This window comes from Glycine soja, chromosome 6 (genome assembly GCF_004193775.1).
Source record: "Glycine soja cultivar W05 chromosome 6, ASM419377v2, whole genome shotgun sequence".
Lineage (NCBI taxonomy): Eukaryota > Viridiplantae > Streptophyta > Magnoliopsida > Fabales > Fabaceae > Glycine > Glycine soja.
This window is the reverse complement of record NC_041007.1, coordinates 36,146,425-36,218,513: the sequence shown is the minus strand read 5'-3', so window position 1 is coordinate 36,218,513 and position 72,089 is coordinate 36,146,425. Positions and strand designations below refer to the sequence as shown.

General features: G+C 35.2%; 4 protein-coding genes across 4 annotated transcripts in view; 2 read left to right on the top strand and 2 right to left on the bottom strand.

The window, feature by feature from the left end:
• The first annotated feature begins 21,240 nt into the window (after nt 1-21,240).
• LOC114416857 (VQ motif-containing protein 19-like) lies at nt 21,241-22,369 on the top strand. Its single transcript, XM_028381892.1, has one exon. It carries the CDS (start codon nt 21,457-21,459, stop codon nt 22,189-22,191), a length of 735 nt encoding a protein of 244 aa, XP_028237693.1. The 5' UTR covers nt 21,241-21,456; the 3' UTR covers nt 22,192-22,369.
• A 5,798-nt stretch (nt 22,370-28,167) lies between these two features.
• On the bottom strand, nt 28,168-46,688 carry LOC114416856 (probable bifunctional methylthioribulose-1-phosphate dehydratase/enolase-phosphatase E1). Its single transcript, XM_028381890.1, has 12 exons — nt 46,416-46,688; nt 45,789-45,925; nt 45,179-45,274; nt 43,545-43,664; nt 43,134-43,223; nt 42,776-42,949; nt 42,411-42,566; nt 36,755-36,904; nt 36,550-36,651; nt 29,707-29,816; nt 29,506-29,624; nt 28,168-28,544 (listed from the first exon to the last, which is right to left on the bottom strand). Exons 1-12 carry the CDS (start codon nt 46,624-46,626, stop codon nt 28,453-28,455), a joined length of 1,557 nt encoding a protein of 518 aa, XP_028237691.1. The 5' UTR covers nt 46,627-46,688; the 3' UTR covers nt 28,168-28,452.
• Nucleotides 46,689-47,773: 1,085 nt separating this feature from the next.
• Nucleotides 47,774-60,598, top strand: LOC114416855. Its single transcript, XM_028381889.1, has 6 exons — nt 47,774-47,938; nt 49,887-50,362; nt 57,708-58,121; nt 59,136-59,228; nt 59,427-59,566; nt 60,034-60,598. The coding sequence occupies exons 2-6, from the start codon at nt 49,964-49,966 to the stop codon at nt 60,476-60,478; spliced, it is 1,491 nt and encodes a 496-aa protein (XP_028237690.1). The 5' UTR covers nt 47,774-47,938; nt 49,887-49,963; the 3' UTR covers nt 60,479-60,598.
• Nucleotides 60,599-70,743: 10,145 nt separating this feature from the next.
• LOC114416165 (protein MAINTENANCE OF MERISTEMS-like) overlaps nt 70,744-72,089 on the bottom strand; it is a 2,233-nt gene continuing 887 nt past the window's right edge. Inside the window, exons 3-5 of the mRNA XM_028381035.1 lie at nt 71,923-72,030; nt 71,440-71,799; nt 70,744-70,896 (exon numbers count right to left, since the gene is read on the bottom strand). Of these exons, the coding sequence (XP_028236836.1) occupies nt 70,744-70,896; nt 71,440-71,799; nt 71,923-72,030 (621 nt within the window). The remainder of the gene's footprint in view (nt 70,897-71,439; nt 71,800-71,922; nt 72,031-72,089) is intronic.

The window sequence follows — 72,089 nt, the reverse complement described above, 5'->3', positions numbered from 1 at the left end:
TATGTAGGGCGAGGTGTATATGGTGTTGGATTGTGCGAAAGGGAGGGAGATGGGTTGGTTCACAGAAGATTTCTAGAAATTGGGTGATGATGGAGGTGTGATGGGGAAGAAGAGGTATTGGGCTGGGGTGGTGATGTAGTAAGGGCGAAGAGGGCCAAGATGCTATGTGTTTGAGCGTATCTTTTTAGTTGTTGGGCTGAAATGGACATTGGGTCCATAGAGACATTCATGATAAGTGTTGTTGGCTGACCCAAAAGGAAAAATGACATCGCCAGCCCCTTATGATTTTTGGTAATGGGCCCCAATTGCTTTAGCCATTGAATGCCTAAGACAATGTCTATGCCACTGATGGGTAAATGGAAAAGGTCAGTGACAAACGTGTGACCTTGGATGTACAAGGGCACTTGCTGGGAAGTGGTGGTGCAGTCCAACGTGTTGTCGTCACCTACCATAATGCGTAGGGTATTTGAAGGGGACACAGGTAAATGAAGAAAGTAAGCAACACAAGATTGTATAAAATTATGAGTACAACCCCCGTCCACCAAGATAATGAGGCGATGCTGGTGAAAGAAATCATGCATGCGAAAGGTGTTGGGCATCGCGGTGCCGTCCATAGCATGCAGGCTGATTTGAGGGATTAGGTCAAGGTCTAGGTCTGGATCTGGAGGGTCAAGGTGATCTGAGGGCAAGAAAGGGTCATCAGGGCTCGATGCGAAGGGTTCGATGTCCTCGTCGGCAATCAAAAGGTGCAATAGAATTTTACATTGATGACCAGGGATCCATTTGTCATCACAATGATAACAAAGGCCTTAGTCACACTGGAGAGCCATTTCTTCAGAAGTGAGGCGTTTGAAAGGGATTTTTGGGGCTAAGGTTGTGTTTTGTTTGGGTAAAGGAGAAATTGGGTTTGAGGGTATTGGGTAACGTGGTGGTGGTGGGGAATAAGAGTTGTGATGGCGGCCACAAAGTTTGGTTTCCTATAACATGGCCAAGGCCACGACTTGTGTCAAGGATGAAGGTTGAAGGGCCCGCACCTCGCGACGCAAGTCCAGGGTCAAACCGGAGATGAAACAACTTAAAAGAAAGGATGGGGCAAGGCCGACAATTTTGTTGGCAAGGTGTTCGAACTCTGTAAGGTAGTCATTGATGGAGCCTTACTGTTGGAGTTGAACAGGATGTCGGAAGGATCATCGTAATATGCCGGGGCAAAACACGACTTGAAGGCTTCGAGCATACCAGTCCAGGATGTGAGAGAATCAATCCTTGACATCCATTGGTACCATCACAACATCATTCCATCCATGTAGAAGGAAGCGATCATAAGGCGTTCGTGGTCTGGAATCCCTTGGTAGTCAAAGAACTGCGAAGTTTTAAAGATCTACCCGATGGGATCATGTCCATCAAAACAAGGGATACCCAGTTTCATATGGGATTGAGAAAAGGATGGTGAAGTTGGTATCGGAGATGAAGGAGGAGAAGGAGGGACAATGGTCATAGCAGCTAAATGTTCGAGGATAGAATTAAACTTAGCGTTCGTGGAGGCTTGGATTTGCGCAAGGTTTTGTGCTAGGGAGGACTGGCCCTGGGTTAAGCGAGTGACCGCCTCTTCCAAGCGGTCAATGGTGGCCTGCCTGGTATTATGGTTTGATGGTGACATAGGGGCAGGTCAGGCCATTTGATAAGGTCCTATACTACGAGAAATAACATTGCAAAGATAAATAGGGTAAAATTCTGTTCCTCCTCATTATAATTCATACTCCCTTATTTATACAAAGATTTCTACACCAAAAGGTATAACAAACTTTGGCTCGTAGTGCTAACAAATTCATAATAACATTTTCTATTTTTTTTATAATAACTAACTAATGGGAAAGATAGTGGAAATAGGTAGTGGGCATAATAGAATAGATTTTAGTGCTTGCTTATCAGCCTCAAATGAAGTCATTGAAGCATGTGGGTTTCTTGGTATTCCTTGTGGGCCTGCTATGGTCCAATTCCTTGTTGCTCTTATGCTCCTCTTGTTCTTGAATGTCTGAATTGCTATTAGAGTAAAAAAGAGATTGATAAGCATATGTATTTATAATATAAGGGATCACTATTGTCATTGAGTCTCCCACCTATCACAGTAGTTTCACAATTTCTTAGGTTGGTTTGGATAAGTCATAAACACTTCTATGAGAAAAAAATTATAACAAAAAAATTTCATATTTTAATAGTTACCAAATCCTACATTACTTGAAAATAATATCAACCGTAATTTATATACACCTTATTCTCTCAAACCCATGGAAACACCTTATATTAAGGGAAAAAATTATGACAAAGACACTAAACACATACACAGACAATACGAACTTGAGGTTTTGGAACACTTCCTAAGTTGAAATTAGTCCTCGAAGATTATTGAATTTCAAAGTGTAAATCGAGACAATGGAGCAAAGAAACTGTTGCAAATAGTACAAACAATGCAATAATAGACACCATCTCTACCTCATGATGATCATGAGTGTTATTGGTTTTATGAAATTTGTATTGAGGAGCTGTGCTTCTATTTTTATTATTTTATTTCTATATTGTAATATATTTTTTTTTCTACATTGTAATTTGTAGATTGTGATAATACATCCATGTATATATATTAAGATTTCTTATTTTCCCTGTTAGATATAATTGTTATTTGAATTTATTTTATTATTTTGATATAACATAATATAATCTAAAAATTAAAACTATTTATAATCTTAGCAGCATCACAAGAGTTAGTTAGAATGGTTAGTTAGTTAGCTAGTATGGTTAGGTTTCTGTTGTAACCAACTATCAAGCATAGTCCATCTTGTATAAATTCTCTGCTATCATTCAATAAAGCTTCGAGATGTTATTCTGATCATCTGATACATTCATGTTGCTCATTTATGCTATATGGCTGAATTTACTTCTAATATGGTATCAGAGCTCTTCCAATGAAGAGCTCTGCTGCGCACTCATCTTCTCTTTCATTCTCTTATCAAGTCTTGAATCATTCATCATGAATGAAACCACATTTAACAACATTGAAAGCTACCTATATCTGCATCCAAGTGAGAGCCCAGCCATTGCCCTCGTCTCTCCAGTTCTGGATGCAACAAACTATCATTCATGGAGTAGGTCTATGATCACTGCGTTAAGTGCCAAGAACAAACTGGAATTTGTGGATGGAAGCGCGCCTGAACCCTTGAAAACTGATAGAACGTATGGAGCGTGGCGTCGATGCAATAACATGGTTGTTTCTTGGATTGTTCATTCAGTTGCTACCTCTATCAGGCAAAGCGTGTTATGGATGGACAAAGCTGAGGAAATATGGCGTGATTTGAAGTCGCGATATTCACAGGGAGACCTTCTATGAATCTCCGATCTCCAACAAGAAGCATCAACGATAAAGCAAGGAGCACTCTCGGTCACGAAGTACTTTACCCGACTGCGAGTCATATGGGATGAAATCGAAAACTTTAGACCAGACCCAGCTTGTTCATGCAATATCAGGTGTTCCTGTTCCGCGCTCACCATTATCGCACAACGGAAGCTTGAAGATCATGCCATGCAATTCTTGCGTGGTCTGAACGAGTAGTATGGAAACATCAGATCGCATGTGCTTCTTATGGATCCTCTACCTGCAATTTCAAAGATTTTTTCATATGTGGTGCAGCAAGAACGTCAACTATTAGGTAATGTTTCTTCGAACCTTAATCTAGAACCTAGAGATATATCCATCAATGCCGCAAAAGTTGTTTATGATTTCTGCGGACGTACGGGTCACATGGAGAACGTCTGCTATAAGAAACACGAGATGCCACTCAACCACGATGGTAAGAACAGAAACAATAATGTGAGATATGGGAAAACGTGCACTCATTGTGGCAAGCTTGGACATACCATTGAAGTCTGCTACAAGAAACATGGGTACCCGCCGGGATACAAAGCTTTCATTGGAAGATCAAGCGTAAATAATGTGATAGCGGTAGAGGGGAAGGTCACAGATGATCAAGAACAACGTCATGAATCCCAAGAGATTATTAGCTTTTCTCCAGAGCAGTGCAAAGCCTTACTCGCTTTAATCCAACAACCATCTGCAGGAAGCACAGCTTCTAACCACCCACAAACCAAACAGGTTGCCTCCATATCTTCTACTGATACAGTGACTAACCCAGGTATACCTTCTTCCCTTAGAACTCAAACATCTACCTCCTGGGTATTAGACTCAGGAGCCACAGATCACGTAACATGTTCCTTAAGTAACCTTCATTCTTTTAATCGAATCGAACCTATCATGGTGAAACTCCCAAACGGCCAGCATGTCTACGCCACCCATTCAGGGGTGGTGCATCTTTTGTCATTCATAACTTTACTAGATGTTCTCTATATACCCACATTTACCTTTAATCTAATCTCTATTTCCAAACTAGTATCCTCTACTAACTGCACTCTAATATTCTCTTCTACATCATGTACCTTGCAGGATACGAGCAATCGTGTGAAGATTGGTACAGTTGAAGTGAGACATGGCCTCTACCAACTCACGTCTGACCAAATAATTCCTAATACCATATGTTCCACTATCGTTCATCCTAAGTGTAATGTTGTTCCTATTGACCTTTGGCACTTTCGAATGGGCCATCCATCGTCTGAAAGGCTACAATGTATGCAGTCCTACTACCCTATTTTGCGAAATAATAAGAGTTTTACATGCAATACCTGTCATTACGCAAAACACAAAAAACTACCATTTCCTTCTAGCAATTCATATGCATTACATAGTTTTGATTTGTTGCATGTAGATATTTGGGGGCCGTGTTCGAAACCCTCCATGCATGGTCATCGATATTTTCTAACTATAGTTGATGATCACACGCGTTTCACATGGGTACATATCATGCATACAAAAGCTGAGACACGAAACATAATCATGAACTTCATTGCATCTGTTGAAACACAATTTGATAGTAAAGTCAAAATCATAAGAAGCGATAATGGCCCCGAGTTCCTCATGCATGATTTTTACGCTTCCAAAGGAATCATTCATCAAACGTCATGTGTTGAAACCCTTGAACAAAATGGGATCGTAGAACGTAAGCATCAGCATCTTCTTAACGTCACGCGTGCTCTTCTTTTTTAGGCAAGCTTACCACCCAGCTTTTGGGGTTATGCTTTGTCTCATGCTGCATATCTGATCAACTGCATACCCACTCCCTTTTTGCATAACATATCGCCTTATGAGAAACTTCATGGACACCCACGTGACATATCTAATCTTCGCGTGTTTGGCTGCTTGTGTTATATCAACACTCTTAAAGCACATCGTCAAAAGCTCGATCCCAGAGCGCATCCATGCATCTTCATTGGTTTTAAAACGCATACTAAGGGATATTTAGTCTACGATTTTCATTCGCATAGCATCAATTGTTCACGAAACATCGTATTTTATGAGAATCATTTCCCACATTTCCCTGAAACATCATCTTTGAAATCTACTTTTACTATTCCAACTCCGGAGTCATTCTCCAGCGACCAATATGAACCACCAGTTGATACTATCATTACTGTACCCAGAACCCAAAACGGTCCTACTCAAGCTGAGCCTTCTTCTCCACACCTTCGTCGATCTACACGACAAAAACATGCACCAACTTATCTACAAGATTATCATCGAGGTCTCACTTCGTCTGCTACCAGTGCTTCCACTATTGCTCGTTATCCACTAAGCTCAGTCCTATCGTACTCACGCCTTTCACCATCTCATCAACACTTTGTCATGACCATTTCCTCAAACATAGAACCTTCTTCCTATGCTGAAGCCTCTCGCCATGACTGCTGGATTAAGGCGATGCAGGTTGAGTTACATGCTTTGCAGGAAAACAAAACTTGGACTCTCACTAACCTTCCTCCTCACAAAACTGCTATAGGTTGTCGCTGGGTGTACAAAATCAAATACCATGTTGATGGGTCCATCGAAAGATATAAAGTGCGCTTAGTTGCAAAAGGTTATATGCAGATGGAAGGTTTAGATTACCTTGATACGTTCTCTCCAGTCGCGAAGCTTACCACTGTGCGTCTTCTACTGGCATTAGCTGCTCTTCATCAATGGCATCTGCGGCAACTTGATGTTAATAATGCCTTCCTCCATGGAGAACTCGCTGAAGAAGTGTACATGCAAATTCCTCCGGGGCTTTCGATCAAGGACCCTAACCTCGTCTGTCGTCTTCAGCGCTCTTTGTATGGGCTGAAACAAGCTAGTAGGCAGTGGTTCACCAGGCTATCGAGTTTTCTCATTTCCCATGGTTTTCGGCAATCCACTTCTGACCACTCTCTTTTCCTACGATTCACTGATAATGTAACCACAGCTCTTTTGGTTTATGTTGATGACATCATCTTGACAAGTAACAACATTGATGAAATTCAAAGCATTACTGCACTTCTTGATCAAACGTTCAAAATAAAGGATCTAGGGAACTTGAAATTTTTTCTCGGGCTTGAAATTGCTCGTACTGCACAAGGTATTCATCTATGTCAGCGCAAATATACCCTGGACATTCTTGCTGACTCAGGTATGCTTGGTTGTCGTCCACATTCTACTCCAATGGACTACTCAACAAAGCTACAAGCTACGTCGGGAACACCTCTACCAGCAGAAACTTCTTCTTCTTATCGAAGACTAGTTGGGAGACTTATTTATCTCACCAACACACGTCCTGATATTACATACGCTGTTCAACAACTCAATCAATACATGGCCAACCCTACTACCAGTCATCATCAAGCTGCATTTCGTATTTTATGCTACCTTAAGGGGACACCAGGATCGGGACTTTTCTTCGCAACCACAGGAACACATCAGCTTCAGGCTTTCAGCGATTCAGATTGGGCAGGGTGTCGGGATTCAAGACGCTCAATCATTGGGTTTTCTATATATTTCGGTTCTTCATTAATATCTTGACAATCAAAGAAGCAATCTACGGTTTCCTGCAGTTCTTCAGAGGCTGAGTATCGTGCCCTAGCATCCACCACTTGTGAGTTGCAATGGTTAACGTACCTTCTTCAAGACTTTCGTGTTTCCTTTATACAGCCAGCTACCCTTTACTGCGATAACCAATCAACTATTCAAATCGCGAACAACCCAGTGTTTCATGAACGTACGAAGCATATCGAAATCGATTGCCACATTGTTCGAAACAAAATCAATTCAGGACTCATCAAGCTTCTTCCTCGAACCAACTCGCCGACATCTTCACCAAGGCTTTGTCTCCAGTAGTTTTTCAAGGTCTCTGCAACAAGCTGGGAATGATGAATATACATTCCCAGCTTGCGGGGGGCTCTTAGCAGCATCACAAGAGTTAGTTAGAATAGTTAATTAGTTAACTAGTATGGTTAGGTTTCTGTTGTAACCAACTATCAAGCATATTCCATCTTGTATAAATTCTCTGCTATCATTCAATAAAGCTTCGAGATGTTATTCTGATCATATGATACATTCACGTTGCTCATTTCTGCTATATGGCTGAATTTACTTCTAATATATAATTAAAATTAATACTCCCATTAATTGATTAAAATAATCATCAATTACAGATTGTCAAGTTTAGGTAAAGATTATTAAAAATTTGGCAGTTGTTACCAAATTATCAATGGATGGCACCCTAATCCTCATGAATAACTGCTGACGATTTATATCCATTATAAATGCAATAGTTTTTTTATAAGAACATAAATACAATAATTTAGTCATCTGGGTACAGGCTAATTTGTCAACAACTTCACTTTCGCTTAATTACTTTTTATGGGATTTAGACCATCGATTAGTTCGTCATTAAAAATTAATAATTACTAATTTTTACTATTACCAATAACTCTATATTTTTTTTTATCAATTAAGTCTCTTTACTTTAAAAATTAAGAAACATTGAATCCTTTATCAAGTTTCTTCTGTCTAAAATTCTCATTTTTATTTAAATATTTTGAGGTGATTTATATATGAGAATTTGGATATAAACAATTTTAAGAGTTTAGATGTTAGAAATTTAGTAAAAATTCGATAAAAAAAATTGAAGAATTTTGTAGGATGTGAAATTAGGGTTTGAAGACAAAAATATTGAGTTTTTTTTTAAAATATGATGGTTGACGAGTTTTAAGTAGAAGAAAAATTAAAAAAATTTAATCAATTCTATTTATAAATTGTTGAATATAAAATGAAAGCATAAGGATTTTAAGCAGATCAGAAAATTTGTTTAATTCCAAACATAGAGGGATTTAATGTGTTAAGAAAATTAAAAAATTAAAGTTGCGCATAATCCAAATTAAATGGATAAATAGTAGTATAATTAAGCATTAAAAATAACCAATTTGTTATCTAAATAGATTATCAATATCTAATTTCAAGTATTTAAAAGCAAAATTGACATTTATTGAAAAGTTGAATATATATATATATATATATATATATATTGAACCTAGTTCATCTCTTTAATTAATTGTTAGTGCTACGAAGCATTATTTACTTTATTATTTATAATCATATGTAAATAATAAATAGACTGATGCAAAATAAATAAAAAGTTAAGTCATTAATTTTAATACTTCAGATAAAAATATGTATTTTTTGTAATATATATTTAAAATCTGGGAAGTATAGCTTAAAACACACTGCTTCAATTCCACTCTGAACACTAATATATATGACACCTAACTCTTCGCATTTTTTTTAATGGGGTTCTAGTCAAGCCGGTCATGACCTCTCTGATTCATCTTTTAATTTCATTATATTATCTCCCTATTTTAAGGTAAATCCAGCTTGCTTTATTATTAATACTATTTTTTTCATTAAAGAGTTGTTGTTACGTACTTATAAGTGCATGTATTTAAGGAACATATTTGTGTTGACCAATTGACATTAGGCACATAATGTACTGTTGAAAATTTTGAAAGTGTACACATGACCCTGCCAAGATATATAAATAATATCTGAAGGTTCGACAAAGTTACGGCATCATAAAATATTTTAATTTGTTTACAAGGTTATGGAATATATGGAAATCTATGCAATGAGTGTTTGTGTCTGCGATTTTAGGACATCATCTCCCACTCAGTATCTTGCTTCTTTTTTTCCCTCCGCTACATCCAAATGTACCAAAGATGAGTTCATATATATATATATATAAGGGAAAAGAAAAGAAAATTTTTGGCTTTTAAATAAGAAGTTGTTTTCACTCAAACTCGCTAGTTAATTATTCTAATGATAAAGACGAATATGGACTATATATAGTTAATCATGTTGTTGCACATTTAAATATTAAATATATTGATTCTTTGAATTCATAGTGCCAAACTTTTCTATGCATGCTAGTTCCTTAGCTTTAATTATTTAATGCAAAATTGTCTGTCTTTAATTGAATTGAAGAGATTGATTAATGAGTTGAGCTGTGGTGAAGGTCACTTAAACATCACTTAATCAAAATACCACTTAAATTCTAACCAAAATATGAAGGTTTTTTAAGAAACAGGATTTACACGTGTAACGCTTTTTATTAGAGAAATATTAAAAGCGATCGATTAGTATATTTACTCTTTTGCATTTAAGCACCTTCCTCTTCCCCTTTTGACACGAGGAAACTTGAAATTGACTTTATCTACGTATAACATAGAATATTGATTTTGAGGCTATATAGGGCCGTCAAATTTTCTATTTTCATTTCTTTTCAAAGATAAATTTTCTATTTTTATAGGAATGAAACAAAAACCGACCATTCTTATGCAACCAAATGGGAGGATAATTTCGTTACCTATAATCCTATATGATTGAATGATGATCCTTTTGAAACTAGCACTTGTAAAATTTCCAACCATCTGTCACCAACTAGAGTTGAGGAACAAGCAAAAAGAAAAGAAAAGAAAAACATGGACATTTTCAGAAAGTAGATTATGATTTATGACTTGACTTAATTTTAGAATGGCCTGTTTTGTTGCTGAAGATATGTATATATCATATAAGCTAGTATTTGCACCTTGCGATCTGTTCATTATAGTCATTCTTCAACGCTTACTCATTTCCCACTCGAAGGTGGGCATGGTATCTCTCACCTTCACCTTTTCTGTCTTCGAAATCTATTTTCCATGACTAAATTAAATTATCTCACTATTTTTTTTTCTTTTCAGAATTTATCACGCAATAGCTCATCATAATAATATCTCCTTTTTTTTTTAGATTTGAATGATATCTTCAGTACAAGAAGGATATAATTGTGTTAAAGTGTTAAAGACAGAAAGAAATATGATTAATAAAAAATAAAATCATGATGAGTCATTACAACAACAAATCTAACTAAGATCGATCGACAATATGAATTTTGGTTGAAGATCAAATCATGAGGAGTCATTGTTTAATAAAAAAATTCAGATTTTTTTGTTGTTGTGAATTCAAGATTATATATATCCTCCTTTTTTTTAAACAAAATCATGTTCTCTTATTTGAAAATACAACAAAAGGATCCAAAATCATTTTTGAACACTTTTTTCCTATTTTGTTTATGAAAAAGTGGAAGAATGTAGAGATACTTTAATACAACAAAAGGATCCAAAATCATTTTTGAACACATGTTTGAGTTACCAATACAGACCTTTTTAGATGATTGCTTTATTACACTCCTAAACTGCAATAAGTTATTAGCCATACTCTTTCCGATTTCTATTTTAAAAGCAACACAAATCATTTATTTTTTAGTCTTAAATATAAACAAAAGTTAATAACTAATTTTATCTTATTTAATAAGATTATTTTTGAAATCTCATTCATTTAATAGGATTAGATATTTTTTTATATTTGATATCAAATTTCAATAAAGAGTAATTTAATAATAAAATTATTTTTGATTTAAGATTAACATAATTTAATGAAATAAATTAATTTCTTAATAAATATGAATTTTTTTTATAATTGAGACCCACATCTTACCTACTTTTTTGTGTAAATTAAGAAATTCTTTTAAAGAAGATTACTCAGCAAATAAGATTTTAGTGACATCAAAAACAAAATCAAACACATATTCAAATAAAAGTTGAGAGTTAATATTGAATTTTTAACCTATTATATCAATTCGTGTTGCCTTCAATACACTTTCTTGTGACAGAAAAATGAACTTTATTTGCTCTTCCCTCCCCCCTAACGTTGCATAAAATAATTGATTCACTAATCGGGAAGAATGCAATGCATTATGCATGTATGTATTTAATGTCAATAACAAGCACATTTCTTGTTCGGCACTTGAGCCTGTAATGAATATTAAGCTTTGAATATCAGCTGGAGGGAGCAACGTATTCCACAATCCAAATTACGATTATCCTTTAAACACAAATAATCAATACTACTATTTTGAAAGCATTGGCTGTGTTATTGGCTTAGTCCCCACACCATTCGCCTGTCAACCATATAATATAAAATGAGAAATACTAACTAATATCTTTAGACATTAATTAATTAAAGAATTAAAATGAGAAATGTTTTTACTAAAAGATATTGATGAGTAAAATCCTTATAATATTAATATGATGGGTCCTCTCTCTCTCTCTCTCTCTCTCTCTCTCTCTCTATATATATATATATATATATATATAAAACTTTATGTGAAAATTAAATATGAATGACTACTCTTAACTGTTACATTAAAATATTTTAAATTTAAATTAAAAATTTATTTAATTATAAAATCTCTAAAATATATTTATAAACAGAAAATTAAATCTTTAGGTGTGATATATATATATATATATATATCTTTTTTGAATATGTCTATTAATTAGAGTTTTTTATATGATTGTATTTTCTTTACTTAAATATATTTTTATTCTTGTAGTTTAGTTTTTTTTCATTTTTATTTCTTTATTTTTTTTCTTTCAATATTTACAAAATATATTTATTTTGATTGTCGTTCTTAAAATATTTTAGAAATTTTTTCCACTGTTCGGAGTACTTTTTTACTATTTAAAATAATATCTAAAATATTTTAAGGATAAAAAAATTAAATAAAACAATCATATTTTGTAAAGATAAACTTTTTTTTTCAGGGAAAAAATGAAAAAAATGTTAAATTGCAAGGACTAAAATTGTATTTAAACCTTTTTCTAAACCACTATAATTAGGATATTTGATTTTATGGTGTGATCCTAAGATATTTCCACATATTTTTGGTCTATTGGGTAGACTATGACACTTATTTTCAATCAAGAATTTAATCACATTTAAAGCTTTTTATAGCCCTTTTTAAGAATATATTTTATGGAAAACAAACTCATATATTTTCCCACAAATTTAACATGTGTTACCAACTAAAATATATCATTACATTCATCACCTTATTGATTACACCTACAAATTAATTACTAGTACTCCTTAATATAGAAAGAAGGACTAAGATAATGGAAAGTGTCAGATTAAAAATTACTAGTATTTCTTAATATTTAAATTTCGATTAAAAATTAATTATTAAATAACTATGATAGTTATCTATTAACTATAGAACTGATTCACTTAGAGAATGCATTCTCTAAGTGTCAGATCCCCACAAGTGCTGCAATTTGTTTTGAAAATCGAATTAATTCACTTACAAGGAAGATTCAAAATAATACTAATATTCTTTTGTCTTTATTATCGGACACTTTTATGAATTTTTATTTGTTTGAAAATATTTTCTATTTAAGAATATTAAAAAATATTTCTTGTTTTTCAATAAGATCTTTCTTATTGATATCTTATTTAAATATTTAAGTGATTCATAATTATATTCTATTTGTTATAATACGACATTTATATATAAAATAATGTGATTTTATAATAATCATTTGCATATGTTTTAAAAATATACATGACTTTAGAAATACAGATGGTATGAAATGAAAGAAGTAGTAGTTAAACTCCGTTAACAATTATAACATATTAAAAAATTATGTGATGATATGGAGGAAGATATGGATCAAGTGTTTTTTTGGGGTAATGGATCATGTCTAGAGATTCATCCAAGTATAGTATTAAACTAATGAGGAACTAACAAATTATTTTTTAATTTGATTAAAAAAATTATTTTTTAAATATAAAATAGTTTTATGCGAAATGAAAATTATTTAATTATTTTACGTAAATATGATGTATCAATTCTTATCAGTGTAGTCTAATATTAATTTTTTTTGTTGTATTATAAATTTGAATCTTAAATTTTACACGAGAAAATATTTCTTGTTATAATTTTTTTATTTTGACTTTTGATTTTATTACTTGATTACGTTTATACTTTTTAAAAATTACTAAACAATTAATTTTTTTTCAATTTTTTATTTAATAATTTTTATATAATTTATTAGTTTCCTTAGATAAAAAAAATTATAATTATGCAAAATGATTGCTAATTCAACTATTATAGACAAATCTATACACACTATAAAGAATTAATATACAGATACTATGCAATATAATTTTTTTTTAAACTATGAAGAATTAATAACCTCAATCACAAAAAAAAAGACTTTATAAGTAAAAGTAATTACAAATATATAAAATAGCAAAAGGATTTAACTTCATGGTCAATCAGTGGCAAATTGACCTAAATGGGTTAATTTTATAAACTATTTCTCAAACTAGGTCTGTTTCAAAACAAACTCTAAAGAGGGTGTGGTTTAAACCCATTTTGTCATACATGCTAGCGAAACATGCATGGGAGCGACGCGTGACGGGTATTTCGCCATTGCCGTTTGCAATATACCATGAGCTATTTTGCGAGTTAAACTGACGACACAACATGAGGTTAGGGGCAGCAGGCTAGGCTCAGGTGGCGGGCACAGGTGCAGGGTTGCAAGTGGTTTTGCGGATGAGGCTGGCGAAACAAGGTCCATAATAAATACTAAAAGCAACACAACATGTATAGAACGGTTAGAATAATACTAAAATTTATGTCTTCTTAAGCTTCTTTTTTTTTTAAGGCATGCCTTCTTAACCCAAGACTTAGCAGACGTGATAACAACAAAAATCAATTCGTACTATCAAGAAAAATATACGGGGATTAAATCTTTTTTTATACAGAAGTTAAGTTATAAAAATCATTACTTTAACCTTAAATATGTTTTATTTCCTTCAATTTGGAGCAAGTTTAATTTTCATCATCCAAATTTAAAATAATTTTTTTACTCCTTATAACTTGAAAGACAAAAAACTTAAATCTCTATCCAAATTTGAATGAATATTAAAAAAAACGCTAGAATATTTGATTATAAGAATACAAAACCAAAAGGAGGTATCATGTAAAAAACTTGTTGCATGTTTATCAGGTAACCTAAGTTTCTAATGACATTTCAAGAGACTAAAACATAATTTTCTTAAATTTTGAAGATTAAAAAGATTATTTTTAAATTTGTGAGACTAAAATAAAATTTAATTACTTTAAATTTGATGAACTAAAAATATATTTAAATTTATCTAAATTATATAAAACTTGCCATAATTTTTAAAGGAGGTAATGAAGGGGAAACAAACAAAAGCAATCTTAACAAATTTTTAAAATTAAACGTGTCTATTATATTTTTAAATCAATAAATAAATTAACTATCTTTTTTCATATATATTTAGATCATGGGCCTTGTAATGGAAGCTTGTTTTTTATTTGCTCAATACAACAACAACATTAAATGATTAACATTAAACAAAAAAATTATTTAATATTGACCATTGAATGTTTATTTGCTATAATATTTAGTTAATATTATTTAGATTATTAAATATTTATTAAAATATAATATTCTTTCAGCTGTAAGTGCATAACCATTTTTCTCTTAATAATATATAATATTTAAGTAGAATATTTATTATAATGAATTATTTTTAAATGGAACACTATAAATTGTTAAACAATATGCAATGTTTTATGAAAGTAATAATTGATTTTTATATTATTTGTAACTATATATTAAATAAGTTAATTTTATTTAAATATTTAATGTTAGTTCAAATATTTATTAATTAAAAATTAAGACTAATAAAATATAATTTTAAGTAGGCTATTTATTATAAATAATAATAGAATATTAAAATTTGTTGAACAGAATACAATATTTTGGGCAAGTAATAAAAAAGGATGCCATTAGAATTTATTTTCAGTTTCCTTTGTGCGCGCGTGGACCTGCAGATGAATAAAAAATATATATTATTCATATTTTACTAAAAACAACACATGCTGGCTTAAAAACTTTAAACGAAGGCTGAGAAATTTCTGAGGTTCAGAAATCAGCATCCTGTTTCGCCAACCCTTGTGGCAAAACACCCTAGCTTGCGAAACCAAACCACCCTAGCCTTCTGACCTACGCCCTCTGCACCCTGAATCGCCAGTCAAAGTGGCGAAAACCACTGCATGGTTATGTCGCTAGCTCCAGTGGCAAAACCACTGGCTATTTCGTCAGTGGCAGTGGCGAAAAGCCACGTGTTGCACCCAGGGTCGTATTGTCAGTTGCAGTGACGATTTGCATGGTTGGTCTACATAGAAAAGAGACTCCCTTGGTAAATACTTCTAAAATAGACCTAGTTTGGAAAATAATTTGTAAAACTAACCCATCTAGGTTAATTTGCCGTCAATCAGTTAGTGAACTGCTTCCATTCCCTATGTAATGAACGTAACCATTTAAATTAGGAGTCATTTGTTACAACTTCATTTTTTGTGACTTATTTTTTAAAAATAATTGTTTTTAGTTTTTTTAAATAATAAAAGTATTATAAGCTGAAAAGAATCTAAAATACAATCAAAAGTAGAAATTATTTTGAATAGCTTCTCATAAGATTAGTTGTTGTTGTTGTTGTTTTCTTTTTGTTGGATTTTTTTATAAATTAAGTGAGCCCGTTAGAAAATCAAAATTAGATGATATGAACTTAAATGAAGTTATGATCCCAATATACCGAGCCGTCACATATAGTTTTTCTCCTCCTCATCTAAATAGCTATGAAGGTCCTATTAAGGAATAAAGAGTTTCCAGTTGAGGAAGAATCATGAAACCACCGATTAAGCTGTTAGTCAGTTATCCGTTCCGTAATAAATCCTAAGAAGAGTACATAGATCAGAAATCACCTACAGATTCAGATTCCGTGCGTTTGTTTGATCAATCGTTATGGATCCAAATATTCTTAAAACTCTTCCTGATAATCTAACGTAATGTGTTCTAGGTGATTATTGGTATTTTATAAGGATCACTTAAGATGACAGCAAATTGCGATTAGATTATTGGGAATTAAAGTTTTTTTTTTTGCAATAGGCTGGTTTGTAGGAATTGAGTTGTTTTCTTGTTTCGTCAAAAAAAAAAAAAAATGTTGCTCTGCTATTTTCCTTATCATGGTTTCTGACGATTGACTTTTAACGTCATCTAATTGTGTATTGGTTTGTTTCACTTTCTTTTGGATATAATTTGTGCTTCATTGTAATCCTAATGAATTAAAGAAGAAACATTATTATATATTTTATTTATATAACTCTGATTTTCTAACGTGAGAGAAAATTAAAGTTGAAGGTGAAGTGAAATTTCTTCGATCTCCAAGGTGTGTTGCACAAACATCACAAACATAAATCAGTACTAAGAAAATATTTTTTTATGAATAATCTTATTATTTTTTATTTATATAATATCTTTTAAAAATTTCTTTTAGGAATTTATACATGATTTTTTTTTATTTCCTTCCATATATTTGTGATAATGTTATTTACGAATGCACTATTTACTTGGGGTATTTTAAGTATAAATTAATGATAACATTAAATGTAATTTAAGGATATGATATTTACTTGTCATAATTAATATTTTATATTTTTTTGCTATCATAATTGGGTGTAAATCAAGCAGTAGCAAATCCTTCCCATTTATTTGTATATCTAGTATTTTTTATCAAATTGATTGACGCAATATATTACAAAAGTAATCCCTATTGTGAAAATTGATTTAATTAAAATTGCATAAATTTTGTATAAAATTATTTATGCGAATTGTGTTTGGCCTGAAGGAAGACTCAATTTGGCCAAATAATATTTTGTACATGTGATGATAAATGTGTGACAATTATAAATATATTTTCACATGAATAATAGTCCGTCTAGAGAAAGACTATTATTTGACCAAATTTATTGTCAATATTTGATCAATGCGTTGAAAGTATCAATTAGAAATTAATTTCTCTAGGAATTAATGTTGCGTTAGACATCTTGTGATGAGTTTGTTATATAAAATATTTGCATGTTCTATTATATATTTTTATATAACTAAATTATATATGAAAGTTATGTAATTTTAAGACCTCTCATTTATTATATTAAATTGTCTTGTATTTTTTGGTTAAATTGATTGAAACAACATGTTGTCAAAGTAGCTTATGTTGCGTAAGTTGATTTGATTGAATTTATGTGATTGTTGCATGAAATTATTCATGCGAATTGTGCTTGATCCAAAGGAAGACACAATTTGGCAAAATAATTACATGCTTGCGAAGGTAAACATGTGACGATTATAAAATAGTGTGATGTTTCATGTGAATAATGAAACGGTCAAAGATAATCATTATTTGACCAGAGTAATCATCATATAAGTTTTTTATGTGAGCAATGGAGTGTCCAAAGACAACCTTTATTTGACAGGACTTATCACCAATGTTTGATCAATGCGAGTTGAGAGTACTAGTTGAAGTTAGTCTTTTTCAATCCAAAGATTAAGGATTAATGATGCATTAGGTATTTGTTTGGGTCTTGAAATTTACCATAAAGATTATTTGTGCATTGTATGTTTATTATTCTCTTATTTCATTGTTGTTGTTACTACTATAATTTAAATTACTCATATTATTTAAATCCCAAATTTGCATCTATAAAATCTAAAGTTTGAAAAGGGAGTCACTTGAGGTTTGAGGATATTGTATGATGTTTTATTTTTTATTTTTAAAAAAGAAACAAGATAAGAAATTTTTTTGTTGTTTTTGTAGGATGAGAAAATATATGTCTCAATTACACTATTTAATGTGCGAAAATGATAAACTTCTCATTTTTATTTGTTTTAAATTTAATTTAATTTTGTACCGAAAGATGTTATATATATATATATATATATATATATATATATATATATATAAATTAGCTTATATGCTATTTTGAACTCACAATATTGCCATCATATCAAATTTTTATATTTAAATTTAAAAATTCATATAGTGTTTGTTATAAATTGATTTATAAATATTTTCATCAAACAATGTTTATGATTATTTTCCCATTTAAAATAAGAAAACTCAAAGAAAGATTTCAAATTAGAAAAGAATTTATTAAATTTTCAGCAAAGCTTCATGTATTTGTTTTTATAACTTAGTTTCAAATTTCCACGAAAAAAAAAATCTTTCAAACAAATTTAGGTAATCAATTCTTTCTGTAAAAGAAAAAAAAAAAGGTAATCAGTTCTTTTCATATGATGTATATCAACCATAAATCTTTAACAGGAATTAGTATCGTCAATCATATTTTTTTTAATGTTTATTAGGAAAATTCGGTGATACAGTTAATAAATAAAGACTTTGTGCATAACAGTTCAAACCAATCAAAGAGGAATGGATCAGCAAATCAAAGAAGAATATCTAATATCAATGACGGAGGTTTCTTTTTATTTTTTATTTTTATAATTGCCAATTGTTTGCAATGACTCGGAAAACTTATCTTTATAAACTTAACCAACACACACACGCATAAAAGTATTTGCTATATTCTTTTAAAAATGTATTTGCTATATACCTGAGATTAAATAGATAATTAAAAGCAAAACTGGAGTTTAATTCTTCCTTGAAGCACTTTGCCAAGTCTACCTGCATTTTTTCTCCTTGATGAATATTTGACTCTTTGCACGGCACAGCCTGTATAGTATTAGTTGTGATAATGATATTTTGAAATAGAAAAGAAAGAATTAACTTTTTGTCATCATTTTATTCGAGAGAATATTAAGGAGACGACTTTATATAACCAAAACAATGAATGCTATCAATAATAGCTAGAATATGTAAATAATAATACCAACATGACCCTAGGTAATTTTTAAACTTGTTTTTTTGGACCAAAAAGTTTCTTCTATAATTTTCTAGATGTGGATACCAACTTACAGGTGAATCAATTTAAAAGAAATCACAGTACACACTAATTTTCATATGACAATTAATCAATATAAATTAGAAAAATTTAAACACGTATCACATAGACATTAATCAAAATTAGGAGTGCTCGCAAGTTTAAATTAACTTGATAACCTTATGAATCCAAACGAATTCATATTGGTCTCCATTTTTTATTCTGATTAGATTAAAAAATCAATAAATTTGATCCGTTCAGTTTGAGTATTAAATTTTCATTTTAGGGATTCAAAACGAACTGATTCACTCGACTAAATGATATCTTTTACTTTTTATTTTATTTTTTATTAACTCTTTAAATGTTTGTATTAAGCAATGACAATGTCTTTGCAGTTTTAGTTCTAATTTTGGCTTTTGAATGTCATGACTGGTTTGATAATTAATAGTAATTTGGCATTGATTTTTCATTTTTTGCTTTTTATTATTTTATAATAAATTTGATTACTCAATCCATTTTAAATTTAAATATACCTTGAACATATTCGAATTGACCCGACATGAGGTGATTTCAAACTATTTAATAATTTTCCATCAACTAATATGACATTATTTTAACTTAATTAATAATTAAAGGTGACTTTAAACTATCTAATAATTAATTTTCCATCAACTAAAATATTTTTTTTTTGACTTAATTAATAATTGATTTTAAATCTATGCAAACAATTAAGTTAAATATTCACATTCTAAACTCTTGTAATCCATAATAATCTCCTCTTATTAAGATTAAAATTGTTTCCTTGAATGATACTACTTGCTATATGCACTAAAAAAATATTTTTTTACACGTGTACGGTTTTTCCCCCTCCTTTGTCGTGTTGTACTTTGTGAGGTGTGTGGGGGGTGTGAGGTTGCAAGCTTCACCTTAACACATTAGGTTAGGTAGCCGTGTTGTTCATGGCAAAGTTTGGATTTGGGTCTTATTAAATGAATAGTATTGGTTGGTGCAATGCACTCTGTGTTTGGAAGTGCACAAAGCAAAATCTAGGAATGAATGAATGGGATGGATGGATGGGTGTTGTGATCAAACATGTAGCTATCATTCCCAATTCCATCATCTCCAATACTACTACAATAGTCTCAGCGGTTGGGCTCTGAAGTCAAAGGCACTCGTATATTTAACTCCCATAATCATAACCCTTTCCCCCTATTGCCACTGGTGTGGCATTGATGATAGATGCTTGTGGTTAAAAAATTCCTAACTCTACCATCATAGATTCTTCTTGTGTTACATAAGCACGATAGATGTAGCATATATACAAGCGAATCAACGATTAAGATGATGCTATTTTGCACTACATAATTCTATAATTTTGTGTTTCTTTTAAAAGAATCAATCTTGACTCAAACACTAAATACAAACATTTTTCTTTAAATAAAACTTCAAAATCAAGTCATTAACATAGTAGGTGCTTAGAAAAGAGTATTTGTAATATATATATATATATATATATATATATATATAAAATTCTATTTTTTTTTAAAAAAACTGAAAATATATAATGATTTTTAAAGGAAACTAATCGATAAACATGCACGTTTAATCACTTAACCAATACTCTCTTCATTTCACTTTAAAACACACAAAATTTTATTTCACTTTAAATCACTTAACTATTAAAGTTTTTATTTCAATTTTATCTCAAATAAATAATAAAAATGAGGCATCAATTTTTCAGTAACTAATAATAATAATTTATAATAAAATTGTTTTGTTTATTAAGTCATTTATTATTTTCTTAATCTTTATAAAAATGTAAACGTCACTTATTTTAAAATGGAGGGGGTGTAAAATTATAAAAAATTTAGTTGATATAATTAATATTCACAATTTGTATGGACCAGCTGTAAACAAGAATTTTTAATCTACCATTAACCCTTTCTGTCTTTATTTATAAAAAAATACCAAAAACCGTTGGGGGCCATTCTCTCTCTGCAACCACACTTCCAAGCCCCACCAAAAGAGCAGAGTTAATTACAATTTTCTATAGACAAAAGAATATCTCATCAACATAAGAAAATGGAAAAATTAGTATAAAGAAAGAAGAAAGTCTCAACTCAACAAAAAAACAAGCAAAGTAAGCAAAGCAAGCCTCTATACTCCTTTCTTCCTTTCTTCAAAGCCTTGCTTTTCACTCTTCCATATATATCTATCTATCTTCTCTTCTCCAATTTTCATCCAAACCAAACCCCCCCTTTTTTTTCTCTCTCTCCCTTGATTTTGGTACAAGGCACAAAACAAAGTACTCTTTCACCAATCAATGAAAATCAACTTAAGGCTCCAAGAAACAGAAACCCCACCTTCCATGAACAACTCCCCAAGAAGCAATCTGAGCAACAACAACTGCACCAATAATAATAGCATTGGCATCCAAATCCCCACCACACCAAAAACCATTCCCAGATCTGACTCCACCACCAATCCTTACCCCACCACCTTTGTTCAAGCTGACACTTCCACTTTCAAACATGTTGTTCAGATGCTCACTGGCTCATCAGAAACCACAAATCCTCAACAGCAACTACAAGATCCAGTTCAACCACAATCATCATCATCCAAGAACTTCAACATCCCTCCAATGAAAACAACGCCAAAGAAGCAGCAAGGGTTCAAGCTCTATGAGAGGAGGAACAACAACAACCATCTCAAGAACACCCTCATGATCAACACCTTGGTCCCCAATTTTGCACACAGCTCAGGATTCTCCTCCTCCTCATCATCACCCTGCAACAAGCCAGAGATCCTCTCTCCAAGCTTGCTTGACTTCCCTTCCCTCACTCTCAGCAGCCCAGTCACTCCTTTGAATGATGACCCTTTTGACAAGTCCTCCTCATTACCTTCATTGGGAAGCACTTCTTCAGAGGAAGAGAGAGCCATAGCTGAAAAAGGGTTCTACTTGCATCCCTCTCCCATGTCTACTCCAAGAGACTTTGAGCCTCAGCTCTTGCCTTTGTTCCCTGTGACTTCACCTAGAGTTTCTGAGTCAACTACTTGATGAAATTCAAACCCGAACCGGAAAACATATTGGTTTGTATCATCATCAGCATCAAGCTATGATTTTAGAGAATGATTATCATTTGATTTTCAATTAAAAGTTAACATAGCTTGCTCAAATTGTAAACTTTGTTTCCTTCCATGAAAATGAATATGATTCCCTCTTTTTCTTCCTTCCACCTTAGAATAGTGCTACTATTACAGTCTCTTTCTCCTCTTAACTAGATGAGTTCTTTTTGTTTTTAATTTTGTATTTGTCTCTTCATGTTCCAATTTCTGTTACTAAACCACAAATCCAAAAGGGAATAATCATAAGCCAGAGAGGGTGTCCCAATTTATGATCATGTGTGTATCAATTCAATTTCACACCAACCACTAAAGAGAAGTTATGAAGAGACTCAGAAGAAGGCAAAGGGAGGGCTAGGAAATGAGGATTATTGCTTGGGACACATTTTTACTGCACAACAGTGTATGTACTAAGGACTTAACTGTATCCTATGTCTTTAATCAAAGATAGCTGTACCCAAAAGGAAGGTGGGTGGGTCAACTCAATGAAGGTTCAAGGGGGTCCCTCTTCATTGGTAATTATGTAAAATTTAGTCTGAATTAGTTTTCTAAGCAATTCAAACCACACAAAAATGGTGATGATGTGTTTTGGGTTTTGGTTTTTGGTTTTCCCTTATCTGACTTCTATTGGATGAAAATTGAAATTGAAAAATCATGTTTATGTATTACTAGTTCTCAATTATCATGTTCTCTTTCAGATCAAGTAGTAAAGTATATAGACCTTTTTTCTTTTCCTTTTCTTGCCTTCTTTATTTTGTTTTTAAATGAAAAAATAAAATAAAATTAGACGATGACAGTACCCTGTCCTGTCTGTAATAATTGTTACATCACAGTGCTTATGTATGTAGGTGCTGTCTACTGATAACTAAAATTGTTCTGATTAACTGTCCTTATAACTGAAACCATGAAACCATCTAATTAGTAAGCATTTTTCTTCAGTTGGTGTTCTGTTTCTTGTACTGTGGATGACTAACACTATGCATCAGACTAACATAAAGCCAAAATTCTCATCTTGAGCATAAATTCTACTTTTTAGATTACTAGTTTGCTGAATTAATGTTCCACAAGTTTGGTAATAAGGTTTTAAATTGTTTCAATCCCATCAAAATTGAAAGAAGGGGAGAAAGATGTAATAAAATAATGAAGCAAACGAGAGAGATATGTATGACTCAATAAAATTTTATGAGCTCTTATCAATAATTGTGATTTGTGACTGCCAAAGGTTTTTCAAATTAACAATGCTATTTGCTACAAGATTGGTAAGCATGCAAATGCTCTTATTAAAAAACGGTAAAAGACAGTGACTATTCAAAGGAGATGTTTGAATCTACTAATATAAAATATAACTCACACTTTGGCACAACTAATTTTCTACTCTATATCACTATTTTTTTAAATACCAAACTTAAGTACCCTTGCAAAACAATTAAAGAATTGCTGAATTCACAAGGTTACATATGAATTTACTATTTCACTCCTTGTTTCTTTTTTCCTTTTGTTGATTTAGATTTTCATATAGATTGTAGTAGTGGGGGGTTATGAATTCAAGTAGGATTGACAAACTGACTATACAAAAGTCTAAAGATGGAGAAAAAGAAAGTAGGGTTTTTGAGTTTTGACATAATCATCATAGAGAAAGAAAGTAACTAAGGTAAGTGAAGAGCTAGCACCCATATGTAAATAACAAGAGCAGAGAATATGTGATGACTACTTTTTCCTTTTCTTCTACTTTTTAGACTCTGTGTTTTGTCATTTAGGTACAAGTAGGTTGGACCCAACTGCTTGTGCAGTGAAAAAAAAAATAGGTAAGAATTTTTTTTCTACCAGCTTTTGTTCAATTAGGGACATCTTTTAGTTCCGGGGTTTCTGATCACTTTTTTTGACAAATATGGTAGTTAATTAGGTCGTCTAGAAAAGGACCAAGCTACTAAAGAAAACAGACTTCAAGGACCTTATTATCCTATTTAAGCAAATATAACTTTCCATTATGTTTTTTTTTTTTGTAAGTACTTCTCAATTCTCATTATGTTATACAACACATTTTTGGAGCGTTCTATAATGCTTCCAAAAATTGTTGGATGCTCCGTCCAAATGATACTAATGGTTTTTATATTTTAATCCTAATATGTAAGTTTATTGCACTTTAGTCCTCCGTTATTATGAAGATCTGTCACCATCGTCACAAATCTCCAAAACTAAGAAATGGGACCACATTCCATTATTTTTATATGAAGACTATATTATCAACGCAATTTTTTCTGCACTTGTATCCAATTATTTGTTGGTATGTAAATTAATAAATTTGACCAAGTTGAGAATTTTAAAATAATGTGACAAATTTATTAACTAATATGATAATATCATATCGGAGGCAAGTCGATGAAATCACCTGAACCTGATTCTTCTTCAAATTATACTGATACATGTCTAATGAACTTAAATGTATCATTTTACAAAATCAGCTTAATATACTTTCGCTACAATAAGGCTAATATGGATATTTCGTATAAATAATTTTAAATCTATTTTTGGTTTTACTTTAATCTTTTCACAATTCTTGCATTTTAATCTATTTTATGAAGTAATTGGATTCTTTTCTCTTTTCTTATTGCAGAATTTTCAAATATATTATTCATTTTCAAACTAGTTTGGCTCTCTAACTTTATCCTCAAGAACTGTGAAAGAGAAAAACGTTCAGGAATTAGTGAGACGAACATATGAAAGTTTGAGGTTGATATATTTTGATGAAATTCTAATTTGTTTCTTTTTAATTTCATGTCATATGAACTTTAACTAAATTTAGTGTGGCGTTCTGTTAGAGTTTGACAAGAATTTAGTACTCGGGCTTGTTTCAATTTAAATTGTAAGTATACTATTTCCACCATATAATAATATCTCCTTAAAAAAAAACTTTATAATAATATCAACTATGATTATATCTAAATCCGTGTGAAATTGACTTGATAAGTATTAATGATAATATTGATTTATTTTTATTTGAGAAGTATCGATGACAATATTAATCAATTATTAATGAATAAAATTTAATGACACTTTATACAATATTAAATAGTAAATATCAAATACCAACGAGAGTTAGCAGAAGAGGTTAGTCTGCATCATTACCTCAAAAAAACAAGAGGTTGGTATATCATTTTTTGAAATCTAATATGGTTAGATAATCCACACATAATATATAAAAGTAATTTAAAGTAAGCAAAAATATTTCAATAAATAAAAAAATACAATAACCTCAAATCATATAACCATATAAGGACAAAGCTTGCAATTTATAAATGTACTTATCATAAAAAAAAGACCTTGGTCTCTAATTATCCTTGCCTTTTTTGGAGGCTAAATTACACTTGTGTCTCTCCATAGATTAACACACATTTTAATGTAATTTTTTTAAATATTATCTTTTTTTTTTTTTAACTTTTAACGTCTTATAAATCTTTATCATCTGTCACCATGATAAGATAACATCTTTTGGTGAAATAAAATCTTAACTTTTGTTTTAAAGATATAAAATCGATACGAAGGTAGAGAGAAAAAATATTTATTTATTTATTTATAATTATTTACTTCTATAAAAATAAAAGAGTTGATGAACATATAAATAAATTCAAATGTAATATATTTAATCTCTAAAGCATTTATGTGTTTTGATCAATCAGTTCTCTAGAGCATTTCTTAAGTAAAAAAAAAAGTGTAATTTCTATATCATCTTTTAAATAATCAATCAAGGGCTTCCCATTGCAAGAATTAAAGTCTTTCCCAAGTTACATGAACACGTGACTTATTAAATGTAACTTGAAATCACGCATCATATTTGAACTCCAACTCAATGAAGGCATTTTTTTTTGTTTAATTATTCGACACTTTTATTTTCCTTTCCCGCATAATCATAAAAGGGCGCTGCACTCGCAAACTTAGGGTGTGTTTAGTTTGCATTTTTATTTTCTGTTTTCATTTTCGGAAAACTGTTTTCATTTTCAAAAGATTAGAATTCTGAACACATGTTTGGTTTGACTTCTTGTTTTCTGTTTTCATGAAATAAAAATACTGAAAATTTATAATATATTGACTTCTTGTCTTTTTGTATTTTTAGATTTGCTTAAAATTACATTCATTGTCACCGCAATTTCATTTTACCCGAAATGAAGTTTCTGTTCTCAACTGAAAACGAGAATTTATTGTTTTCATTTTCTGGTTGTTTCCTGTTTTCATTTTCACTGAAAATGTTTTCAGAAATCCAACCAAACACATTTTCATCACCGTTTTCTGTTTTCAGTGAAAATAAAAACAGAAAACAACCAAACCAAACACCCCCTTATAGATCCTCCTCCACTTGTCATTCTACCTTGTCATGGCGGTCGATGATGCTATCGAGCCTCCTTTTTACCACCACCCAGTTGACATTGACAGTACAACTTTGACCTCTGAACCTTCTCACAATAGATTTGGCTAATTTGGTGTATGCCAATATTATATGTTAATTTTGGGATAAAATTGCTATTTTATATATTTATTCAAAATAATTTTTTTATTTGATATCCAATGATTTGAACCGAATCAACCCGTTCAACATCAGTTTGATTTGGTTCATGTTAGACAAAATAAATTGAAATCTGAATCAATATAAATCAATCGGTTCGAATTTCATTTTCTCCCAAACCTGAACCAACCTAACTTATAAATACTCCTACATTTATTCCAAGAGTGTATTAAACATAATTGTTTTCAAAGGAGAATAGCAGTATAGATACAAAAATGACTTGAGCATGGGTGGAAGTCTATCCTAAAAAACTAATCCATTAGTTGAAAAAACCTTAGCTTTAGTAAGTATCAGATTACACATTTTATTTCACTTAATGTAAGACTTATAACATTATCACATCCTTTAAAAATCGATGTGCATGACACTTCCATACTATCTATTCTGACCCAATAACAATCCTTTTCCTTTTAGGTTTTACCCACCCATCAATATTTTAGTACATAACACCTTAATTTCACCTATAAGTAGACTCTTTCATAGGTTAACTATCAATACAAACATCAATTATTATAACTTAAGCGAAAAAGAAAAATCTGAATCTCTTTGGTTGATACTAGATTTATGACACATGACCTACTCAATTATCTTTATCTTCAGGCTACAGTAAATCTGAATCTCTTTGGTTGATCCTAAAACCGAAAACAAAGATGGTTCATCCAAAAACTCATGCATTAAGACGACATAAATTGAATATTTGGATTGGAGTAACATCAACTTGAATATGTCCAGTAACAATACTAATGAAAATGTAAATTAAGTAAGTCCTATTTGATAACTGTATTAAAAAATTGGTTTTAATTAAAAAAATAATCTGGAGTAATTTCTTTTTAAAATCTATATTTGAAAATTATTTATGATTTAGTTATTATTAAAATTTAAAATGGAACTAAGTTTATTTTATTTTTTATTTTCTTATTTTAAGCACAAGGAAATATGTGGGGATAAAGTATTTTCTCATTAATGACATTTTATAATTTACCTTATTTTTTAATTTTAGAAATGACTAAATCACCTTTTTTTTCCTTTGATTCTGCAAAGGAAACTTTCACTTTTGCTTTTGAGGACATACAAGGGCGACGGTAGAGAGAATGGAATTGTTTAGTATTGTTTGGTGGATAGAAAATAAAGTAGAAACATTTTTTAAAATGATAGAACTCACTACCCTATTTCTCACCTATTTATTTATTTTTCTCTTCGGATAAACACTTTAGTTCCACTTTATTTCCATTAATCTTTTTTTTTATTTCCATCCATCCTATTTTTTTTTTCACTCTACCAAACCAACCCCCTAAAGAATTTTTTCTCTTAGCAATTTTGACTCTGGTTTTCAAAGGTGACTTGTGCCTAAAATAAGTGAGAACACAGGTTTTCTATTTATATGTTTTCAAAACATATTCCAAAATAAATTTACAATTTTTCTTCATTTTCTGATCTCAAACTTTTTTCAAGTTAATACTTAAGGAGGTTTTACTTTTTCTTATTATCTGAAAAACAAGGCAAGTAAAGCTGCAACTTGGATTAGCTCCATCAATATATTTCATTTGAAATGGAAGTTACAATATCTGTAGCTACCATGTTCCCTTTAACATAGTCTCAGATGACTGCATCTACTTTCAGGTCTCAGAGCATCTACTTTCAGATCTCAGAGAAGGAACTGATCATCTTGAAGCCGTGATTTTCAGGGAGAGGTGCATTTCCTGGTCGAACAGAAATTATCACCTCCAAGCCTGAAACATGGGCAATTGTTAATGTGCATAAAAAAGCATAACTAAAATATTAAAAAACAGGTTGGAGAAGTTCTACTTATACCCTTCACACTAATGTACTGTGAACAATGAGACAAAAAGTGAGAAGTGTATGTACAAATGATGTACCAAGTACATCAACAGGCTGTATTGCATTTACCGAGCCAGAATTGATATCAATTATCAAGTTCATATTTTCCATGGTTCCCCATGGATGGATGATGCTGTCTTTTCTATTGTTCTTAATTATTCACATGTGAACAGAGATGTATACTTTTTAAAACAGTAGTTCTATTAAGAACAAACGGTTTCAGTACAAAACTTCACGAATTAAACAGTAATCAATCAATAACCAATCATGGTGGATATTCTGTGTTAATGATATGCAGAACAAACAATCTCACTGGCCAATTGAATTTAAGAAAATAAGCAGCACAATTTCGTATTTGAACTAAAAAGCATTCCTACTTTTTAAATTGAGGAATTTTATAAAATTATTTGCCTATTGAAAAAAAAATCAGATGTAAAAACAAAAAAAACTGTTTGATTGCCCAAAACTAGATGGATTTGCATCAGATCGAAGCCAATAACACTGGTTTTTGCGTCATTTATATGGATTGGATGCAGAAATTTAATAATACATGTTTTTTCAAAAGAAATCCAGACACTCACGAAATGTGAAGATTCTGTACAAAACAGAGACTATAGCTCAGCATTGTATTACACTAACAACAAAGGTTAGTGCCGGTTTTAGTTTGACATATATGGTTATTTAGGAAAAATATTGACTCAACTACTCAAGCAATGCCAAATTGGGTTTCAGGCTTCCAAAAGCACCAAGATGATTAGGAAGAAGAGCTTGTATAAAAAATTAAATAGCTCCCAAAGCAGCTATAATACCAGTACTTAGTATTTTCAATATATCAGGTTGCAAGGCACATACCTGCTGCCTTAGCAGCTGTAGCTTCTTGATAAACATCAGTGACAAATAAAATATCTGATGGCTTATCAACACCAAGAGACTCAGAAATTTCAACGTAACTGCGTGTCTCTCTTTTGTTCCTGCAAAAAAAGTTTTGGATGAAATAGGTTACTTCAGACAGGCATTGTCAAAAAGCAACATTGAGATAAAGTGAAACATTACCCCACTGTGGTGTCAAAAAAGCCAGATAAATATTTTCTTAGGTCCCCATGGTTTGTATGTCCAAATATTAGCCTTTGAGCCAATCTACTGCCACTAGAATATATGTATACCTGTCACACAAATTCAAAATAGCAATTAGAATGCAAAAAAAAAGGTCTTCCAGATATCAGATAACAAACATCCAAAATGTGTTACATCTATTTACTCCATTCTTGTTGGAAAGTCACCTTAATTGCAGTCACTCCTAGCCCGCCTTAGTTGCGGCCTCTTTGGGGCTGCCTTAATTGAAGCCTTACAGGTGGTGGTTTAGTCCCACATCGAATAGTGATATGACTTAGATAGAGCTTATAAAGCTTGGCTAGTCCTTAGCTTACAAGGCAGTTTTTTAAAGCTGGATTATGGGATTGAGCTAGGTCATAAGCCAAAATTCTAAAATGGTATCAGAACCTATCCAAAATTCATTGTTAGGCCACTTGCATTTGCCACACTCCGGGCTAGTAGCCTTGGGCATGGGGGGAAGTGTTGGAGATTCTCCTTAATTGGGGTCACTCCTTGCCTACCTTAGTTACGGTATCTTTGGGAATTGCTGTAATTCTATCCTCAAGGGTGGTAGTTTAGTCCTATGTCGACTAGAGATATATGGCTTAAATCTAAGTTATAAAGTTTGGGAAGTCCTCAACTTTCAAACTAATGTTTTTAAGCCGGTTTTGTAGGAGTGAGTTAGAGGCCCTAAGCACAAATTCTAAGACTTGTCAAATAGAACAATGCAACAATAGTCTTCTCTCACCAGGTGAGGTTGGATACATTTTACATAGATCACACAAGCCATTAACTCAGTTAAAAGGTCAAACAAAACGGAGTAGACCAACACAGAGTCCTTTCTGATGTAGTCCTTGGAAACAAAACTACATGCACAGAAAAGGAAAAGGTGGAGGACTTTTCTTCTGAGGATTTGTTATCCCGCAAAAGAGAAGAGCATGTAAAGGAGGCCTCTCTAGTCAACACCTACAACGATCAACAGGACCCCAATGAGCCTGAAGGTGTTTTGGGCCCTAAGATTCTGGGCCCACATGAATCTGTCACCAAGGTTTATGTTAGAAGAAAGGAGGTGTTGGCCAGTAGGGGAAAGGCCCAATATCCTAAGAGTCCAACAGTGAACTCAGATACAGGCTTAAAATCTGATTGCACATCATCCGGTCTAGCAGAGGAAGTGGAAAGGCAATATGCCCTGGTTAAAGACCTGGGATTGACCCATGGGGGTGATGCCTCGAAGGTCCAGGAGCTTATGAAGGACATGGACACCAGAGATAACAAGATGGCAGTTGAGATGGGCATTAAAAACCAGCAGCTATGATCATCCTTTCTTATAATTCAAGAGGATTGGGGAGGGGTATCAAATGGGCCGCCATTAGAAGGACCATTCTAAAGAATAAGGTGGACATAGCTTGTTTTCAAGAAACCAAAAAAGAGAGCTTTAATAAAGGGATTTGTTAGGCTTTATGGGGGGATTCATCTTCGTCATGGGATTATGTTCCCTCAGTTCAAGCCTCGGGGGGATTGCTTTGTTTATGGAACAATTCTGTATTTGAGGTGGATAGAAAAGTGAAAGCCAGTAACTATTTAATGTTGGAAGGGAGGTGTGTAAACATTAATCAAAGGATGTTTGTGGTCAACATATATGCCCCATGTGACCTTGCTGGGAAGAGATTCCTTTGGGATGAATTGAAGCAGCTGAGGGCATCTAAACCTCCTGGTCTTTGGTGCTTCATGGGAGACTTTAATAGCATTAGAAACCAAGAAGAAAGATACAGCTTATCCCAAAGATGTGCTGATCCTTTGAGTATCTCAGAATTCAATACATGGATATCTGAGATGGAATTGCAGGAAATTAAATGTGTTGGCAGTACTTATACCTGGATAAGACCCAATGCAAGGGTGAAGAGTAGACTTGATCGTTTTTTTGGTATCAGAACAGTGGCTGCTTTCCTGGCCTGATAGCTCTCAATATACCCTCCCAAGGGATTTCTCTGACCACTGCCCAATCATTATGCAAACTAAGAAAGTGGACTGGGGACCTAAGCCTTTTCGGGTAGTTGATTGGTGGCTTCATCAGAAAGGGTATCAAAGATTGGTTAGAGAGACATGGAGTGCTGAACAACAACCTGGATGGGGGGGAATTCTGCTTAAGAACAAGCTGAGAATGCTAAAATTGTCAATCAAACAGTGGAGTAAGGAGTATGGGAACATCAACTCTAAGGAGATTCACAGAATTCAACAAAAGTTAAATGAAGTAGAAGACATAGCATCTACCAGAATTCTGTCTGAGGATGAGATCAAGGTTAGGAAATCCCTTCAACAAGAGCTGTGGGAAGTTTCTACTGCCTATGAATCTCTACTAAGGCAGAAATCTAGATCAAGATGGCTTCAAGAAGGTGACAGCAACTCAGCCTATTTCCATAAGGTAATCAATTTTAGGAGAAATTATAATTCTATCCAAGGAATACTCATAGATGGAGGGTGGGTACAGCAACCAGAAGCAGTGAAGGCTGAAGCTGTGAAATTCTTCCTAAAGAGATTTTCTGAACAGAATTACTCCAGGCCAGCCCTTGATGGAGTTCAGTTTCCCTCACTTTCTCATAGGCAGAGAGAGGATTTAATTCTTCCTTTCACAGATCAGGAATTAAAGGAAGCTATGTGGAGTTGTAGTGGAGACAAATGCCCTGGGCCTGACGGTTTTAATTTCAATTTTATTAAACACTTTTGGGGAGTGTTGAAACCTGAGTTTAGAAGATTCGTGGATGAGTTCCATGTCCATGGCTGCTTCCCTAGAGGCAGCAATGCTTCTTTCCTAGCTCTAATCCCTAAAGTAAACCACCCACAGTCTTTCAATGACTATAGACCAATCTCTTTGATAGGATGCATGTACAAGGTGATAGCTAAGCTACTAGCAAACAGGTTGAGGAATGTCATACCTGTCTTAATTGATGAAAGACAAACAGCTTTCATTAAAGACAGACATATACTTCATGGTATCTTGGTACTTAATGAGGTGGTTGAGGAAGCTGTTAGGAGTAAAAATCCAGCCATGATCTTCAAGGTGGATTTTGAAAAGGCTTATGACAGTTTCATGGTCTTTCTTGGATTATATGCTGCATAGAATGGGATTTTGTCTCAAATGGAGAAAGTGGATCTCAGCTTGCCTCCACTCAGCAACCATATCTATTCTTGTTAATGGCAGCCCTACAAAGGAGTTTATTCCAACTAGAGGGCTGAGACAAGGGGATCCTTTAGCCCCATTGCTTTTTAATATAGTTGGAGAAGGCATTACAGGCCTTATGAGGGAAGCAGTCCGGAAACAACTATACAAAAGCTACAGGGTTGGAAAGCAAAAAGAACCCACAAACATTCTGCAGTATGCAGATGATACTGTTTTTGTGGGTGAGGCTAATTGGGATAATGTTGTGGTCTTGAAGGCTTTGCTGAGAGGTTTCGAAATGGTATCAGGCTTGAAGATCAATTATGCCAAGAGTCAGTTTGGAGTTATATGGGGTGATGTTAACTGGATCAATGCAGCAACCCAAACCTTGAATTGTAGGCAATTGGAAACCCCTTTCAGCTACTTGGGTATTCCTATAAGGGCTAAATCTTCAAACAGTCTAGTGTGGGAGCCTCTAATAAAAAAAATGTGAGTCTAAGCTATCTAAGTGGGCACAGAAAAACATATCAATGGGAGGGAAGATCACTCTAATTAACTCAGTTCTTAATGCTCTGCCAATATACCTGCTATCATTCTTCAAGATTCCTCAAAAGGTAATAAACAGATTGGTGACCTTGCAAAGGAATTTTCTGTGGCGAGGAGACCAAGATAATAAGAAAATTCCTTGGGTGAAATGGGACATTGTCTGTCTCCCCAAGTCTAAGGGGGGCCTAGGGATAAAAGACAGCTAAATTCAATACAGCTTTGTTGGGCAAATGGATATGGGCCTTAGCTTCTGACCACCAACAGCTATGGGCTAGGATAATCAATTCAAAGTATGGAGGTTGGGATGCTTTGCAGTCTGCTCATGTCCAAGGGGGGCATTCTGGTTGGTGGAGGGACCTAACAAAGCTGTATCATCAGGCTGATCAAAGCATTTTTCAGCAATGCATGAGCTGGAAGGTGGGGTGCGGACAAGTGGCTAGGGGAGGATTATACTCTCCAACAGAAATACAATCAGCTGTTTCTCATCAATAAACAGCAAGCTCATCTCATTTCAATGATGGGAAATTTCGACCAGGATAGTTGGAGGTGGGACTTCAAATGGAGGAGGAATCTGTTTGATCATGAAAGTGATCAAGCTGTGAATTTTATGGAGGAGATTAATTCCATACCTATTCAGAGACATGTTAAAGATGTTATGATATGGAAAGCTGACCTTAGTGGTGTGTATTCCACTAAGTCTGCATATAAATTATTGATAACCCCCTCTACACCAGCCTCTGATGGGAGAACCTCACAACTACAATGGAAAATGAAAATTCCTCTAAAAGTTGCAGTTTTCACTTGGAAGCTTCTAAGAGATAGACTCCCCACTAGAGCTAATCTCACAAGGAGAAGGGTGATCATTCAGGACATTGCCTGTCCTCTATGTGGCCAAGAACAAGAGGAGGTGGGGCATCTATTTTTCAATAGCAAGAAGACAGTAGGTTTATGGTGGGAGTCCATGAGTTGGATACAGGCTATGGGACCTCTCCCAGCTTCTCCAGTGGACCATTTTCTTCAGTTTTGTGATAGATTTGGAGCAGAGAAAAATCATAGTTCTTGCTGTGGATGGTGGGTTGCTCTGACCATTACCATATGGAAGCATAGGAACCTCCTCATTTTCCAGGACAAATCATTTGAGCCACTGAAAGTCATGGAAGATGCAATGTTCTTAGCTTGGTCTTGGTTAAAAGCTAGACAAAAAGGTTACAACATCAGTTTTAACCATTGGTCTTCCAATATCTCGGAATCCTTTGGTTAAACCTGTATTTTTTTTTTTTGGAAGGCCAAGATAATTTATATTATAGAATAAAAGTACCAGAGGTACTACATATTACAAATAGGATCCTGAAAGATCAGGAGATATAACACCCTACACGAATGAAAATCCTACTAACAGAAGCTTTAACTAAAAGCTGTAGACATATTTGAAGACCAACAATAATAAGGAATCTGGAAGTTCCTTTCCCACCCCCTCAGCCAGGTCCATAATAGGAACAAGGAGTTATCTGTCAGCCTAGTAATATCAAAAGCTTGATTCTGGAAAATGATATCATTCCTGAGCCTCCAGATTGAAACTGTAGCTGATATCCACCACATTATCCTTCTTGTGTTAGAGACCTTTGATGCTGCTGAGGAATAGTGCTGGAGAAAATTATCCATTGGCCTACAGTGAAACACCTTGTCTTCCTTTACCCAAGATAAGAATTCCCACCACATAGGCATAATTTTGCCACAAGTGAAAAATAAGTGGGATGCAGTTTCAGGTTGACTATGGCAGAAGGGACATAAATCATTATCCACCTGAATTTGCCTCTTGATCAGATTGTCCTTCGTGGAAAGTCTATCCCAAAGTAACCTCCAAGCAAAGGATAGAGCTTTAGGAGGGGCTTTGATCTCCCAAAGATTCTTGAATCCCAGGTGCTGACCTTCGTCATGAAGTTCAAGTTTAATAACTTGATAGACAGATTTAGTTGAGATAATCCCAGTGGATTCAGCTCTCCAAACCCAGGTGTCATTGAGATTGTTGTTTAAATTGATTTGGTGGATGTGATCAATGAATTTAGAAGCTAACTGCACCTCGTTATCAAACAAGTGTCTTCTCCAAACCATGTTCCAAACCCACCCATTCTCTGTCCAAGATCCCACCTCTGCTACCCTAAAGTCTCTTTGGGAAGAAATGTATGGGATAACCTTTTTAGTTGGGTTAGTTTGGGTTTTTTGGAGGGCAGCACCACTGGTGCATTGTATTTCATTTATCCAGTACCCCTTGTACTGTTTTTGTCTATAATAATACATATATATTTTTGCCTTCCAAAAAAAAAAAAAAGCTAAATGATCAAGGATATTATTCACTATTGGATCTCTTTTAATAATTTCCTCAAATATCTTCTACCCTTTTTTACTAGACTAAAAATCATGCGATCACCCCAACTAGGTTGGCGCCCCCAACCAAACCCACAACCGGACAGAATCAAATTAAAAGCTGGAGAAAAAGATGGTAACAAAAGTTGGGGGAACTAGGCCACAACCCAACAACCAAATCAGCAGAACCTGTAGTTAGGAAGATTAAATCTATTCCTAAGGAACTCCTCAGCAAAAGAGGGAATAGAGTTCCACCTAGTGTGTGAATTCCTAGAGGAAACACCAAAATTAGCAAGTTTGTCTGCACAAGAGTTAGCTTCCCTATAAATATGAGAGCAAAAGAAAACTATATTTTTACAAAAAGAAGAGCAGGCTTTTAAGAGCCCCTCTGTTGCCCTTGGCAGATTAAAAGTAGATGGGAAAAAATATAGTTTTCTTTTGCTCTCATATTTATAGGGAAGCTAACTCTTGTACAGACAAACTTGCTAATTTTGGTGTTTCCTCTAGGGATTCACACACTTGGTGGAACTCTATTCCCTCTTTTGTTAAGGAGGAGTTCTTTAGGAATAGATTTAATCTTCCTAACTGTCCTTAAACTTCAGCTGAGGTTAGTTGTCAAATGTTTGCAATTAAAAGAGACAAAAACAGAAATATAATAAAGGAGATGTTAAGAGAAGGAAAATAATTAGCAATTTGGAACAGACAGAAATATGGAGCTATGAAAAAGAAATTGCAACCTTTATGCCCAAGGTATGCCACTTTTCTAGAGCTTCTGGAACATCATCAAAAACTATTCCCTTCAATTCATTATTCTCATAACCAGTGCGCCACATATGACCCTGAAGAGCTAAATTTGTCAAATTTAAATTCAACAAAGAGCAGCAATGACTCCTTCTTTACCATCATTTTTTTCACATTAGTTTTGCTAAATTATTTAGTTACCTGCAATTCTTTCAAGGCAGTGATCTTTCTATCTGCTTTAATCATAGCTTCGACATTAGTTACCAATGCATCAATGACTGCTCTTTTACAAGCACCATCAGAGGGAATAGGCACAGCACCTGCAATCCCTTGTTTAAGGTCACTTTGAACCTATGGTCATGGTGCAAGGAAGTCAAGTGGTCCAAAATCTTTGAATATAAGCAACATACTAACATGTATAAAAATACCAAATTAAATGGAGTGTGATCATTTAAAGAAAAATTGAATGAAATAAACATGACAAACTACAAATCATAGTGAGTGTTTCCAATAATAATGGCAGACACAATGGTATATGGCAGTTGAAAACCAGAATCCATTCCTATCCCAACATATTGGTCAGTGTCAATAAAGCATAACCATCCAGTGTACTGTATTTGTTAGGGATGAGGGTGGAGGTCAGTTTGTGACTGCCAAAGTTGTGGCTGGTTTACAGAAGAAAGAATAGAAAGTAGTTAGGCGTGTCATAACTAATTTATAGTAAATCAGTTATGACAGCTCAGCATTAGGAGTTTATATAAATAAGGCTTGACCCTTGATGAGAGGGCAGCTTGGCTCATTTTGTAATTGTTACAAGGACTTGCCTTGTGTAAGAGAGGAGTGCCTCTCTTGTAAAGGAATTTTGTTATAGTGTGATCAATACAAGTTCATTTTCTATTTCCCTATTCCGTGTCTTGTGCTATTCTCTTTACTCTACTTTGTGGTGAGTGTGTGAGGGTGAGAGAGTGTAGAAGATTCCTAACAACTGGTCTGATTTGTTGATTGGTGATCTCATGGCACACGTTGATGAGTGCATCACTGCTTTGGAATCTTCTGTTGCGACACTGAAATCCACTACCGGCAAATTACAAAAATCCTTGCAGAGTCAGGGAGCAACACTTGCTCATGTGAAGAAGAAGGATGATCAAGATAATGATGGAGCATCAAGGATTAATGGCGGGAAGTAGTGATAAGGAAGAGGAAGAATCAGAGTAGGAGTCTGAGGCGGAATCAGAGGTGCACGACGAGGAGGAGGAAGCGGAATCTCCTAATTCGTGGATGAAGAAGGTGGAAATGCCTTCGTTCGAAGGTAATGACTCACTTGGCTGGATCACGCACGCAGAAAAATTATTCGATCTGCAACAGGTTGCCAAGAGTGAATGTTTGCGATTGGCGTTCATTAGTATGGAGGGGAATGTGATCTTCTGGTTTCAATATTGGAAGAAGAAAGCGCAAGTTCGCAACTGGACGACGTTTAAGTGGCATTGTTGAAACGATATGGCGGAACTGGTCACGAAATGGTGTTTGAGAGGTTAGCCGCGATCCGACAGCAAGGAAGTGTGGTGGAGTTGGTTTAGGAGTTCGAATTGTTGGTGGCACAAATGTCTTCAGTGTCAAAGGAGCAATTGATGGGATACTTCTTCGCCTGACTCCGACAAGATGTCTGGTGCAGAATTCGACCTCATAAACTGAATGATCTCTTTACAGCGATGGAATTGGCGGGAGATTTTGAAGAAGTGGAAAAACAGGAACTCGAATTGGGAGAGGCGCAAAACCTTAATCGGGGAGTCACCTTAATCCAAGTACTTCGGTTACAAGCCAAGCGAAGTCGAACTTTGTTAGTTCGTTGGAAAGTAAGGCGTGTGAAGGCACAACTATGGCATTCTGGAATTGTGGGGTACAAAACCTACCGTATCAGGAATATTTGAGAAGGAGAAATCAGAAACTGTGCTATCACTGCAGAGGACCATTTGTGGTTGGTCATAAATGCACAAAGAAGAATTTGAGATTGATCATTCTCGCTGAGGATGAATGGATCAATGAAGAAGGGGAAATTATGCGAACAGAAGTAGAGGAGGAGGATCCTCATATAGTTGCAGAGGAACTTGAGGTGGAGTGCCAATGGATGGATCTGTCCATGTGCTCCATAGGAGGATTTACATAGCCTCATACTATGAAACTGAGACGCACGGTTCACGACAGAAATGTCGTAATTCTGATTGACAGTGGCGTGAGTCATAACTTTGTTTCCAAGGAATTGGTGCAGGAGTTGGGCTTGCAAGTTGCACCTACCAAACCTTATGGAGTCAGGTTGAGAGATGTTAACAGGAAACAAACTCAAGGATGCTGTAAATGGTTGAAGGTGCAGATGGGAGCCTATGCAGTGGAAGGGGAGTTTTTCTTGTTCGAATTGGGTGGTGTGGATGTTAATTTTAGGAGTGGCTTGGTTGGAAACATTGGGGGATGTCAAGGCTAATTGAAAGAATTTATCAATGAGGTTTAAGAGCCAAGGGACAGTAGTGGAGATCAAGGGAGAGCCAAAACTATCCAGAACTTTGGTTTCTGCCCAGACATTTCTCAAACTCCCTGAAATAGAAGAGGCTTCCTGGCTATGGGTTTTGGAACCAGACCAGAGTGCAGAGGGTGATCAATGGCAAGGTTCAGAAGAAGAGCAGCAACAACTGGCTGAGGTGTTGCAGGATTGAGCTCAGGTCTTTGCTGAAAGGAAGGGACTGCCACCTACAAGGGAGGTTGATCATCGAATTCCTGTCAAATCAGGAGTAGATCTAGTCAATGTGCAACCCTACAGGTACCCTTACTTGCAGAAGAATGAAATTGAAAAGCAAGTTGTCGAGATGTTAACATCAGGAATTACAAGATCCAACAGTCCATACTCTAATCCTGTCATTCTGGTTAAGGAGAAAGATGGTAGCCGGAGATTTTGCACTGATTATCAAGCCCTTAATAAGGTCACAATATCTAATAAGTTTCCTATTCCAGTAATAGAGGAGTTATTGGACGAGCTACATGGAGCCAAATATTTTTATAAGATAGACCTTAAAGCTGGTTACCATCAGATAAGAATGTGCTATGAGGACATTCACCAAACAGCTTTTTGCACTCACCAAGGACACTATATATGAGAACTTGTTGATGCCATTTGGGTTGACAAATGCCCCAGCAACATTTCAATTTGCTATAAATTCCACTTTACAATTTCTCAAAATTTGTATTAGTTTTCTTTGATGATATATTGGTGTATAGTAATAGTTGAGAGGCACATTTGGAACACCTTAGATCGCTCCTAATACTGCTGATTCTGAATGAGTTCTTTGCCAATTTAAAAAAGTGCAGCTTTGGTAGAAAAGAGGTGGAATACTTGGGCCATATTATTTCTGGAGCAGGTGTGGCCATGTATGGGAAGAAATTGGATGCTGTGTTGAAATGGCCTATGCCTAAGACAGTGAAATCAGTCAGGAGATTTCTTGGTTTGGCTGAGTATTATAGAAGGTTTATTGAAGGCTATGGCGAGATAGCACGACCTCTGAATAATCTGTTGAAGAAAGAGGGTTTCAAGTAGGGAAAGGATAGTGCAGAAGGAATTGGGGCTGTGCTTTCCCAAAATAAAAAAGCCATAGCTTATTTCAGTAAGCCTTTATATGAGGCTTCTCTAAGGAAATCAGTATATGAAAAAGAGTTAATGGCTTTAGTTTTGGCTATTCAACATTGGAGGCCATATTTGGTGGGCAGAAAATTTACAATATATACTGATCAAGAGTTTAAAATATCTGCTAGATCAATGGATAACTACCCAAAGCCAACAGAATTGGTTGGCAAAGCTTTTGGGGTATGAATTCGATATTGTTTACAAGGCCACAAATAAGGTGGCTGATGCTTTATCAAGGAGAGAAGAGAATAAGGAGTCGCAGGGAGTTATCAAACCTTACTGGCAAGGTGTTACAGATATTGATAGGGAGGTTGAGGCTGATCCCATTCTTTCCAAGATCAAGGAAGACTTGCAGAAAGACCCCAATTCACATGGCTAATACACTCTGGAAAATGGTAGATTGTATCATAAAGGCAAGTTGGTTCTGTCAGTTCAATCAGTTTGAATCCCTCCATTGCTTAAGGAATTTCATTCCACTCCTTTTGGTGGCCACTCAGGAGTGTACAGAACCTATAGAAGACTTGTTCAGTCTTTGTATTCGAAAGGAATGAAGCAATATGTGACTGAGACGATTGCTGCTTGTCACATATGTCAAAAGGGAAAATATTTGACATCCTCTCCCGTTGGACTATTGCAACCCTTACCCATCCCTAATGCTGTATGGGAAGATATTAGCATGGATTTCATAATAGGGTTGCCTAAATCAAAAGGGTTTGACTCTATTCTAGTAGTTGTTGACAGATTAAGCAAGCATGGCCACTTTCTGTTATAGAAGCAACCTTATTCAGCTTGATCAGTTGCTGATGTGTTTGTTAAGGAAATTGTCAGGCTGCATGGTATTCCTGCATCAATAGTCAGTGACAGAGACTCTATCTTCCTCAGCAAATTTTGGCAGGAACTATTCAATATGCAAGGCACAGTATTGAAAATGAGCACAGCATATCACCCTCAATCAGATGGGCAAACAGAATTTCTGAACAGAATCCTAGAAACCTATCTTAGATGTTTCAGTTTTGAGCAGCCTAAGGCATGGGCAGATTTTATTCCTTGGGCAGAATACTGGTACAACACAACTTATCAAGGGGCAGCCAAATGCACCCCTTTTGAAACAGTGTATGGGAGGGTGCTTCCTTTTGCCAGATTTATTCCAGGGGAGGTAATGGTGGAAGCGGTCGCGCAGGATTTTGATGGAAAGAGATGAGGTCTTGCAATAACTCAAGTTTCATTTGGGAAGAGCTCAGGATCACATGATGAGGCATGCTAATGCCCATAGAATACCTTCAAGGATCAAAGCAGGGGACTGGGTGTATTTGAAGATCAGACCCCATACGCAAGTATCTATGCCAAGTAGGTTACATCCTAAATTGGCAGCAAGGTTTTATGGTCCTTATCTGGTGGTGAAGCAGATTGGAACTGTGGGTTTCCAACTGCAACTTCCTGCTGAAGCTCAAATTCATCCAGTTTTTCACGTCTCCCAACTAAAGCTGGCAATAGGCACTCATACAGCTGAAACAAATCTCCTAGGTAGCGCCTGAGGAAGTGCAACCAGAATTGGTGCTGGGTACTAGAGTTCAGCAACAGGGGCATGATGCATAGCAGCAATTGCTGATAAAGTGGCAGGGACAATCAGCTGAGGATGCAACTTGGGTGGACAAAGTTTTTATTCAGGAGCAATTCCCTCTTTTCAACCTTGAGGACAAGGTTTTTTCAGAGAGGGGGGGGGGGGGGGGGTATTGTTAGGGATGAGGGTGGAGGTCAGTCTGTGACTGTACCAAAGCCGTGGCTGGTTTACAGCAGAAAGAATAGAAAGTAAGTAGTTAGGGGTCATAACTGATTTATAGTAAATCAGTTATGACAGTTCAGCATAAGGAGTTTATATAAATAAGGCTTGACTCTTGATGAGAGGGCAGCTTGGCTCATTTTGTAATTGTGACAAGGACTTGCCTTGTGTAAGAGAGGAGTGCCTCTCTTGTAATGAAATTCTGTTATAGAGTGATCAATACAAGTTCATTCTCAATTTCCCTATTCTGTGTCTTGTGCTATTCTCTTTACTCTACTCTGTGGTGAGTGTGTGAGGGTGAGAGAGTGTAGAAGATTCCTAACAGTATTACAGCTCATAGCCTAACTCAGTCCAGGTTCCCATTCCATAAGTATAAATTACATAATCATACAACTCTATTTGAATCTTACTTGTGAGCAAAGCAACTTAATATCAGCTTCGGTATCAGGAGTATCATATGTCACAGATAGATGCCTCCCAACATTTTGACGTGCATATGGGAAGAGAACCTCAGTAACAAATGATATGGGAGTAGTAGTTCCTTCAATGTCAAGGACAATGCAACGCTGCAATACAAAGAGAGAGAGTTATCAGCTATTGAATTTGAAACTACATGGAAAGACAACTCCATGATATCTCAAATGTCTAAGAAACTGGCCATTTGCATTACTTGTCAACTGAGCATAAAGGATATTGTTTGAGGAATTTAATGGAACAATATTACTGACAAGTTTGGAGGCCTAAAGTTTTAAATAGATAGAGAACATCATCTCACTGGAAATGGATCAATTTCACCACTAGCCTTCCTTGTCTTATCGGATGCATTTGACTCCCCAGCAATCATTAGACTTCTAAGACTTTTTATTGGACCATGATTAGGAGTAGACCAGTCCAATCCTAATTGGTGAAGTTTGATAGCAGCATCAAACAGGTAATGATAACACTCAGCCTGAAATAAAACCACCCATTTTACAAGAAGATAATGTATAAACAAACATCCCAAAGAAATAAAAAGCTATACATTTTCATCACCAAGTATTTTATGTTCTGGAACTTCAAAGCAGAAAGTTCAAATAAACATGAATTTTTATGTGATTCCATTCCCTTCCTGTGGACAAACAATTTACACAGACCTGAGTTTTAGCACTGATCCATGAGTCTCCCCAAATATATATTCCATGATTGCGTACAAGCACTGCTGTTGTTTTAGGGTAGGCTTCAATCTACAAATTGGATAAAAGATTAATCAAGGTAACACATAACTAAAAAACAGTAGAAAAGAGAGAAAAATAGTGCAACACCATATGGACTATGTAACCTTCAGGGGCTCCTAACCTACATGTATATGATATGCATGAAGAAAAATATCACACAAATGTAAACAACAAATGGATTTGTGTCTTTCGTAAATCCTGAATCCACTGGGAAAATGGATATGATAGAAAAACCAATATAGTTTTAACAGAAGCAAATTTATTCAATATTAACGATTGCATAAATTCATAAAATCAGAAAGTTAGAAAATTTTTCAGAATGAAACATACAGCTTTAGCTAGAGATTCTGTAAGCTCATATTCGTAGGCTGTGTTCTCTATTATGGGGATCACAAGTTCATCATAATAACCATGCCCCTTGATTCCTTTTATCATTTCCATGTGAGTTATCTGCAATTTGTGAAGACAACCAGAATCAAATCAAAATAAGCAGAGAAAAACAAATTACTGAAACACACAATTTAATAAAATGAGTCACAATTACAGCTAATTCAAAATTATGTTTGCCATTCAAAGTGCTCTTCTGCTTTCCTTGTTACCCCCACCCCTTACCTTACAGCTAAAAAAACTACAAGCCCCCTATGTTTCTATACATAATTAACTCTTTCTAAACCATAACAATTGGATAACTTTATGCATAAGTGGAACATCTAAGGAAGAGAAATACCTTAATTTTTTTCCTTTGACCTTAGGGGACCCTATTATTAAAAGCCATGCGACACAGTTTCATGCAAATGACTATAGAGATCCTCTGATGTTATTCTCTCCTTATGAGAGATCAGCATTATAAAATCAATAAAAATTACAAAGCAAACAATTTTAATTTGTGAAGCAAATGTGATTAGTACATTTTTGGTTCAACTAAGTTTGGAAGAATAGTCACTTACTTTTGCCAGATTTCGTAGAGAGCCTTCGAAAAAAAAAAAAAAAAAGAAACGATTATTACCCACAAGAAAGCTATGTGTCCAAACACTTGCATGATCAAGTATAATGGTTATTATACTTACACAACAGAAGGTGCGAGGGAACCATTTAAAATTTCTTTATTTCCATATTCATGATACCTATATATAAGCTGATGTGTGATGGTTACTCCCAAGAAAAAAATAACGTGCGACACTCACAATTTGGTCTCAGGTATAAAATGGCTTGTTCTATCACCCAATTCTGAAGTCTCATAAGTTAAAGGGATTATTTGGGTACTCACATCTTTAGGAATGTACAAAATTAAAATTTCAAATAAGTAAGTGCATTTAAAGAGTAAAAAAATGCAAACAAGAGTGTCCATTGAAGTAGTGAAGTCCAGGGTCATATTTTTAGGAATTTGAAGTGTTGCCTTACTAAAATGAATAGGCAATTAGCACTACATATACAATCTCATCTCCCCTTAGTTCTCTAGTTATAATTAAGATTTAAGGGCCCCTTTTTCACAGGATTTCTGCTGCCCACCTGGAACTGAGCACTCAACAAAGGCTCTATTTGGATAAACTTCACCATAAGCACTTATAAGAGAAGAAAATAAGAAAAAATGAAAATAAGTTTCTCCGTCAGCTAAAATTAGCCTACGTATAAGTTAAAAAAAAGATTTTAGAGAAGCTAATATGAGAGATCTTCTACAAATTAGCTTATGCATAAGCTAATTTTAACTTATGGAGAAGTTTATTTTATTTTTTCTTATTTTTTTCTCCTATAAGTTCTTGTTCAGGAGTTTATCCAAATAGGCCCAAATTGTTATATCCAAGTAATGAGACCATTTTATGTGATTCGTATTCACATTCTATTATCAGTTTCATACAAAATTTAAAGATCAAAGGATACAGATGACTATGTATCATAATTTTGAATTTGAATCTCTAGTTGCAAAACAAATCAAGTTTACAAAACATTGAAACACAAATGCTTACTTTAAATTCCTTTGCTAAAGGATTGAGCATTGTTACAAGACAAGATTCTATTCCATGACTGTGGATAACTGCCCCAGCATCACACATTTCATATGCCTGGAATAGAAAGGGAAATGCAAATTAATTTCAAACTCATGTCAAAATATATATATATATATATATATATATATATATATATATATATATAAAATATTAACTAAACCTGCACAAGAAGAATAAGCTTCCAAGGTCAGCCTATTGTAGATTTGACAAAAGACAACTTTTCAATGAAAAATTCACAACCAGACGCTTCAACTTTCAAAATAACAAAAGTACAAATATATTCTTCTGGGAATGAAAAGATACAGAAAGATTAGATTGGAACATTGAAGCATGCATCAACAAAATGCATAATGTAGTTATAAACGGCAGGAATCTAGAACCCCTTTCTACTACATGTTCAACATCACCCACCAATTCCAAAGATGTGGTGACATCAATTAAACTTTCTGAATGCATACTGCAACTTAAATTGTACATGAAAGCAATACTGGGTAGTTGCATCATGTCACATAGAATGAATGCATTAAACTCTACACCAATCATTCAGTGCAGCATCAACTAACCTAACCTTCATGAAAAGTGGACCACAATCAGAACACTTGGGAGGTTTATGAGGGTAAGGTTTGGGAGATGGAGCAGACAAGACTGATCCAGTGTGAGATAACACATACATGTCCTCTGGTTCCATTCTTTCCTTCTGAACACCTACACAACATATTTAGTTATTTTCAGGAAAAAAATGACACAAAATAAAGCAATGATCAATGTAAAGTATACATGTCCTCTGGCCCCTCATATGGATTTGTTGTTTTCAGCTCGGTCTCCTGAGTTTAAAAAGTTTCATTCAGGTCTCTTAAAGCGTCTCTATTATACCAAAATGTTCCTTCAGTTCTTTGCACTAATGGTGTCAATTTTGCCTGACATGACATCTCTCACAATTTGTCACGCATAACCAAGTCGACAAAATTAGTGTTGTAAATGACAGAAACATCAACTTGGTCTAACTAACATATACCCTTTTGACCAAAGTGAAACATTTTAAATTTACGAGACTAAGCTGAAACAAAAAATAACCAAAATTGTGTTTTGGCCTAACCAATAACTACCAAAGTGACAAGAAAAGAAAAAGGTGAGTTAACATATGGTAAGGGCATAGAAGTGAAAGAAAAAAAGAAGATTAAAAGAGGAAAGGGACCTGAAGGGGACATGAGTATGAGTTGGTGGGGTTTGGAAATGGAGTCATCGTGGACTTTGATGGTGATGCTGCCACCAGTTCCAGAGACCCATCCGAGAGAATAGAAGTGGCGACAGAGTTCTGATATCAGAATTCTCGTTTCCTTCACTGCGTTTCCTTCAAGGTATGCCTGCGAGGACACGCTGTCCGCAGTAGCAGTAGCAGCAGCCATGGGGTCATACAGATTTGCAGGGTGTGTTGTGTGGGCGATCCAGAGGAGAAGCAATTTTAACATTTATTAAATTAGATCCCTATACTACTTACCTTTTTATTGTATTTTAATTTCCTTTTAATTTTTTATGATATTTTATATTTTAATTTTCCTTTAATCTTTATTATTAAAATATGAATAATATTATCAATTACAATTAATTACAAAAATATTAACAAATAATTCGTAACTAATTTATAGTAAGATAATTTATAAAAAAAATAGTTAATAATTTATAACTAATTTGTAGCTAATTATTTTTATATATTTTTTTAACAAAGATTAAAAGATAATTAAAATAGAAATGATAGGGACTAAAAATATCATTTTAAACTAAAAGAAAATTAAAATAAAAATTATAAGGACTAAAAAGAATATTTTTAAACTACATAAACTAAAATATAATTAAAATGTAAATTAAAATTAAAAAAATCGCTTTTGAAACTACGGAGACTAAAAAAGAATTAAATTAAAATGATAGTGATTAAAAAAATCAATTTGAAACTATTGAAACTAAAAAAATAAAAATTATAAAACTATATCAACTAAATAAGTAATTTAATCATTAATTTACTTAGGCTTAAATATTTTTGTCGTCATTATAAAATCATTTTATTCGTCATCTACAATGCTTTATTTATTTATTTATGCTTTTATAAGTTATTGTTTATTAATTTTTTAATTCCTTATATTCATTTTAGTAAGACTTGTTCCAACTCGGGGCGATCCAACTCTAAACCAATAATAACGTAGTTGACGGTCAACTAATTTTTTTTAAGTTTTTGACTTAAATATTAATTTGATCCATGTTATTTTAAAATATTCAAGTTTTTAAGAGATACACTTTGGTCCTTAAATTCTTTAAAATGCATTAATTTTGTTATTTTTGTTAAATTGGATTAACGCGATTAGCACTGCAAATTTTGACGTCAACCCAATCCAAGAAAAACAACTAAATTGATGTGTTTTAAAAATTTTGAAAATTGAATTGAATATTTTAAAAATATGATAACTAAATTAAATATTTTAAAATAACCCACGGAACAAATTGATAATTAAGATTTTATTTTAAAAATAAATTACGTTAAAACTACGACGTTCGTGTCGGGGGAAATTAAAATTTTTCCAAATAACACAGCGCCAAGACCTTTAACAAACCTTTCTCAGTTTTCTGTTGAAGCCGTTATCCAAGCCGTCGCCGCACCTCACCGCAGCAGCCTCTGGCAACACCGTGGGGCTCCAGAAACGGCAGCGTTTGGGACGACGAAAACAGGTTCGAAATTCGAAAACTTCTGTGCTTTGCTCTGTTCGAACCCTTCTGTTTTGCTCTGTTTGAAAGTTCTCGAACCCTTCTCGAAAAAAATCTAAATCCTTATTAATTATGATGTATATTACTGCTCTGTTCCAATTGTATGTTATGTTGTTCTGAATATTTTTGAACCTTTCTGTTTTATCTTTGGATTTGAGATGTGCAGTTCTATTCTTCTTGATATTGTATTATTTGAATTTGAATTTATTTTATGAATTGATTTTAAGATAATTTAAGACTGGTAGTGTCTAGTGATTCTGAATAATATTGATGTGTGAAAACAAAAATGAAAGTCAGCATTAGTATTGCAGGCAGGAATACTGAGTAGTAAAAGGAACACTCCCAACTGTTAAGAACATAAGTTGTTAGGAATTAAGATCCAGGTCTATGCTCTACTTACTGTTTGTATTTCCAGAATATAGAACATCACCATTTTTGTTTGTTAGTAAGGTTGTACTTTGTAAGTAACATAACAAATTCATTGTAAATAAGGTTGTATATTTTTACAATTTATGAATTATTTAATACGACTCAATAGTATCTCTAAAACTTTGGTTTTTAACTGTACCAAATGGTGTCTTGTAATCCATGTACCGGACCTCACTTAGTGAGATATCTCTTTATTGTTGTTGTATGAATTATTTAATTTTTTTTCATATAGATTAAGTCATGTAGGTCAATTACTAATTCAGTGGGTCCCCTCCCGACCTAATGATCAGAGTCAGATAGCATTTGGTTAAAGGTACACGCTACTAATAAAAAAATCATAGTTACATAATTATAAATAACATTGCATAAAATTTGGAACATTGATAAAATCCATTTATGATTTCATGATTTAGTTGATGAATTGAATTAGAATTGTTAATTACTATATGATATAAAAAAATGAAATTGATTGTATTTATTATTTATTATTTTGAATAAAAAACAAAATTGGATTGATTGCATTTAATACAAAGAGAATGAATATGAGGCTGCCAGGTGGCATCTGCCTTTTATATAAAACCTTCCTTAAATATAAAAAAGTATAATAGAATATAAATAGATATATAATAGATGCTACTATTTCCCATAAGAAAAAAATATTTAATTATTTTTTCCTATTTTTCTATTCCAAATATATCTAGTTATTTACCGAGCATAAACACAAAAACCTACATGGTTTTTATCTCTTTCGTTAGGGTTCATGAATCTTTCCAAATCTTATGGACAAACTGGTTTTCAGAGCACTCTAAAAACCTGAGAAACTGATTTCAGAGCACTCTCAACATACATAAGTCATCAATATGTCACATCAAAGTAAACATTTAATTTTGGATGGTCAATTGACAAAAGAACCAAAATTACTTATTTGGAAAATAGTGAGACTAAATGTCTTGATTTAGAAATAGAGGGACTAAATTTACAGATTTGAAATTATAGGGAGACTAAAATTGCAATTTAGCCTAATTAAAAATGGTGCTTATATAACACTACCTATTTGTTCTGGTTTAAACATGGAGCAATAAAAAATAACATTAAAATTAAAATACCATTTCATATTTTTTTTTTTTGTTACCATAGCTAAAATACCATTCCATATGTAGTTATGTACCCACAATTTATTTATTTTATATATTTTGTATCTCTCTTTTCTCTGCTGCTGTAGTTGTTTTGGTCAGAGGGTTGCAGTCTGCTCCATCCTATCTCATGTATTTGTTGACCTTTGGTCATATTATATATATGTATGAAAAGTTTCAGCTGAGTGTGAGACAATCAAGCATTTCCCAAATATTCTGTCTCAAGTATTCTTATTGCTGATCGGAAAAAGAAAAAAAATGTACCCACAATTTATTTATTTATTTTTACAAAAAAACACTATCGTTTTTGCTTGCTAATACTAATTGTTGATCACCGTGCACTTTCCTAGGCTACTTTGTACCAGCTAAACCTCCAAAACAACTGGTTTTGTATAGCATCTAAATTCCTCGCTCACAAGTCACAAACATGCAATCTCCTTCTTCCCTTTACCTCAACAAGAACTTCTTCACCACACACCATCACCACCTTGGCTTCCACCACACCCTCTCTTCCACCCACAATTCCCTTACCTCTCTTGGCTTCTCGCCCAAGCCATCATGTTCCACGAGGCTTATAACAGCTCAAGCTTACAGGCCCAACAATCACAAGAGGAATGGTTCCCCCAAAGAGGGTGCGAGGGTGAGGGGCAGCAAGGACAACATGTGGAGTATTGACAATGAGCTTGCCAAGGCGTCTTCTTCTCAGAAGGAGAAAAGGAGGAGGCAGAGAGGGAGGAGTGTGGTGAGGAGGAAGGGCCCAAAGGGTGGAAGGGTTATTGTCTCTGGGGCTATGCTGCTGGAGGTTGAGACTGTTCTTCAGACTCTGGTACACTTTTCCTCACTTGAGTCAATTTGAATTTACAATTTTGATGCAAAGTTGTTGGCTTTTGTTTTGTCTGGGGAAGAGAACTAATGTGGGTGTTTGGGGTTTGGTTGGTTTATGGATGAAAATGGAAACCTTTTTTCTTTTTTTTTTCCTTTGAATTTGTGTTTGAATTGGTGAATGATCTATCAATGTATATGAATGCTGAGATTTTGTTAACAATACTATGTTGGTGGAGGTTGATACTGTTCTTCAGACTCAAGCACCCATTTCCTCAATGGGTCTCTTTGAATTTGCAATTTTGATGCAAAATTGTTAGCTTTTGATTTCTCTGGCTGATAGAGGTCTAAAGAAGAAGGCTTGAGGCTACATTGGAGTCAAATAGTAGATTAGGGAATTGTGTAATTTTGGTGTTGGGCTTTTTATTTTTTATGTAATTTTGTGTTTAGCTTGTTGGGCCTATGTGTCAAATGGGCCCTTGGTGGACTTCAGGTTGGGTCCATGTCTCAAATGGCAAAGAAGAATCTTTTTGAGAGTTATCTTGTGGGCGAACATAAGGTACCGATAAACATCTTACAATATGTAGAATGTAGATGACACCATCTTCATGGGAGAGGCTACCCTCTCCAATGTAGTGGCGATCAAATGTATGTTGAGAGGTTTTGAACTTGTATCCGGGCTCAAATTAAATTTTTTCAAGAGTTGTTTTGGTTTTATAGGGGTGCCTTTAGTAGACACGGAGAGGTATGCACATTTGTTGAAATGCAAAATTTTATCTTTGCCTTTTGTTTACTTAGGGATTCCTATTGGTGCTAATCCTAGGTTAGTTGACACTTGGAAACCTATTGTCCACAAGTTTGCTAGGAAATTGTCGAGTTGGAAGCATAAAGTGTTGTCTATGGTGGGTAGAGTGTGTCTTATAAATTTCATTTTGTCTTCTTTTCCTTTGTTCTTTTTGTCTTTTTTTAAATTGCCTAAAAGGGTGGTAAGAGTATTATACAAATACAAAGAAATTTCTTGTGAGGTTGTGAGGAGGGGAAAAAACAAATTTGTTGGGAAAGTTGGGATACTATTTGTTTACCTAAAGCATGAGGGGGGTTAGGGATTAAAAATATTTTTTTTATTTAATGATGCTCTTTTGGTGAAATGGAGGTGGGAGCTCATGAGGGAGTTGGGAGGATTATGGTGTGAGGTGTTAGAGTCTATTTATGGAGGGTGGAGAGGTCTTGAAACAAGGGAGGTATCAAAAACATCTTCTATTTGGTGGAGGGACTTGATTAAATCTTGGGAGGATCAAATGAATCTAAATGGTTTGACTCTATGGTAGTGAGGAAAGTGGAAAAGGGTGATAAAGTCCTTTTTTGGTGCAATCGTTGGGTGGGACAACAATCCTTAGCTAATGAGTTCCCTAGATTATATCTAAACTCATTACAAAAGGAGGAGTGCATCATAAATATGGGGGAGTGGGCTGAGGGGGTTTGGAGGTGGAATTTTAGGTGGCATAGGGACTGGTTTGTGTGGGAGAGGGAGGTGGTGGAGAGGCTGAGTTTGATGCTAAGTGAAGCTACGTTGGTAGAGGGTGGGGAGGATTCTTGGATATGGAAGCAAGATCGAACCAGGAACTATCTTGTTAAATCTTCATATTTGGCTCTATGAGACAGGAATTTTTTTCCAAATTGTGATGATTCCTTGCTCAATACTTTGGCTGACATTTGGTGGTTGAAAGTTCCTCCAAAATTAACTTGTTTTTATGGAAGTTAAGCCTGTTAAGGTGAAATAGACTACCAAGTGGAGATAATTTGGCAAGGAGGAATGTTGTTGTGGATGAAGGTGTATTGAAGTGTGCGTTATGTCAAAATCAAGATGAATCCTTGGAGCATTCTTTCATGTGGTGTCCGAAGGCAGAGGAAGTCTGGAAAAGTTGCTATTAATGGCTAGATATAAAAACTGTATTTCCTTCTTCTATGAGAACGCATTACTGGCAGCTTGTGTTGATGATTGGCAATAAAGAGAATCGGGAAAGGTGGAGGTTGGTTTGGTGTTGTATTGTTTGGGTTCTTTGGAACAACAGAAACAATATAATGATGAATGGAAGACAATTTCAAAAAAGAAAAAATAGTGCAGGAGATTATGTTTTATACTTGGTCATGGATCAAGTCATTTGATAAATCATTATCCTACTCTTTTGTCCAATGGAGCATCAGTCCAGGCATATGCTTATTGGGTAAGTGAAGGAGGTTATTAGGTGAGAGGAGGCCCGGGCATGTGAGTGATGAAGTTAGACGGTGTAGAGGATTGGGATTGTAATATCCTGAGATATTACTTATGACGAGGAAGGGCTTCATGCAGTACCAATTTTTTATTTTGGCCGAGAAGAGGTGGAATTGTTGGGGTCATGCTCTGTTTAAGAGGTGGAATTGTTTGCTGCAATGGGAATATATGGTTAACAAAGGGAGCTGATATAGCTAGCATTTATGACTGGTTGCTGGGAAAAAAGAGAATGGTTATATCTCATTTATGGTTATTTAATGCTATAAATGTCTTGTAACCATTTTGTACCTGACCTAGTATTTGAAAGTAGAGAGACAAGCTGTTTTTTGTTGGTATATCTTGTATGAAACTTCACTGGTACTTCTGGTACTGTTTAACTTATATATATATATATATATATCCTTTTTAGCTGATTAAAAAAAGGTATAATAGGAAAAATGTTGACATTGTATTTAGTTTTGACTCATTTTGAAATGAAACTTTGAAGCTTTGTGAGAGGAAACTCTCTTGGTTCTTAGGAACTACCCTTGGTTCTTATCTTTGAATTTCATAATTCAAAGTGGTGAATCTTCATCTCAACTTATCAATTCATTTGAATTGTGGCATTGTTCTATCATTTTTTACCTCAATCCATTTTTGTTTCTTTGATGTCTGTATTTTTCTAGAAAATTACCTAAAAAATTTAAGTGTTAGATGCTGAATTTAGGATCCAATTTGGGGTCTGTGTCATTTGGTATCAGAGCAAGGATTCAGCATCTTTGTTTGTTCGAGCAGCCAGTGGCATAGCTCATGTGATCTTGCGCAATTGTTTGAAGTCCAAATTGTGTTTGTTTTGACTTGCGTCAACTTGTTCCTGAGATCGGAGCAATTTTGTTCGATGAGCCTTTGTTGTTATATATAGTTGAGTCACGCGAATCTGATTGGAACATCAAATTACTTCAGAATTGTGTGCTCATGGTCACGGTTGAAATCTAGATCCGATTCTGATTGGTATGTCAATATCTGGAATTCTTCATGTGTCTTTATTGCTTAATAATTTCCTTGTGCCTTTAATTGCTGTTGGCACCACTATGTTTGTGCGAATTCATTTTGTTGGCTGATTATTATTTGTGTTTTAATTCTTGATTCCATGCTTGTGCCCAGTTTCGGTGGTGGTGTTGATTTCTGCACTTGCGTTCTTAGTGTTCATCCATCCTTTTGTTTGATCCATAGAAATTAGGACTAAGTTTGGTCTTTTTTTTGTAAATGTTAAATAGTTTAAAGATTTCGTAGCAATAAGAAAGGATTGAAAATAATTTCTTTTTTTAAGAGAATTGATGTGGGGGTTGGGGTTGGCTAGGTTTCTGGATGAAAATGGAAACATTCCCCCCCTCCTCCCCCCCTGAAATTGTGCTTGGGTTGGTGAATGGACTATGAATGTATATGAATGCTGAGATTTTGTTAACAATGAAAGGAATAAGTAGGCAGTGTATGATTGTGGATAGAGAAACATGAATAATGCTTGGTATCTTATGCTTGTGCCTTCTGTGTGAACATACTAGTTTAAAATAGTGGATATTGTGCTTTCTGATATTTGTTGGCAGTTTGCTTTTGTGGGCTATAGATTATTTTCTCCACTCTTCACCCTTTGTATTTGTATGTTTGTTCTTACTTTGATAGAAGATGGCAACATTGTATGAGGGAGTTAGTTGAGGACATAGAAATTGATTAAGTAGGGTTAAAATGATTGTAATGAATAAGTGTTCAAGAGAGACTTGAGAATCGAATAATTCTTCTGGTTTAAGTGAAGGGAAGCAAACAAGAACAACATCCTTGGGTCATTTTGGTGAATGTTGGCTAAAAGGATATTGCGCAAACAGAAGTAAATAGTTCAAGTGAATTAATGGTAATCATTTTATGCGATGTATTATATAAAACATTGTTGCTGAAGGTCTAACTGGTCTTATGAGAAAAGCAGTAAATGAAAAACTGTTTTCTGAATTTCTGGTTGGTAAAGACAGCATACCAGTAAGTATCCTCCAATACGCGGACGATACTATATTTTTCGGGGAACCCACCATGCAAAATGTCAAGGTCATAAAATCAATTCTGAGAGGATTTGAATTAGTCTCTGGTCTTAAAATAAATTTTGCAAAAAGCCATTTTGGTGCAGTGGGCAGACCTGAACAGTGGGTTAGAGAAGCTGCGGGATTCTTGAACTGCAGGATTTTATCTTTTCCCTTCACATATCTGGGCATTCCTGTTGGTGTTACCCCAAGGCGTGGTCAGCTGTGGGATTCGGTTATTAGGAAGTATGAGAACAAATTAGCAAGGTGGAAACAAAGGCACCTATCATATGGGGGGAGAGTGACCCTTATCCATTCCACTTTATCCTCCATCCCTATCTATTTTCTGTCTTTTTTCAGGTTGCCCGAGAAAGTAGCGGAGAAGCTGATCCGAATCCAGCATAAATTCTTATGGGGAGGTAGTTTGGAGCAGCGAAAGATACCTTGGGTGAACTGGAAAACAGTTTGCCTCCCAAAGGAAAGAGGGGGCCTTGGTATAAAAGACATAAGGGCTTTCAATAAGGCTCTTCTCGGTAAATGGAGGTGGGATATGCTCCAGCAAAGCAACAAGCTATGGTCCAAGATATTGGATTCCAAGTATGGTGGTTGGAGGTCATTGGTGGAAGGTAGGAGAGGGAATAACGAGTCCGCCTGGTGGAAAGATATAATGGAGGTTACACAAGACCAACAGCTGAATCCTATCCTCCAAGATGGCACTACTTGGAGGGTGGGATGTGGGAATAAAATTAAATTCTGGGAGGATTATTGGGTTGAACATGGAGAGGCTCTACAGATAAAATACCCAAGGCTGTATAGGATATCTCTTCAGCAGCATCAACTTATCCAGCAGGTGGGAAATTTCAATGAATCCTCATGGGAATGGAATCTCTCATGGAGAAGGGCTTTATTTGATAATGAAATCGCATCCGCTGCAGGCTTTCTGGAAGAAATCTCTCACATTACTATCCAGCGACATATATCTGATACCTGGACGTGGGAAGCAGAGCCTAATGGATGTTACTCTACAAGGAGTGCCTATAACATGTTACAAGAAAGCTCAATGGGTGTCAATCTGGATGAAGCAATGCAGAACCTGTGGAAATTAAAAATCCCATCCAAAGCTGCAATCTTTGCGTGGAGACTTATCAAGGATCGATTGCCGACTAAATCTAATCTCAGAAGGAGGCAAATAGAGATAAACGACAGTTTATGCCCGTTTTGCAGATCTCAGCAGGAGGATGCAGCTCATCTCTTTTTCAACTGTCCCAAATCTCTAGCTCTATGGTGGGAATCTCTAGCATGGACTGGAATAGTAGGGGCATTCCCCATTATCCCTAGGTACCATTTTTTGCAGCATCAAAACGGGATGAATGGAGGAAAAAGAAATCATAGGTGGAAGTGCTGGTGGGTGGCATTAACGTGGTCAATATGGCAGCACAGAAATAAGATCCTTTTCTCGAATGAATCATTTAACGCTGCTAAGCTAATGGATGATGCTCTGTTCCTGTTGTGGTCGTGGCTTAGAGCATCGGAGAAAGACTTCATTATTCACTACAATTATTGGTCCACCAATTTACCAATATGCTTTTCAGCAGATTAGGATGGGTTCTAATGGCGGGGATGTAGTTTAGGAGGGTTCACAAGCCAAGGGGCCTGATTATGTAATCTCCTGAGTGGGTGGATTTCCCCAAGCTGAGTAGCTTGGCAGGTGGATTCACTACGTTTTCTTTAACTCTATTGTAACCACAGTACCCCTGTACTGTTATCTTAATATATATAATTCTATTTGGCTGATAAAAAAAAAAAAAAATATATATATATATATATATATATATATATAAAGATCAATGATGTTTCTGTTAATGAGGAATAAGTGCACGCAAATTATACCAATTGGACAGAACAGTTTTTTGCTGTTTTCCATTTCATTTTCCTACTATTACATTCTGTTGGAGTTCTCTCTGCTTTTATCATACATTGTACTGTTCTGTGTATGATGTCTTACACTAGTATTTTAGGAAGTCCCTACCAAACATGACAATCATGTAGCAGAACTTCTGCTTTGGTGAAGTCTTATATTTACATACCATTTCAGTATAATTGATTTGACTGCCAAGTAGTAGTGTTATACTTGTGGTTAGTTTTGTTTGCAGTTGTAACATCTGTCTGTGTGTATAGCAGAACATAATTGCTTTTGAGCCTATTTGATGATTGAAATGATAAACCATGAAGATGTTGTTCCTGACTTGTTTTTTTTTTTTTTTTACAATAATAGAATATGCACTACACAATTTTAATTAGGAGAAATAGTGGGAAGTCCCATTGTCTTTATTAGATTAGTGACTGATAACACCATATGTGGATTGAACCATGAAAAGGAAAAAGGATATATCATAGTCTAAGTTCATATTTTTAGGATTTAAGGGTCAATGGCTGCTTAATAGTAATTAAGTTTCTCTTGATACTCTTAGGTTTTCTTTTTTAATATTTCCTTTTCAGTTTGGCTCTCGATGTTTGGCTTCAGTTGCAGTCTGCAGATAAATATGAGCAGAACTGAAAAAATAAATTGATTATATTGTTTTGGGACCTGAGCTTTGTATAACTGACTGAAATTTCAAATATATTTTTAAAACCCTGTTTATTCAATTTATTTATTTATTTTTTCTAAAGAATCACTCGCATTTAATATGAAGATCTGGAAGGAGAATGTTTGTACCATGTATACTGGGGCTTGCTTTTGTGTTTTGCAGCAGTTTGGGAATTTTAAGTTTGTAAGTAAGGAATGCATATATAACGTGGATTGTTTCCTTCGTTTTTAATACTCTTTCTTAGAAGAAACTGTGTGAGGGAATAAATTCCAACAATTGTTTTATGGATAAAATTTAGCTAGACATTTGGTAGAAATCAACTCCACTATTATTGTTTTCTTTCTACTTGTTTTTCTATGTATATTAATATTTGCGGTGAACTGTAGAAATTATTCAGTTCAAATTGCAATGAACATTATACTGACTGAATGGATAATCTTTCAGGAACCAGTTATAAAACCAATTTGGAATACATTTACTAGCAGTCTCAGTGGAATTTGGAAGGGTGTAGGTGCTGTGTTTTCTCCCATCACAGCTGAAATGGAACCAATGGAAATAGGTAGCAAGAATGAACATCTATATGACTGCTATACTCTTTCCCGCATAGAGGTAGTACCATCAGTTTCAGGTGAGCATACATCTCAAATCCAGAGAAAGGTTAACTGGGTGACTTTGAATCCTTATGGTGAAATACCACAGCATATTAAAGGCAGCAATGTAGCCAAAGATGGGCAGCACAAATCCAGCGTTAATGTAATAAATCATGTTTTGCCTACATTTGAATCGTTTGACTTTAAAAGGAGTGATGTGATGGAAGAAGATGTCATGGGCTGTGAACCAGGCCTTGTTTACTTTGAAGTAAGATTCTTTTAATACTAGTATGAATTTGTTTATGGAAAGTAAGTTTTTTTGAAGTATTTTTCTCGTAGTTTTCCTTGCAGAATAAAACACTATTTTTCTCACTGTTTTAAATATAAAAAGATGACCCATTTCCTGGTTCAATGAAGTTAAACCTCTCCAAAATTTTGCGTAGTACTAAATAAAAACATTTTTTTAATTTTTTTGTGTTACCAAAACATATTTATTATGTGCTTTAGGTTGTGTTTTCTAATCTTTTCTTACGTAGTAGTGTCAAGACTTTTACCTCCTTCCTTTGTATATTTTGTTTTCTGCCCTGCCTTCCTCGTTGATTTGGGATGAAGAGTATCAACAAACTTCTATGCTCTGCATTTCTTTCAGCTGCTGCACTGGGCTCGTGCAGTACAGTTAGCCAAGAGAGTTCTGGATAGTCTCAATTGAGTCACATGCTTTAAAGTTTTGGCAAAATATTCACTTCTGTGGCTTTCAAACTGTGTCCTAGTTGTAGATAGAAGATGCTTATTTCTACATTCCAAGTTCTCTATTGATCTGGCAGCCTAAGGCTACTCTGAGAGGACTGTCCCCTTTATTTTACTTGCCAATATTGTCTGGGATCAGTGGCTGTCCTTTTGTCATGTAAGAAATTGTATATTCCGCTGATTAAGACTATGGTATACTATACTATTTCAGAGTTATTGTGTCATATGGGATACCTCTGTAAGGAGAAGTGTACTTTTTTCCCGTTTGCTACACTTTGGTTTCTAAACTTGCCGAATGACGTCATGACCCATGTAGCTGACCGCATCTTGTAGGATAAGGCTTTGATTTTGGTAATATTACTTGAATCATGTGGTATTGAGCTGATATCCCTAAATTATAAGTAAAGCGATCATGTGATATGCCTAAATCCTAATGTTGTTTATTATCCAAATGACTAGCAGCATCTGATTGTTCGTTTATGTTCCTCTCATTATATATCATAAATAATAAATAATTATGTTTCGTAAATTTTAGGACGGGTCATATTCTCGAGGTCCTATAGATATTCCAGTGGGTGAATACAATGATACAAAATACTATATCTCACCAACTTTCAAGTTCGAACAAGTAAGTTTGGCATGCTTCTTACAAAATATCATATTTATAGATCCTTCACTGGTGTCAATGACTATTAACACTGATCATGCATTTGTTAATTTTTAAAGTCCCTCCACCCCCAAGTTAACTTATGAAAAGATAATGTTCAACTAATATTCCACCAACAAGAGTTATAATTTCTTTTTGTTACAAATTCTCCTTTTCCAGTGCTTGGTTAAAGGCTGCCACAAAAGGATCCGAATTGTCCACACCATAGAATTCATCAATGGTGGTTCAGATATACAGATATTGAGAGTCGCCGTGTATGAAGAAGAATGGGCCAGTCCTGCTTCCATTGATTACCAAAGGTACATGTGCTTTATTATAAATTGTACCAATTTGCAACTATGAAGCAGTTACATTATGTAAAACTCAATACGTTGCAGCAGGGAAATGTGAAGTGAACCCAACAAATTGGACTTAAAAATTAGTTAAAATGATATTTAATGTGATATGGCATGGATTTCTGGTGTGACTTGTGAGCATGTACTTAGGTCCTTTTGGATAAACATTTCAATAAACATTGGTAAAAAAATGTAAAATGAATTAAGCTTCTCTCTTAAGTTAAAATCAGCTTCTAGAAAAGTTAAAATGAGAAAGTTTCTATAAAAGTTGAAGTTATAAGTTCATTTTATTTATGGAAAAAAACTTAATACATTTTATCTTAATATGTTCTCCTACAGGTGTTTATTGTAAAGTTTATTCAAATAGGATCTTATAGTTTGTCATTTTCAATGTCTTGAATTTAAGAAAATAACTAATTTCTGCTACACAGTGACATGGAGTTCGACGCAAAGCCATTTTCACAAAGAAAACGAACCAAGCCATCAGAGCTAACAGGGTCATGGAAAGTCTTTGAGGTAAGTGCAACTCCCGTGTACGATGAGGAGAGCACGGCAGAAGAAGGCAATGCTGCCCCGTACATGTACTTTTGTATGGAAAATCTAAAGAAGAGGAGCCTCCCCAAGAACACTGACTACTTTGGCGAGGAGGAGCGGCTTGACATGCAGGATGTGACCATGCTATGGCTTCCTGGAGGCGTGACATGCTATGTTGACATTAACAAGCATGGCATTCTTTGTATTGGAGTTGGTTGGTACTCTGATGAAGGGATCAACCTTGTGATGGAGAGAGACTATGGGTTGGATGGAAAGCTCAAAGAGGTGAGATGGAAATCAGAGGTGAAAAGAAGGTGGTCTAGTCCTCCTCCTATTGAATAAATTATGGGGAATAGAGGCTTGTAAAGTTGTAGTATGAGAAATACAAAGAAAATTCAATGGTATACGTACTTTGAGTATAATATATGATGTTCAAAAGTGATTTTTTTTTTTTTGCATGTATATTTTTATCATCACTTGTCATTTTGGTCAATTTTGCTGATAATTTATTTGGTCATAAGCTTGGACGGTAATCATTGCAAAAGGTTTAGCCTAGAGTTTTCCAATTTGGAGACTAAATTAAAATGCAAGATGGTTCCGAGTAAATTCAGAATTCTACTCCCTTAAATAAAAACTCGTTTTTTGGACAAAAAACTTTGTCAAATTGAAAGGTTGAGAAAATCATTATGGTTTGTTTTGTTCGGTTTGGTCCCTTGTCTATGAATTAGTAATTTTTTTAAAACATTTTCTAATTTAGTAAGGGCTACCTAGTTACATAGGGTTCGGGTCATCAGAAATATTATTTTGGTCATAGAAATATTAAATAAATTTTCTTTATTTAATTGTTTAAATGTTTTTTATTCAATTGGTTAAGGACATTTATCATAAATGTCAATATTCTTCCTTCAATTGGAAAGGGTATAATATTATTAATATAAAATTTTATACACAAGAAATAATTTACATGATATGCATGTAAGTTTAAGCCAATAAATTAATGTATATACATGAAAAAAATTACTAGAAAAGGACTATTCTATTACTCCAAACAAATATTTGTGTAAAAAGATATTAAACTTTAGAATAAATAATTTAAATTTTGGTTCATGATGTAAGATATAACATGTTTTTAACATAATTTAATCGAGGAATATCTTAAAATCAATTTGTATATTTGAATGAAAACTTGATTTTTGTTGATGATTAGTGTAATGCCGTAGAGGAATAACAAACGAGATAAAATTACTTTCTATCTACTAAGTACGAAATGAATTACAGAAAAATGCACTTTATTGGACGATGACGCTTTTCTCACAATTGCACATGTCCATGAATATCTAATGAATTCTTTTTATATAGTCACGTCATATGACAACTTTTGTGTAGAGGCAAATAATACATAAACAGAATTGAATTGTATTTTTAGAAATTATTATTTTCTTTTAAACAAAAACATTCCTTATTGTCTAATATAGTTTTTATTTAAAATAGATAAGAGATATATGAAAAGTTTGATAAGACGATACGAAAATGATTTTCTTATCAGACCAAAAATAAATATAAGATCTAAAAATAAATTTAAACTCTTTGTTAGTTAAACACTTAAGAAAGCAATAAAGAGGAACACACAAGGATTTATACTGATTTGTCTCAACCACAAGATTACGGTTCAATTCTTAGCAATCTATCAAGTTTCACTAACTTATCCAAAGTTACAAGTATTCTTCACTATCGCTTCTGACTCTTACAAAGACAAGCTCTACCTCAAACTTGACTTCAACCCAATATTCTTTGTTCTACCAAGTCACTATTGGCTCTAAACAAATCAACAAAATTTGTCATAAGTTTTCACTATACTAAGAGATGATTGTCTTACATGTGGATATTACACTCAATACTTTAGTTTTTTATTTCTCTCAATGTTTACAAGACGTTTTGAGAGCTTTTACCCATACAAAGATTTAAAAAAATCTTTACAAGAAAGAATGGAAGAATATTTTGCAAATTGATTCGTATCTTGTTTCTTCGAAGCTTCTTCTATTTATAGTCTTCATCTTCAAGTATTTGTTGTCTCTTGACGAATGAATTCTTCACTCTTCTTTTTTGTTTGATGAATTGTGGCCATTGTCAAACCCTAATTTCGTCTGGGGTGATCATTTGCTAATGTTTTGGTTCTTGTTGGCCAAATTAAGCTGCTTGACACTAGTTGTTGCACAATTAAGAGATTTCTCAACATTTCGGTAAAGAATGCGAAAAATACCCAAAAGGAAAAGAAAGGGAGTCATTTTGGGGCTTTTTCAGACCCCTGGCTCGCTCAGGCTAGCCTCTGGCTCGCCTGGGCCACCATAAGACTTATGGGCGAAGTAACAAGTTCGCCTGGGCAAGCAAGGTTACTTCAGGTTGAAGCAACAGCTCGCCTGGGCGAGCTGCTGTTCAACCTCCTCCCCTCATTTCCTATAAATAAGCGTGAGGGGGCTGAAGTAATGGGGGTTCAGACATTGAAAGATTTAGTGTAAGGAGAAGAAGGAGAAAGGAGAAGAAAAAATGAGGTCGAGGCGTTTCTGAATCATATCTGTGATCAATTCCCACATCGTTCTTCATTCATCGACCGATTAGTTTTTATTTTAAAGTTTTGAATTCGCTCTATGCATCCTTAGGGGTCCCTCTTGTTACTTTGTACATCTTCATCTTCATTCTTCTACCATCAGTGATCTCATTTCTTGTGTAAAGTGAGTTTCGACCAATCGTTTGTGTCATAATCTCATTTTATCACTGTAAAATAAAATTTCAACCAATCGTTTGTGCCATAATCTCACTTTATCACTCTAAAATAAAATTTCAACCGATCATTTGTGCCGTAATCTCAGTTTATCATTATAAAATAAAGTTTCAACCGGTCATTTACTTCGCAAGTCATCTTTTAATGAGTTTGAAAGTAAATAAGTGAAACCAAAGTTAAAATTAACACATAACCAAGCTTTTATCCATACAAATCGCTTGAATCCATTCAAGGTCCAACGCCTTAATGGTCTCTTTTACTTTTATTGGTTAAAATGAACCTTTCAAAAGTTTAAAATCAACCTTACGCGTAACTTTCTTGCTTTTAAGAACTACGTAGGTTTGGGTTCATCTTTGCACTTGAGGATACGTAGGAGCAAGGGTCATGCTCTTGTCGACCCCAAAAGATAAAAAGAACATAAAAAAGGAAAAATAAATAAATATTGAAGTCATTATTTTGCACACTTGATTAAAGGTTGCCTTGTGATGGACACGTGGGGTGCTAATATCTTCCCCGCACGTAAACAACTCCTGAACCCTTATTTTCAAAATCCGCAGACCCCTTTTGGTTTTTCTAACGTTTTCCTCGAATAAATGTTGGTGGCAACTCCCACGTGTTTTCCTTTCTTGGAAGATGCACCCTTGAGTCTCGCCGCGCCCTCCCGCCAAAGAGTAGGTTGCGATAGTTGGTGACTCCATTGGGGACTTTTTTTTAAAGAGTTGAGTCATTTAATCTATGTGCAATATTTATCTTTGCTTTGTTTCCCTTTCTTTCTTTTATGTTCTTATATTCATATAACTCTTTTGATGCTTTTGTATTTGGTGTGGTTGTTTCCTTATCATATGCATGTTTATAAATATTTGTTCATACACGCATGGCACGTACACCTTTGCACACACGATAAGTTATTAGGGCCCTATACCCGGGTCCATGGGAACATAGGAAGTGGAGGTTGATCTGTGGTCATGCTGAGTCTCTGACTCGCTTGATGATAGTGAAACCTCATCTAGAGTTTTTCTCTTTGATGATACGTTGTTGCTGGTGTTGGACCTGTGGCCTTAGAAATCTTATGAAGGGGTGAATTAATTTCCTACTAACAAACTTTCAACCCCCTTCTAAAAAAGATAGGCTCAGAATGCAGAAGAAGCAACAATCAATTTAATAATGTTCTTTAAACATGAAAGACATAATTGATTGCAACAAAATAAATGAGATAAGGGAAGAGAGAATGCAAACATAGTTTTACACTGGTTTGTCAAATTTCATGCCTACGTCCAGTACTCAAGCAACCCACTTGAGATTTTCCACTCCCTTTGTAAAAATTCGTTTACAAAGTCTAAACCACACAGGGACAACCCTTCCCTTGTGTTCAACATTCCTTACAACTTAAGAGACTCTCGGTCCCTTAAACAATCTCTTTGAATGAGAAGAAAGAAAGAAGAATTCTCTCTTGAAGAGAAGGATATTACAATTGATGTCCATGGATGAACTCTTAATGAATTTGCAGGTGTTTGCCCAAGAGTTTCTTTTGAGAGAGCATTTGGCAATGAAGTTCTCTTGGAATCAATCTCTCTCATTTTCTTTTGAGAGGATAAGACATTTTGGACCAGCAAAACTCTCTCTTCAAAATTCGTGCCCAAGTCACCTATTTATAGGCTTTTGATGGCCATTCACAAATCCAATGAAAAGATGTGACTGTTGGCAGATTTTTTGAAAACTCTTCACTGATAATCGATTACAATGTTTGTGTAATCGATTACATAGTTATAATTTGAAGGGTCATGACTTTTGAATTTGAATTTCAGGAGTTTCGTTGTTGGTAATCGATTACAGACATATGGTAATCGATTAGATGTTCAAAATTCAAATTCAAAACCCTTTTCAACAGCTCTTTTTCATTCTTCCCTTCTGGTAATCGATTACACTTCCTGGTAATCAATTACCAGAGCCTTGCATGACTTTGAAACCCTTTGTTTTGAGTCAAGGCTTGATCTTTAGTGAATCTTGAAACAAGGCTTTGTTTGTTGAAGCAATCTTGAATTAATCTTGAAGCAAATGCTTATCCTTTGAATTGGCCTTGCTTGATTCTTCTTTAGCATCATCAAAATTCATGTATTCATACATTCACAGATGGTAGTCCCTACCACCACAACGTTTGATATCAAAGAGGATGATATCTCTAGAAACCTTTGAAAGATATGTGCGACCACCTTGGGAGTTATCACTAAGTAGAAAAATTTTAGTCCCTCCCCTTAGGTTCCTGAAATAGGGGCATGGAGCAAACGCACTATGTTTTGTTTCCTTCATATTGCCATTGATGTCATGATTGTGTGCATCTTTCCTGTGCTTGCCATGTTGTTATGTCATTTCGGCATTAATTGATTGTGTTACCATGCTCGTTCGTCTAGTATGTTTCTCTTTGTGCTATCAACCACGTGTTCTCACGTCTGCATACTCATATTGTGTCATCACTCGTGCATTGCATTTGTCTCATCATTTTGTCACGGGAAGTCGGAAGGTCCGCGTCACCTTCTTAAATGCATGCATGGGGTACCATGGTAATGACGGTAAATGAACCATGATGCCCAATGCATTGTGAGAACGAAGAGATGGTCTTCCGGGCTCTTGTGTCTGTAGATAAAATGCATTTTTGTCATGCATAGCATAAACATTCCCTCACGCGTTCATCATATTTCCTCCATGATAGGTGTTAGTCGTCATTTATGACTAACTTTTGTATAGAAAAGTGTTATAAAATGTTTGTCTTTTCCCTAATTTATGGTTCTTTTTGTAGGTTTGTACATATTTTTAGGTTTAGCTTAATTTTGTTCAGTAGAAATGCCCAACATTGTGAATTTAATGTGTTTCAACTTCAATTTCAGGTAAAAAGGATAAAATTTGTGAAGGCTAGCAGCTGGTGTCTCGCTAAGCGAGGCTTGTGTGCTTAGTAAGAGTCATGCGCTAAGTGAGGCACTCAGCCAGCTTAGCGAGTTGGGAGAATCTGAAGGAGAATCTAAGAAGCATCTGCACACTCAGCGTGTCATCAGCTCGCTCCATGAGATGTTTGTCTCTTCCCACGCTAAGCGCGCCCAGCTCGCTCAGCGGATATTCACTAACTCGCGCTAAGCGCGAAAATGGCACTAAGCGAGCCTTTGAGGTCAGAAAGCCCTTTTTAAGGCTGAAGTTGGAAAAATCAAGCATAGATAGATAGAGTATGGATTACAATGTAGGGAGCAGAACAGAGGCGCAAAACAGAGCAAGGAAGTCAAAAACCTCAGCTTTCAAGAGGATCTTAGATTTAGGAGTAATTTCTAGGTTCCTAGAGGTGGAGGAGACATCCCCACCACTATGTAATCTGTTATTTTCTTCTTAAACCCTCATCTTATAGCTGAAAGGTGTTTCCTTGTGATGGAAGGCTAAGTATCTCTGTTGGGAAATTCTGCTGAAACTTGATGTAAATTCTTAACTATCTATTTAAAGTTGTTTTATGTGTTCATTGCTTCTATATGCATTTAATTATTGCATACTTTTGGTCTGATCACCCATTGGTGTGTAAAGTTAAGATTTTTAGTATTGGAAAATGTATTAATCCTTAGAACTGGATTGAGCAGGGCTAGACAACTGCATTGCTAGACATAGAGTGTAGTTTTAGTTTTTGATATGATGTGATTGTAATGATGTTCGGTTAGGCTAAGTTCGACGAGACATCTGAGAACGAAGTTTAATTAGAATTAGTCCATTCATGCGAGGAATCAGTGTTTGGTATTTTAGTCCTCAACATAGAACACAAAAATAACATTAAATAGAGAAAAATATTTTAATTACATCAAGCGTTCAGTAGAAGGACCCAACGTTTTAATCATCTTTTTTCTCTCCTATTTTGATAAGTGTATTTGTAGTTCCTTTATATTTACAACACATACATCTTTGATTTAATTATGCTTACATGGCTTTATATCAATGTCTGCTTGTTGAATGAAACTTTACCTAATGAAACAAGTTCCCTGAGTTCGATACTCGATTTCTTACCATTTTATTATTACTTTAACGACTCGGTACACTTTCCGATAAAGTTTGGGACTGTCCTAGAGTTCGAACAATAGGGTGTTGAAGTATTGATTAGCAGAGTTTTTCATTCTAGCAAACATGGGATCGAATCAAGCACCCTCTTTTAAGAAAAGGTTCTATCATGTCAAAATCAAGAGCCTATAAGTAACTAGTTTGCATGAGCTAGGGCAGCGAATGGATCAACTCCAACGTCAAGCCTTCCGCAAGACTATGGAAAAAATCTGGGATTTGACTATGATAAAAGTGTTTGTTGAAGCCATTGCATCCCTCGCTCAATATTACAACCAGCCGCTAAGGTGCTTCACATTTGGGGACTTTCAGTTAGTACCGACCGTTGAAGAGTTTGAAGGGATCTTGGGATGCCCGCTAGAAGGAAGGAAGTTGTATCTGTTTTCTGGGTTATACCCCTCCATGGCAAGAGTAGCAAAGGTGGTCAAGATCTCAACGCAAGAATTGGACTGAGTGAAACAAAATAGAAATGGGGTGGTTGGGATACCAAAGTAGCACTTGGAAGAGAAAGCGAAAGCTTTGGCGAATCAAGGAGAGTGTAATTCATTCATTGATGTTTTAGCTCTATTGGTGTTCGGGGTTGTCCTCTTTCCAAATGTGGATGGGCTAGTGGATCTAGCGGCAATCGACACTTTTCTTGCTTATCACCACAACAAGGAAAGTTCGGTCGTTGCTGTTTTGGTAGATGCCTATGACACGTTCGACTGGAGATGCGAGAAGAGCAGCACGAGAATTGTTTGTTGTACACCTGCTCTTTATGTATGGCTGGTCTCTCACATTTTTCGTCATGAAAGTAGACTCGTCTGTCCCCTACAGGTTCACCGCATATGTGCCGAGAAAGGGAAAGCAAATTGGGAGTAACTCTTGGCGGGTATGGTAGGGTTGTCCGTTAATTGGTTCCCTCGATGGAAGGAAGGAGGGGCCGGGGTTCTGTGCTCATGTGAAAGGTTCCCAAACGTCCCCTTGATGGGAACGAGAGGTTGTATTAATTATAATCTCGTACTTGCCATAAGACAACTAGGTTATCCTATGAGAGGGGTGCCATCGGAAGATAGTGTCGCGTCTTTCATCGCACGAGGCTTCAGTGACCCCAATGCAAAAATGCTTCAAAGAGTCCGAAAAGCATGGAATACGGTGCAAAGAAAGGATAAGGAGCTTAGAGGAAGCAACAACGGTGTTATTGGCGGATATCATAAATGGTTGAAGGCTCGAATGCAAGGGATAACTTGGCTCCCGAAGCTAAAGAGTTCAGGTGGGGAAGAGGCTGATGTCCCTGAGGAGAGCGAAGAAGTGCAAGCCTTGAAAGCGGAACTTGAAAGAACACAAGTGGTCAAGGAAAAGTTCAAGACAATAGACATCAGGGTCAGGAAAGAGTGTGACGAGCTAAGGGATGTCAACATAGCCACAGCCGAAGCATTAGAACGAGAAACAAAGAAGGCCCGAAAAGAAGAATGGGGCCAAAATAAGTTCCGAGGGGCTTTATAGGGCAGCAACAACGAACTCAAGCTTTGAAGGGCCGAAAGGGACGAGTCAAGGGTGGAAAGTATGATATTAGAGGACAAGTTGAAGGCTTGTCAAAGGTTGAAGAGGAGCTTGACCGAACAGTTGAGTAGGACGGAAGAAAACATGTGGACAATCATTGACCAGTATAAAGAGAAGCTAGATCTAGCTGCTAGCCATGAGCAAAGACTGGAGGATGAACATGCAAAAGTATCGACTCTGCAAGCGAAAAGGGAAGCAAGAGAAAGAGTGATAAATTCATTACACGGAGAAGCTATGATGTGGACGGATAGGTTCACTTTCACTCTGAATGGGAGTCAAGAGCTTCCAAGACTATTAGCCAAAGCCAAGGCAATGGCGAACGTGAACTCAGCTCCCAAGGCAATCACTTTCACACTAAGGCATTTGTATTTATGCTTTGACTTTGACAAGATAAACAATATTGTCTCTTAATGAAAATGAGATTTGATTCAACCCTATGTCTCTGCTGAAATTTCTGCGTGGGTGCAATACTTCGACAACTTATCATTGTCATGCATTCATGTTTAGTTCGTTGTTGCATCACTCATTGCATTTTGTTCTTTTAGCAGTTATAGTCAAAGTAAACACCATAATCAAAAAAGACAAACGCACCTTACGACACCCCTATCGAATCCGTTCCAAAACTAAAATCATGGGTGAGATAGAATAAATGCAACTAATGAAGACCAATATGGAGACCATGAAGGATCAAATGACCTCCATGATGGAGGCCATGTTAAGTATGAAATGGAGGATGGAGAACAATGCGACCGCAATTACCGCCACCAGTGTCGCCGCTGAGGCGGATCTGACCCACCCATCTGCCATAAACCAAACAAGCCAGCTAATCCCGAACATGGTAGGTCAGGGGGGGAGAGGTGTTAGGCAGCATGGGCGGTCCCTACATGTGACAAAATAGGAATTCTTTCCCATATGGCTTACCCCCCAACTATACACCACCCAACCCAGTGCACATACCCAATGAGAACATTAACCACTCCATTCCCATTCCCTCTGAAGGCCAGCAACCTCAGTTGGGGCATACACCTTTCGCTCAGCCTATGGGGGAAGCCCATGAAGAGCCTCGGGATCATGCTCTGGGTGACTTCGAACCATACCCTATGTTCGCTGCTAATGGACCGGCGTGTAGTGGTATGCCTCAGCCCAATGTCGCGAGGGCTCCTTAACACTGCCCGTTGTAACCTTTGCACTTGTCAGTGGGGAGACTGCCTCTAGCCGTGGAAGGAAGAGAGAAGTTGGATCTCATCAAGGAGAGGCTAAGGGCCATCGAAGGGATTGGTGATTACCCGTTTGCCGACATGGCGGAGTTGTGTTTAGTGCTTGACATCGTATTCCCCCCGAAGTTCAAGGTGTCGAATTTCGATAAGTACAAGGGGGCTACTTTCCCTAAGAACCACCTAAAAATGTAGTGTCGGAAGATGGAGGCATACTCTAGAGATGATAAGCTTCCAAGAGAGCTTGGCCGGGGCGGCGGTCACCTGGTATACCAACTTGGAAGCTTCCCATATCCATTTTTGGAAGGATTTGATGGCTGCCTTCATCAGGCAGTACCAATACAACACCGACATGGCTCCTGACAGAACCCAATTGCAAAATATGAGCAAGAGGGAGCATGAGTCCTTTAAAGAGTATGCCCAGAGGTGGAGGGACCTGGCAACACAAGTGGCGCCCACATGATGGAAAGAGAAATGATAACCATGATAGTGGACACACTGCCAGTGTTCTACTATGAGAAGATGGTGGGTTACATGCCCTTGAGTTTTGCAGATTTGGTATTTGCAGGTGAGAGGATTGAGGTAGGCTTACGAAGGGGAAAGTTCGATTATGCCGCTCCCGACAGCACAAGCAATAGGAGGTTCGGAGCGAGTAGGGCCAAGAGGATGAAGGAAGAAACCCATGTTGTAACCTCAGCTCCTACATGGCCTAAATCCCAACAAACCCCTCACAACCCCACTTACCAATATTCCCCACACCAACCAAGCTACTCGGCCAACGTCGGAAACCCTCCCAATCTAGTGCCCGTCCAACAAAGGTTGCCCACTTAACCACAAAGGCCTTCAGGCGTTGCTAGGTGCACCCAGCGTTATTGCTGGTGCACCCAACATCACTTAAAAATGCTAGAAATGCCCCTCCAATGTTTCGTTGTACGGATCAAGTTGATCCGTAAAAGAACTATGGATCAACTTGATCCGCAAAAGTCTCATGCGGATCAAGTTAATCCTTTGCGGATCAAGTTGATCCGTGTAAGAATGGTGGACCAAACGCGGATCAAGTTGATCCGCGAGTCTTCCACTGATCTACTTGATCCGCAAGTATTACACGGATCAACTTGATTCGCAAGTTTTCCACAGATCAACTTGATCTGCAGGAGACTGAATTTTTTTAAAAAGTTTAACTTTATTGAAACTTAATTTTAAATGACATTTGTTATATTAGTTTAACGTTTCTAATTTACTTACTTCCATTCATAATATGTCGATGAATTTCGAATGAATTTGGTATAAATTTTGGATCAAGTAATTTAAACATAATTGACAAAATAACACTAATATTATAAACTCATATTATTAATCAAAATAACTTAAAATATAAAAAATGTTAAGTCAAATACATCGTCAAAAACTAATGATATCTAAAGTGTGAATAAACTATTGTTGATTCGTGCACCGCCTACGTCGAGACCTCACATACACATTGCGGTCTTCTGTGACACCCCTGGCAATCCTGAGGCAGTTTTGGATGACCTCTTCATGTGTCGATGTGCCTAGCGCATTTAGATGCTGCTCCAACGCCTCCTTGATCGCATGGCAAGCCTCATGTTAAATAGAAAACAAATGAATTATACAAATTAGTATTGAAATAATTGAAGTAAATGACATACATCTAACCAAATAGTAACACTTACCACTGCATGTCTGGGCTCGTCTGCATCAGGATCTGCATGTGTCGATGTCGGTGCTGCCTCATGAGGGATATGACTGGGTTGCGTCGCATATGCATCTCGAGGAGGATCCGTCTGTGGTGTAGTCATGAATGGATGTGATATGATGAAGAACCAGTCTATGTAGTCAGGTGCACACTGACCTGACACAACACATAGATCACCTGCTGTCGCCAGATGGTTTGAGTAGTGCGTCCACGTATCGTCCATGTCATCATATGACACCCATGAATGGACAGGGTGTGCAGGAATGCACTGGACGTAGCCGAATTGGCGCATAACCCTCTCGGATATGTATCTGACAACAGCAGGCCCCCAGCGGAGCTGTCCCGAGAAGCACGAAATTGGATGAAAGTCCTACACAGGTCGGTGCTCCGCATATGGCATCCAGCAGACATCTGGGATCCTCAGACGATCCAGGCGCTGCCTTTACGTCGCTGTAGATACCTTCTTCACAATCTTCTTTGTCGCAATCCATCGACACGCATGTGGTGACACCGCGTCATAGTCCGAATCAGCATTGCACTCTGCAACTGACGAAAAGTGCTCATATATCTAACACTACAGGGTTTACACAAAAATCATACATGTTAATTAAATATACACTCATTAAA

Bases quoted from the DNA above. Each gene is read 5' to 3' on its own strand.
- LOC114416856 (XM_028381890.1), bottom strand. From the start codon at position 46,626: ATGGCTGCTGCTACTGCTACTGCGGACAGCGTGTCCTCGCAGGCATAC. The intron at 43,665-45,178 runs GTAAGCATTTGT...CACAAATTGCAG, and splicing joins CTTTAGCAAAGGAATTTAAA to ATAACTCACATGGAAATGAT. The intron at 29,817-36,549 runs GTTGCAATTTCT...TTTGTGTGACAG, and splicing joins GGCATACCTTGGGCATAAAG to GTATACATATATTCTAGTGG.
- LOC114416857 (XM_028381892.1), top strand. From the start codon at position 21,457: ATGAAAATCAACTTAAGGCTCCAAGAAACAGAAACCCCACCTTCCATG.
- LOC114416855 (XM_028381889.1), top strand. From the start codon at position 49,964: ATGCAATCTCCTTCTTCCCTTTACCTCAACAAGAACTTCTTCACCACA. The intron at 59,229-59,426 runs GTAAGTTTGGCA...CTCCTTTTCCAG, and splicing joins CAACTTTCAAGTTCGAACAA to TGCTTGGTTAAAGGCTGCCA. The intron at 59,567-60,033 runs GTACATGTGCTT...TCTGCTACACAG, and splicing joins GCTTCCATTGATTACCAAAG to TGACATGGAGTTCGACGCAA.